Source organism: Erigeron canadensis, chromosome 6 (genome assembly GCF_010389155.1).
Source record: "Erigeron canadensis isolate Cc75 chromosome 6, C_canadensis_v1, whole genome shotgun sequence".
Taxonomy (NCBI): domain Eukaryota; kingdom Viridiplantae; phylum Streptophyta; class Magnoliopsida; order Asterales; family Asteraceae; genus Erigeron; species Erigeron canadensis.
This window is the reverse complement of record NC_057766.1, coordinates 35416677-35488765: the sequence shown is the minus strand read 5'-3', so window position 1 is coordinate 35488765 and position 72089 is coordinate 35416677. Positions and strand designations below refer to the sequence as shown.

The following is a 72089-nucleotide window of genomic DNA, read 5'->3' as shown; positions in this document are numbered from 1 at the left end:
AAGTTAGTTATTAGTTTACAAAAACTTTGAAACCTAGACGTAGGGAAATAACCCGAAAAAAAAAAGAATGCTAAAGTATAGAGTGTCGAAAAGAACTCATAACGCTACGGTATAATGTCTGTTGGAATATGATCACGTAAAAGAACGTATGTCCGAAAAGTATTTAAGCCTACAGGGTCACACCTCAACGTGAATGTAACTATAATTAATTAATATATTAAATGTAATTTATTAATTAATTTGATCACGAAAAACTAACGGTTGCCTGTTAAATGTTAATAGTTAACAGTACTTAACTGACGGACTTAACGGAGGAGACAATTGTAATTAAATGAAAAATTAAGAAATCCTTTAGAATGTTCCTAGAGGGGGGCGGCTACATCTAAGGGTTTTTTAGAAAACCCTAAACTTGTTTTTCAAGTTAATGTGTGGCTATAAATACAAACCAATTCTTAAGGTTTTTCACACACAATTATTAAGGTTTTCTAAAACCCTAAAATTCTCTCCTCCTCCCTCTCTCTTGGCTTCGGCCGTTCCACACAAAAACAAAGGGTTTCGGGTTTTGTTTGGTTCGTGTGAAAGGGTATTAACAAAGGGTTGTTTGTTCGTGATCAAGTACTAGCATACGTACGTTCCAACGTTGTGTGTGCAATCGTAGAGAGGTTAATTTAAACCTTGTTCTTGTTTTAATCTCTCCAATATAAGGTACATATTCTATACTTTGGTTAATTAATTAAACTGCATAGATCTTGTCTTCCGCTGCGCGCTTTGTGATTTGATTTGATAAATAGTTATATAACCCAACAGTGGTATCACGAGCCTACTATGTATGTTTTTTGATTACCAATAAATCAAAACTTGAAGGGGGGTTAGGGTTCTTGATTTAAAAAATTTCGATTATATATATATATATTGTTAAATTGATTTTGTAATTTAATTACATTATTTAAATATGAAAAAAGTTTTAATATATATATATATATATATATGGATCGAAATTCCAGAAAATAAAAAAAAAAGTTTTTTTAGGGTTCCTAATCCAAGTTTTGATTAATTACATGTTTATGTGATTAATTGTATGTAATTATATGTGTACTTTTAATTTTTAATGGTTAAAAAGAAGTAAAAATCATGAATTTTTCATGCAAATCATTCATGATTCTTACTTAGATATATTGATATGAAATCTTGATCATTAGGGTTAATTATGCTAGATAATTGTATAATTAATTGTGTGACAATGTGAATTTTTCGTGTAAATTTTCTGTTTCGCAACAGTTTACTAAAAAATTCATATCTTTTAATCCGTAATGAGTTAGAGGTCGTGCTTTGAACTGTAGATGCTCAACACATAGGGCTAAAACTTTGTAGTTCTGGTCGAAATCTGAATCGGACCAGAAAAAGGTCTAAACAGGTCGTGAAGCTACTGGAATTTCCAGTGAGCAAACTATGTGATTATGTGATAATTGTTTGTTTTGTATATGTTTAAGGCTTACGCAATCAAGGCGACTTGATGTATGTGATCCTCTTCTTTGAAGGGGGAGCCGATTTAGACATGAATAAACCATAGTGACATGTTTAGGTAGCCTACCATAACTCGTTGCATGCTTAAAAGTTATAGTTTATGATTTTACATATTTATTGTGATATAAATTGTAATGTAAAATTGTTTTGAGAAAATATAAACTTGACTAAGCAATATCAAAATAGAGATTTTTTAATAAAATTGGAGTCTTACAACCTTGAGATACACCGGCTCACCCATTTGAACAAACTCTAAGAGAGGTATAAGTCGGAGTACGCTAGCCTTCTAAAACGGCGGGTTTTTAATTGCGTTCATCGCAAACCTTTGCACTTGCGCTTCTTTGTGCGTTCAAATGGAGCTACCGAGCTCTCTTGTGTTGTTAAGACTATACAAATGATTTTATTAAATATTATGTTTAAAAGATATGCATGAATCTTCGAAACATAACTTTTTGATCACATATCAAATTGAATGACCCAATAAACTTAAGTCATTTGCCATCCAATTTGTCAAGGACACATGGGGTCGTTGTTTTACTCACTAGTACACAGTGGTGAAATGGCGATTGCATGGCGAAACCCATTCACTGGTACACAGTGGTGGTCAATTTTGCACGTTCTTAGTTGGACGACTTAAAGCGAGTTAAGCAGTGAGACCTTGACCCGTGGCAAAAGATGGGACAAAACATGACTGAAAAAGATCACTTGATGAATCGAGCGTCTTACGTAGGTCCCATACTTTCTAGGAATTGCATTTGTAATGCAATTATTGCTCGTCACTTACCTTTTGAGTGCAATCATTTTTAGCAGATCAACTGATGAAATGGTTGTATATCAATTGGATCCTAGCCTTAATGAAATTAATTGTTTATTCTATAAACATTGGGTAATTAATTTCTTAAGGATTTATTATCGAAAATACCGATAATTGAACTTGAATCTGTTTTGTAAATGGCAACAAATCCTTCACAAAACATACACCAATCGACTTTCAGGTCGATGCTAGAAAGAGAAAACTTTCTGAAACCAATTTCAATGACTGTTTTTGTCAATAGAGAATTGTTCTAAGAGTTGAAAAGAAAACCGATGTCATTGAAACTCAGATACCGCTATTCCTAATGCGAATACCACTGCTTTGCAGTTGGAAGCATAAAATACTCGGTACAATAGACATATTGAGGTTGCTTATTTGATGCTAGAAGCATGTCTCCTGAGCTTCAAAAAGCAATTCGGATTGCAAAATCCGTGTGATATGATCAAATAACTCAAGTCTATGTACGAAAAACAAGTTGGAGTTGAATTACTTTAGCTAATTGAGTCACTCCATAACTTGAACACGAGTATGGGAAACCGGTAAATGCTCATGTACTCAAGATGAAGAGTCACTTTGAGCAATTATGGAAAGTTTTAAACTATGCGTATCTTCTGCCGATTCTTATTGGCATAAGAGATAATTGCATTTTTGCATAGCATAGTTGGACTTCATATCAAGTTGATTGAGTATGAAGAAAACCATCCAAGAAATCTGAGATACCCAAGTTCTTATGATCAAGGGGGGAATGGTTTAGAAAGCAAAACAACCGTAAAGCTAAAGGCAAGAACTTAGGTAAGAGAAAACAAAGTGTTTAGTCTCAAAACCTTAAAAGACCCTTTAGAAAAAGGAGCATACGACTAAAGACCAGTCTTGTCATCACTATACTAAGGTGAGACACTGAAAGAGGAATTGTCCTAAGTATATAGCTGAGTTGAACAAGAAGAAGAAGCAAGTTGGTTTAACCAGTTCTTCAAGTATCTTCTTAACTGAATTATAAGTGTTGATGAGATTCAAATGATAATTCAATAGCAAAAGAGTCAAGTTAACTTGGACTCTATCTTTGACATGGTCATCTTGTTTAATTTTTGTCAAGAAACGCATTTAAAGACTTCAATGTGAAGATATTCAAATGATGAATCATTTGATAAATGCGTGTCTTTGGCATTATCATTAGCAAGAAACGCATTAAAAAGTCTTCAATGTGAAGAGATCTTACAAATCAAATGATGAATCGTTTGATAAATGTGTATCTTTCGAATTACCGTTAGCAAGAAAAGCATTGAAAAACTTCAACGTGAAGGGATCTTACAATCAGATGATTAATCATTTGACAAATGCATATCTTGTATTTTCGGAAAGATGACAAGTATATCTTTTCCGCATAAAACCGGAGAGGATTAAGGAACTACTTGGATTAATACATTCCGATGTATGTGGCCCATTTAGGCATGTGTCAAGGAAATATGCTAACTACTTCATTATTCTATGAAGGATTTCAGTCGTTATGGTTATGTTTACTTGCTTAAACATAAACATGAAGTCTTTGAAACATTCAAAGAGTTTAAAAATGAAGTAGAAATTCAACTCGGTAAAACCATCAAGATTCTTCGTTCGGATCGAGGTGGTGAATACTTAAACCAAGAGTTCAAGGATTATCTTAAAGCATGTGGAATTGCCCAACAGCTTACTCCTCCATATACTCCTCAGCATAATGGAGTATCTGAAAGGAGAAATCAAACCTTGTTAGACATGGTAAGATCAATGATGACCCGTACAACTCTCCCATTTTCGTTTTGGGATTATGCTCTAGAGACTACTGTACGCATTCTCAATATGGTTCCAACCAAGAAGGTTGACAAGACACCGTACGAATTATGGCATGGTGATGTCCCTAATTTGTCTTACTTAAGAGTCTGGGGATGTGAGGCACTTGTGAAGCGCGATACGCCGGACAAACTTGAACCCAGAACTACTAAGTGCATCTTTGTCGGATACCCTAAGGAAACGATGGGTTACGACTTCTATGATCCCGCCAAAAACATTGTTCGTGTTGCTCGATATGCTGAATTCTTTGAAAAGAAATTAGTTCAAGAGAACAGTGGGAGGGTTGTAGAACTTGATGAGACTCAAGAGGAAGATGTGTCACCTTCTGAAGATACTAGCAATCATCAACTTGGGGGGGGGGGAATGTTCAAAGTGATGAACCTCAAGTCGATGATAATGAAGCGATTCCACTTCGTAGGTCCGAAAGGACTAGACGTCCTACCGAAAGACTATGTCTGATGGTAGAAGAAGACGTTGTTGGAGATCTCGATGAGCCTCCGAATTTCAAAGCTGCATTATCAGATCCGGAATCTGACAAATGGCTTGAAGCTACGAAGGTGGAAATGAAATCCATGAAAGACAATCAAGTCTGGAGCTTGGTTGATCTTCCACAAAATGCTCAAACTGTTGGGTGTAAGTGGATCTTCAAGAAGAAGACTGACATGGATGGAAATGTACACACCTATAAATCTCGTCTCGTGGCGAAAGGTTATACTCAACGTTTCGGTGTTGATTATGATGAAACCTTTTCTCCAGTCGCAGACATTAGAGCTATTAGGATTCTCTTAGCCATAGCAGCGTACTATGACTTTGAGATATGGCAAATGGATGTTAAGACTGCCTTCTTAAATGGTTACTTGGATGAAGAAGTCTATATGGATCAACCGGAAGGTTTTGTTGATCCAAAACATCTCAACAAAGTATGCAAGCTTCAAAGGTCCATTTATGGACTAAAGCAAGCGTCAAGAAGTTAGAATAAACGGTTTGATGAAGAAATCAAAAAGTTTGGTTTTGTTCAAAATCCCGATGAGCCATGTGTATATCGCAAAGCTAGTGGGAGTAATGTTACTTTCCTTGTCTTATATGTCGATGACATATTAATCATAGGAAAACACATTCCAATGTTGCAAGATGTTAAATCCCATCTTGGAAAGTGTTTTGCCATGAAAGACTTAGGAGAAGCGGCATTTATTCTTGGAATCAAGATCTACCGAGATAGATCAAAGCGGTTGTTTAAACTAAGTCAAAGTGCTTATATTGATAAGATCTTGAAGCGTTTCAAGATAAAGAATTCTAAGTGTGGGTTTACACTCATGCAAGGACTTAACTTATCTAGCATGAACAGTGCTTCTACACCTAATGAGGTGGAGTGTATGCGAAAAATCCCTTATGCCTCGGCTGTGGGATCTGTTATGTATGCGGTAAGATGCACTAGACCTGATATTGCGTTCGCGCAAAATATAGTTAGCCACTATCAGCAAAATCCTGGATAGGATCATTGAATTGCTGTAAAGAATATTCTTAAGTACATGTGTGCTACTAAAGAGTTATTCTTGGTGTATGGAAGAAATCCTGATCCAGAATTCAAAGTGAATAGATACTGTGATGTTGGATTTTAGACTGATAAATGTGATTCAAAATATCAGTCGGGATACGTCTTCATTGTTTAAATGAAGGCACGGTGGAATGCTATGAGCTAAAAACCACAGTTGTCGTGTCTACAACAGAGTCTGAGTACATTGCCGCCTCAGAAGCCGCAATGGAAGCAGTCTGGATAAGAAAGTTCATTAGCGGTCTTGACGTGATCCCCTCAAATAAATTACCCACTGATTTGTACTGTGATAATACCGGTGCATTAATCATTGCCAACGAACCCGGAGTTCAGAAAGGTGCCAAACATTATGCTAGAAGATATCACTATGTCCGTGAGCAGATCAAACTAGGGGAGATCAATTTACTCAAAGTTCACACAGATTTTAACTTAGCTTATCCTTTCACAAAAGCTTTGTCTAGGCCCAAGCTTGAAAGGCATGCCGAGGGCATAGGACTTAAATTAGCTAGTTATTTCATGTAAATCTGTTGTTTCAGTATTTGGATAAGGAATGTTAAACAATTTATATTTTCTATAATGAAATAAAATACGTGATATGTTTGATTTCATTCAATATTAAATTGTGTCCTATATTTGCATGTTTAATCCTTGAATATTTTATTATTAAATATTCTAAATTGTCCATTGTCGATTAATTATATGGGAATATAATTAAACGAAGACAAATGTGAGTGATTGGTTATATTCTTGGAATATGTAATGGATGGTTTCCACCAAACTCACATGATATCCATAGCGGATGCATATCGGACTACCCCACTAACGAATTATCACTTTATGGATCATCGTCATTAAGTGAAATTCGTAAATGGTTACTTTTATTGATCCTTTGACTTGAGATACAAGTAGGTCAGCATGTATGAATCGCACTTACTAGATGTAGTTCTAACTCACCTGAATAAGGGGGTACATAAAGGGCTATATTCAGAAAGCGTCGTAAAGTATGATGACTGACACGTGTAGTCAATATAGGATTTGTTCCTTCAATTTAAAATTGAAGTATGATACCGTTTTGGCGCCCTCATTAGGACTAATTAAGATGTTTTGCATGGTCGTGCCCAAATAAATCCAGATTGTTCTCGATTATATTTGGTAATCTTTAATCAGTAATAAAATGAGAAACATAATCATTAAATTATGAAATGACTTCGATCCATATTCATATTTAACAAGGTATCTGAACAAAGGGATAATAAATGACTTAACCGTTTAAAACTATACTTAAATGTTTTCGGGAGCATTGGCGTGTTGCTAGACGCTAACCAATGTTATTACCTTCATTCATTAAGAGCTCAAGTGGGAGCTGTTGGAATATGATCACGTAAAATGAACGTATGTCCGAAAAGTATTTAAGCCTACGGGGTCACACCTCAACGTGAATGTAACTATAATTAATTAATATATTAAATATAATTTATTAATTAATTTGATCACGAAAAACTAACGGTCGCCTGTTAAATGTTAATAGTTAACGGTACTTAACTGACGAACTTAACGGAGGAGACAATTGTGATTAAATGAAAAATTAAGAAACCCTCTAGAATGTTCCTAGAGGGGGACAGCTACATCTAAGGGTTTTTTAGAAAACCCTAAACTTGTTTTTCAAGTTAATGTGTGGCTATAAATACAAACCAATTCTTAAGGTTTTTCACACACAATTATTAAGGTTTTCTAAAACCCTAAAATTCTCTCCTCCTCCCTCTCTCTTGGCTTCGGCCGTTCCACACAAAAACAAAGGGTTTCGGGTTTTGTTTGGTTCGTGTGAAAGGGTATTAACAAAGGGTTGTTTGTTCGTGATCAAGTACTAGCATACGTACGTTCCAACGTTGTGTGTGCAATCGTAGAGAGGTTAATTTAAACCTTGTTCTTGTTTTAATCTCTCCAATATAAGGTACATATTCTATACTTTGATTAATTAATTAAACTGCATAGATCTTGTCTTCCGCTGCGCGCTTTGTGATTTGATTTGATAAATAGTTATATAACCCAACAATGTCTTCGGATGTGAAGTTCATGTTACATATCACATCACATAGTGAAACTAAATGTTGGTTTATTTGAAGAAAAGGGTGTTTGGTTTGTAAAAAAATGAATCATTGTTTGGGAACTTGAATGGTTAAATATGAAATGTTTACTCCATACCAATGTATATATGTTGTGCTACAAAAGTTATACCAAAATTTGACCAAGCTGGTTTGAAAAAGAAGAGTATCCTTGTGACAAAAGATTCCACTAAAAGATCTAGCTTGCTTCAATAACACCTCCCCAACAACCAAAGAAAAACATGGTAGTGGCATCTTTTTAACTATTTGTGGGTAAAAGCTTTATGGTGTGAAAGAAGAGAACAAAGAGACAAAGGCATGCAAAAAAAATGGTGGAATGGCAAAACTTTGCCATCATGCCTAGAGGAACCAATGGTACTACAAAATTTCAAGTGTGATATGCAAGCAAAGGTAGAGTAAGAATTATAACACGTAGCTAGTGTCTTTATGCGTGATTGTGTGTGAGAGGAAAAAATAAACATAGTATGATAATTATGTTTTTTATACATTATATATACCAGATTTACTACAATTTTTATTAGTCCAGCATTTTAACCAACTAGTTAGCATAAGCAAATCAACTTCATGACTAATATACTCATTTAAGAATATATTTGGTTTGCAATCAAACATTTGAATTACATATAGGTCATATCTAATAAAAATAACTCACACTCTTTTATAGTTTACAATTAAGACTTAACTCTTGTAAAGAAAATTTATCATTTCAATAATTTCTAGTTTGAAAGCATTAATTAAAAACATATTATCATAACACCAACATATAATCATAGAATTAAACGTGCTATAAGTGATATAATGAATTAAAAAATGAGTAGTTGCATAGATTAATTAACAATTATTTGATCAAGGAGTTTGCGCGCATATAAAAAAGTTATAAAAAGAAAATTGATTTCTCAATTGAAAAGTATAATATCTTAATAAAAAAAATTTCACTTTAAGCTTCTTGACATATTGAGACAGTCATGTTAATCATTAAACGTTGTTAGCTATCAAAATTAGTATTCTAAATGTGAGATTTTATTTCTTTAACTAAAATTTCCATGGTGGGTCACAAGAAGTGGAAGGAAATTCATTAGATCGACTTTTTAAAACTAAAGTGTTTAGGCATATTCATTAACTAAAATATGTTTGGTTAATTTAAAGAACAAAATAATTCTTTTGACGTGTACAAGATACTCGATAATTCTTGTGATGACAATTGACAAGTGTAGAGGAGAGGTGGTGTCATGTGTGGGGACATGTCTCCACTCGAACTTGAACCATACCAACCCATCAAAACAAATTGCTAATGTCACCATTTGTTTTTCCTACACACATACGCAATAGGTGGGCCTAAATTGGCCCAGTTATCAGGGGCCCATGGGGACTACTTGGACCAAGATTGGGGTGGCTCCCACGTTCTGAAGAGAAGGGCAGTGCCCATTTATTCCCTTTACTATGACAGAAAAAGCAAGCCACTCATCATGGATGTGAGATAGTAGCGTTTAGTAACTACAAATACTAATATAATTCATAAATGAATTTGGTAAAGTTTGTAACAAGTTTGTAAGTAGAATTATTGAGTGATATACAGTACTTCTTTTAGAGAATCCATCATTTCTTTCTTTATTTATTTAAGTAAAAACAAAAAGATTTGGTTCATTTCCTTAAAATTTATATTTCTATTGAAAGTGATGTAACTTCATGTTTCATAATCATTAATTCATTATATATATATATAATGGGTTTTTTATTTTGTTTGTGTAAGCAATATATATTTATAATTTTTGTAAACAATATATCTCTGTTATATGTAGATAATACCAAACAAAAAGATGAAAAGGAAAAGGCCAAAATAAAAATAAAATGAGGTTGGAGACAAAGTGGAAGGATGTTGATTCATTCCCATCAACACTTTAAAGTTGAAAAGAGAATTAAATTTGATAAACAAATATGTAATCCATTTTGACTTTTTTATTCATCATCATGCCCCCATTGATTGCACTCCTTATGTCTCTTTATGCAAGATACAATTTAATTTTCATCCTCTTTTATCTATATATTTCACACATCTACTAAAATAGGCTTTAAGATAGTGTTGTATGCTGATTGTCGATTAGTGCGTAAAGAATAGGGTTCTTAACAACATCGTGATAGATTAACATACAGCGCCACACACAGAAAAAAAGAAAGAAAAAAACCGAAAGAAGATGAGGTTTAATTTTGATGAAGTGAACGACTGTGAATTTAATGCAATAAGTTACAAATTAAAATTTTTATTAGGTAGTTTATTACTGGTATTTCCTTTTTAATAAAAATTTTAATGCCGTTAAAAGAGAAAAAAAAATATGTAGATCACATTAAGGGTTTGTTTGTCTATTGAATGGATTAATAATGTTTATATGGATTAAGTCAATACAGTTTTTTTTTTTACTAATTCATATAAACAAACACTTTTGATGACTTAATAGATTAAGTATTTTTAATTTAGTCATGACTTTTTCAATTAAAATATTAACACAAACACTACCTAAGTTAGTTGCATATTAAGTTGTCAAGAAATAGGTAATGTTTTTGACCTTGTGGTGTTTCACCAATGTTCGAATTACTCTTGCAATGATGCTAAAATATCATCATAAATGGCAAAAGGAAAAGAACAATGGACAATTATAATTGAGGTTTTTTTCTTTTTCTTTTATAAGTAGTTTAAGAATGTATTTAGTAAAAACCTTATTATTACTGAAAAATCTTTGTAACACACTCTAAATTTATTTTACTAATATACATTTGTGTTAGAAGTTTCTTTTCTCAGTTTTGTACTCCGTAATTTTAAAAAATTTGAGTTAAATATATATGCTAATAAACATATACTCTAGAGACATAAATAAAATTGTAAAACCAACTAAAAATCAAAACATCATCATTAATGTTGAAATGTGGCATTTATTTCTATACTTATTTATTTTGAAAACAAGTCATGTCATGTCCGGTGAGCAATCCGTAACAAATTCAAGCCATGGACGCCGGTTCATTTGTCGATAAATGTTTTGTCGAGATGCAGATGCCTTTTTCAATTAGTTTGCCTCGTTTAAGTCAGAATGACAGGGTGTTCATTTCACTTCATGTTTAACTTGTGGGGGCTTATTATTAAGGGAAAAACCAATGTATTGCTAGAAGTATGGAACAAATATGTTTGTCCCTCACTTTTGAAAGGATTATAGAGAGAAGTTTAGTTGTTTTTTATTTCAGAAGTTTTTTCCTCATTTTTGAGGTGATTACGAAGAAAAACTTATTTTCCTTATCCTCTCTTTTCTTTTTTAAAGTTAACTAAACAATATAGTAGGGAATGTACAACAAGGTCTTCTCTTTTAAATGTTTTATCACGTGAAATCGGAAAAAGAATGGATTATTATTGTTATTATTATTTTATAGATGTGACATGATTTTAGTACGAAATTTGTGATCTTTATGTGTCGATCTTTTAAACCCGAGTTGCATAGATTTGAGATATTATTTAGTTTGAAATATAAAAAAAGCTTTGAGATTAAACTGTAATAAAAGCTTTTTTGATACAAATGACATGAAGATATATCCGACGATCTTGATTTAAAGCTATTTTACAATTGGACGAACTTTAAAACTATTATAAACGTATGTTAAACTAATTATGTATATCTCATCTCATCTCTTAATATAACAAGATCGTGATGATGTCATTTTATATTAAATAAGACTTTTTAATATATAATCTTGAATTTTTAATAACATCATCAAGTAATAATTAAAAGTAGGAAAATAAAAATAAAAATTTATTTTAAGACATTATGACTTTAAAATATTTTTAGTAGATAATCATAAAAAGTTTCTATTGAAATGAAAACAAATATGTAAATCAAAATTGATTATTATAATATCAACTTACTCAAATTATATAATATAACCAGTCCTAATACTCATACGATGTACGATAGTTATAAAGATTGTATCATAAAAAAATTCGAATATGCCTCACACATGATCCGTGATTATGAAATAAATCGTGGTTAAAGTAAATCGATGATCGAAATTAAGTTATAATAAGAATGTAATGATAAATATAATATATGTTTAGTTGAGATTTTGGATTTACTTTAAATTTTTTGAACTATATCAAAATTAGAACTAGTAATCATAGTGGATCGTGGATGATGACAATATTAAAGTTTATTAATGACAATAAGTTTGTTAAGCGAGAAATTAGAGTTTAATTTTAAGTCTAATAAAAAAATTGAATTTATATACAACTAAAAAAACTAACTTAACAAAATAAATAAATTAAAAGGACACGTGTCGATCAAGAAATACGCCATGTGTCATTTCAATAATATGTCAATCTTGTTTTAATTATTGGTAGATAGTGTTCAACGTAATAAAAAGTTAAACACGTTCATTGTGGTGTATCATTATAAACTCAAATTCGATTTAAATGCCCGCATAATATGCGGGTTTTTTTTTTTTGTAAAGTTAGTTTCGATTCAGACGTGCTTGAGACAATTTTAACTAACAAATCGCTGGACCTCCAGCCTCCTCCTCATGGAAAACACCTTGAGATGAGAAATCAAAGACTCGAACCTGAGACATTGGAAAAAACTCACCTCTGAGACCTACATAGTGGATTTAGAAGATACTCCTGGTCAACCTATCTAAGTGGAGTTGGTTAATATGTGGATTGATTAGCTAGTAAAGTAAATAATTTAGCTTGTATACTCTTAAAGGAATTCATTTTAAATTCTAAATTATATAGAAGAAGCCCATAAACTTTAATCATAATTTTAATGACTATATTTAGTAAACTCTAAAGTGTGTAGTCTTATGTAGCATAATGCGTAGTAATAAATTTTTACTCTTTTGCGTATAAATTTTATAATAAGATAAACGTATCATTTCTTATCCTATCATTTGATAATATACGTGAAAGTAGGAGCAAAATAAGAAGGTGGAAGGGAACATTTCATGCTCGCATTTCACTTTACATGGTGTTAGGCCCGAAATTAACAAATCATACTTTTATCTTATGTTAGCTGTTAGGGCTGTAAACAGTTCAGTTCGGTTAGCTAGAAATTTCAAACCGTTTTTCGGGTTTCGGTTTGGTTCGGTTAGTTATAAATTTTGAACCGTTAAGTTCGGTTACCCGAAAAAGTCGGTTAATTTCGGTTTTATTTTCGGTTAACCATTTATTAAAGTTATGCTAATATAAAGTTTAAGTTTTAATTACAATAGTCAATTTATATTGCATTAATTAATTTTTTTATATATATATAATAGTTATTTAACTACATTAATATTTTGTTTTATAAATAAATATACATTTTATCTAATTGTAAATTACTTTTTTCTAACGTTTTATTTATACAATGCAAGTTTCCATCTAAGAGTATCATGATTTACAACTTAAAATGTCTTTTATATGATATTACTAATGTTTTTGATAAATATCTATAATACCTTATAAAGCAAACTGGATTTCTCCCTTAACTTAATTAAGAACCTGATAAGACAAAAATGCCCTTAAATAATATTCCTTGCTAAGCACCCTCTCACGTGATATACCAACTATGCCCTTCAACCATTTTCGTCTCTAGCAAAGTAAAACCCTATCAACGCCACCACCAGATTGTCTTCCCCACCACCGCCGCATTGCGCGGGTACCATGCTCGTTTTAAACAAAGTTAACAACTTTTCTTAAAAAGAGTATATATATAAGAAAATTACTTATAATATTCAAAATTAATTATAGATTGTGAAAGAAAGTTAGTAAAATTGTTAATATTTTAGACAACAAATACAAAAATTTAGCTAAAAAGATATGTAAATGATGTATTTATGGAATACATATATGTGTAAATATACATATATATGATTATATGTAGGTATATATCAAAATTCGGTTCGGTTCGGTTAACCGCGGGTAATGAATATTGAAAACCGTAACCGAACCGTTACACTTCGGTTTTTATGTTTTCGGTTTTTTCAGGTTTCGGTTTTTTCGGTTTCGAATCACGCGGTTCAGACCGTTTTTTCGGTTCATTTCTTACCCCCTAGTTGTTGTACATCTCCGTATGGAAATAGTAACGTTTGAACCATCCTTAACCTTTTCTTATTTTTAACATCATTTTCTCATCTCATTAGTTTTTCTTTTTATTTTTCTTATTCATTATTTACTTTCAAATTTAATATCCAAGTATTTACCCAATCAAATTAAATGACAAACATTACAGATAATATAAACAAATAAAATCAACCCACTGTCCCACTTTCACCTTCAAACAACCGAGTAATCCTTTATCTAGACTATATTTATAAACAAATTATCTTCCCTCTTTTCAATTCTTTACCTTTAAAATACTTAAAATATTTTTAATTTTCAACACTTTCCTAACTCACACACTAAATTTACATAATAATATCCCTAAAACATTTTACACTTATATTTATCCAAACTATCTATCTACTTTATTAATTAATTTAAATATTTTCACCTAATATCTTTATAATATTCTTAATAAAATTATTTACAAAAGATAAATCTCTTAACCATAAAATAATTGCATTACCATTTACGTCAATTAATTTTAGATCAATAACCACATCATTACCACCACCGCCACTAGCACCACCCATTACCGCTACCCCCGTCAAATTGCGCGGGTAGCCATCTCGTACTTTATAACATGAAAACAACGCACTTGACCCATTTTGATTAAGTTGGCGTATTGGGTTTGTATCGACAAATTTCAGATTAGATTATACTTGTTAAACAGATTTTAATACAAGATTTGATTCAAACTAAACATTCTTTTTAAGCCAATATTAGTTCAAATTTATAATTCGGAAGGATAAATATATTTTCAAGTCTAAGTTTAGATATACTAAAAATAAAAATCAAAATTTATACTTAATCTTTGAGTTTTAATTATTAATTTAAAATTTTTTTTCATATAATGTTAACATTATAGTATTGGACTCGCATCAATTTTCACATATGTTAAACAGTTTTCCGTGAATTTAAAGTTTACGTGGAAAACATCTAACAATTTAACATCATATATATAAGTTATCCCATTGATCTGAATCCAATAATATTAGCTTGACTAAACAAATCCTAATCCAATTTGTAATTTGTAAAAGACAAACATAAAACAGAGAAAGGCTGGGTCGAGACTGCACGCACAGCACAGCAGCAGGCAGCAGAAGCATAAAACTCTGTCATTTTCGATTTCCGAGCAAACCAAAACACAACCCCATCTCTCTCCCTCCTTTCCCTTTTTTCCCTCCCTCTCATTTCATTTTTTTTCCCCTCACTCTGTCACTTCTTTCTTCACCCACCCACCCACCCACCTGCAAAAATTAATAGAAAATATGACTAGGGTTTCACTCTCACTCCCACCTTTCTAATGCTGCTTTTTTTTGGCTCTCTTCTTCTCATCAATATACCAAAGAAATAGAGAGCCTTAAAACCCCACCTTAATTGTTCTCCTTCAGTTTTTCAAGATTTTTCTCTCATTTTTTTCTTTTTACTTTTTGGGTTTTCTTTATTTATGGAAAAGATTGAAGCTTGCACAACTTGTTTACAGATTCAGTGAGGTAAGCAACATTTTTAATTTTTTTTTCTTTTTCCTTTTTTTTCAAGACTTTGAAGTGAAAAGCGTAGTGAAACCACTTAAATTTTGGAACTTTTTTGGTAAATTAAATGTGGACTTATATCTAGTTACCCACAGCTTCACAATAAGCAAAATAATAAGATTAATAATAAATTTTTTATAAATTAGAAAAAAAAAACAGATTATTTTGTCTGTGTATTTGTCATATGTACAACTTTTCTTTCTTTATGAGCTGAAAACCCTCAAAAAAGCAAAGGGTTTTCTTCCTTTCCTTCTTTTTGTGCTATTATCTATATATCTATATCTATATATGTATGTATATGTATTATCTCACATCTCAAGAATTTGAGCTTTTTCTGCAGCCGGGTTTGTTGGAATTTGGTTAAAATATGGCTATGGTTGCTCAAAATCAACAGTATATGGAGGCAAACAGTAGCAGTAACAGCATGAATCATCAGTTGGAAAATGGGAAATATGTGAGATACACTACCGAACAAGTTGAAGCCCTTGAGAGAGTGTATGCAGAGTGCCCAAAACCAAGTTCTTTAAGAAGGCAACAGTTGATTAGAGAATGCCCTATTTTGTCCAACATAGAACCCAAACAAATCAAAGTTTGGTTTCAGAATCGCAGGTGAAATAAAGTTTTTGTTTTTTAACTCTTATTATAATGCAATTGTGTGTTTTTGTGTGTGCTAAAATTTGGTGGTTGTTAGGATATAATCTTGATTTGATATGTTGTTAATCTTGCATTAAATGCATATAGATCTTTTATCTACTTTAATATAGTATACTAAGTAGGCTAATGTTACATCTGAGTCAAAAGACTCACCTTCCCCGGTTAAATGTATAGAACAGACCTCATCTGTGTGTCGTTTTATAGTACCATGCACTTGATTCTAGTTGATATTTAGGATAGGTAATTGAGGTTTTTTTTAGTTATTATCTTACTAAAATGGGCATGTTTAATAATTGAATGTGTGCGTCTGCTATATAAGAATATATGTAACTTATGATTTTGATCTTAACCATGTTTTTTGAAGGGAAAAGTTTTATTTGGTGCTGTTACACACCCAACTTGGGTGAAATCCCCTCACATCCTAACGTTTTAATATTTTGAATAAATGATTGGACCCCACTTTTTTTATATGTATTAAAAAAAGGATGCGAGGGGTGCTTTTCAGCCAAGTTGGGTGTGTAACAACCTCATATTCCCTTCCCCCCTTTTTGAAATAACTTTGGGATATTATTTGTAGTTCAGTACTTTATTGTGTGAAGCAACGAATGTTTGAAAGGAAAAAATGTATGTGCTTTTAATTTTTCTGAAATAGCATTAAGATATCACGATTTTATCATGTTCAGAGTAAATTAGGATGGGAAAATGGGTGATTTGATATTTTAGGCGTAAACAAGTTTAACTTAGGAAGACTTGAAAAGGGAAATTTGAATATGGAATTAAGCTAGACGAGTATGCTGTAAGGTCCTTAAATGAGACGGTCTTAATTTCTCATGCAGATGTCGAGAAAAGCAGCGTAAAGAAGCTTCTCGGCTCCAAACCGTGAATCGAAAATTGTCTGCCATGAACAAGTTGTTGATGGAGGAGAATGATCGTCTTCAAAAACAGGTGTCTCAGCTTGTATATGAAAACGGTTATATGCGCCAACAGTTGCACACTGTAAGCTACTACAAATTCTTTAACACTCTGATTTTGATCATTTTTTATCTTCTTTTTTTACAACTTTTTACCATAGATTCATTTGATTTCTGCAGCCTTCAGCAGTTACAGATGCGAGTTGTGAATCTGTTGTTACAACCCCCCAGCATTCTCTTGGAGATGCTAATAACCCAGCTGGGTAATTACAATCAAGTGATTCAATAACGATCCTTACAAATTATTTTGTCTGAATCTAATATGCTGACTATTGTTTGAACATCTCCCAGACTCCTCTCAATTGCAGAGGAAACTTTGGCAGAGTTCCTTTCAAAGGCTACAGGAACTGCTGTTGATTGGGTCCAGATGCCTGGGATGAAGGTTTGTGTCATTTTGTCTCCACTAAAATTATAATATCTTGATTAATAATGTGCCGGTTTTTAAAGTATGTTAATTATGTTCCAGCCTGGTCCGGATTCAGTTGGGATCTTTGCCATTTCACAGAGTTGTAGTGGAGTGGCAGCTAGAGCCTGCGGTCTTGTAAGTTTAGAGCCCACAAAGGTAAAGTCATTGTACGATTTATACTTATTAGAAGCTAAATTGAAGTTTGGTTATGCTGTGTTTACTAAGTTATCTTTTCCAGATTGTGGAGATCCTTAAAGATCGTACATCTTGGTTTAGAGATTGTCGGAATCTTGAAGTTTTCACAATGTTACCTGCTGGAAACGGTGGAACTATTGAACTTGTTTACACGCAGGTGATTTTGAACAGTATTAACTTGTACGATATAAAGGGGCAAGCTGTGGTGGGTCAAATTGGGGTGAAATCAAATTAGTGAGGCCGGATTTACCCGAAACGTTTTTATTTGTCCATTTTAGGAGGTATACTTTGAAAATGGATTTTGGATGACTTTTTAACCTGTTTGTCCCAATGAACCTTTCTCTGTTACCTTATTTTGTTATTTAACTGGTTTTTGATAAAAAATAATGCTGCCTCTAACATTTTGTGGTTCTTTCTATCTGGTTTAACATATGAATTGATCTTTAAATTTTGCATTTAGGTCTATGCTCCAACCACACTGGCCCCTGCACGGGATTTCTGGACTCTTAGATATACTACAACTTTGGACAATGGTAGTGTTGTGGTAAGTTTAATTTAGATTTCATGGTTCAATCTAGTATCCTGCCAGAACTTGATTTTAATGCATATGTGCTCTCAAAGGTGTGTGAGAGATCCCTTTCTGGATCTGGTGGTGGCCCAAGTGCTGCTGCTGCTGCCCAATTTGTAAGAGGAGAAATGCTTCCTAGTGGCTACCTGATCCGGCCGTGTGATGGTGGAGGCTCAATAATTCACATAGTTGACCACCTTAATCTTGAGGTAAACAGAGTCCCTTTCGTGCCTGAGTGGTTCTGTTTTCAGGTTAATTATTTTGGGCAAAAAATGAATTTTGTTGCAGGCATGGAGCGTGCCCGAGGTTCTACGCCCCCTTTATCAATCTTCTAAAGTTGTTGCGCAGAAGATGACCATTGCAGTGAGTAGAACTTCTATCATTAATTAATTAATTTGGTTCTCATGGATGACATGATAGGCTTAGTTAATTATTTTTGCCTCTTAATGTAGGCCTTGCGTTATATCAGGCAGATAGCCCAAGAGTCGAGTGGGGAAGTTGTTTATGGACTTGGAAGGCAACCAGCCGTCTTGCGCACGTTAAGTCAAAGATTAAGCAGGTAAATCTCTGTGTATATGATCGTTTTTTTGAACTACTTATGTATAATAATCAGTGATTTATTATAATGGTATTCAGAGGTTTCAATGATGCTATCAATGGATTTAATGATGATGGGTGGTCATTGATGAACTGTGATGGTGCTGAAGACGTGATAGTAGCAATTAATTCAACCAAGAATGTTAGCACCTCGACTAGTTCTTCCAACCCCCTCTCGTTTCTTGGAGGAGTTCTATGTGCGAAGGCCTCAATGCTATTTCAAGTGAGTATAGAATGTTCTTATTGTGAAAAAGACTCTTGTTGAATACTGTATTGAATTTTTTGTTGTTGCAGAATGTACCTCCAGCAGTGTTGGTACGGTTCCTACGGGAGCATCGTTCAGAGTGGGCTGATTTCAATGTTGATGCTTACTCTGCTGCTTCAGTAAAAGCAAGCCCATATGGGTATCCAGGGATGCGACCCACAAGGTTTACGGGTAGCCAGATTATCATGCCACTTGGACAGACAATCGAACATGAAGAGGTAACTTAATATGTTTAACATATAATTTCTTTTGAAGAAAATTAAACCCTACTAATGGTCTCTGATATTTCTAGCTTTTTTCCATGTTATATTTTTTAGTTTGAGATACCAGGTCAATATTTTTAACCTAATATGTGCAGATGCTCGAAGTTATTAGAATCGAAGGTCATGCACTTGGTCAAGAAGATCCATTTGTATCGAGAGACATTCATCTCTTACAGGTGTTTGTTTAGCTTCACTGCACTCACCAAAAGAGTCTTTATTTTTCACACTAAAGTTTTTTCCACCATTTTTTGGGTAGTTTCTTTTTTTGAATGGCCATTTTTTGGGTAGTTATGCAGCGGAATTGATGAGAATGCCGTGGGAGCTTGTTCTGAACTCATCTTTGCTCCAATTGATGAAATGTTTCCTGACGATGCACCCCTTATACCATCTGGTTTCCGTATTATTCCTTTGGATCCTAAATCAGTTCAGTTCACGTTCTTGCTCTTGCTCCTTTCTTTTGTTTTCTTAACTTGTATGCTGAAGCAATCTCTATCGACCAGGGTGATCCTAAGGATGCATTAGGAACATCACATCGGACCCTTGACTTGACTGCAAGTCTAGAGGTGGGCCAGTCAAATAGCCATGGACCATCAGATGCATCGAGTTGCCAAAACACAAGATCAGTCTTGACCATTGCATTCCAGTTCCCGTTTGAGAATAATCTAGCTGACAGTGTGGCAACTATGGCCCGCCAATACGTTCGTAGTGTTATCAACTCAGTTCAGAGGGTTGCCATGGCTATATCTCCTTCGGGGTTGACCCCATCAGTGTCTCCTAAGCTCTCGCCTGGCTCTCCTGAAGCTCTTACTTTGGCTCAATGGATCTGCAATAGCTACACGTAAATTCATCTTTTATTTTCATTTTCATAAACAACCTTAACACAGGCAAAAATGTTAGTACATGTTTTTGTCTTTTTGATGGTCTTTTTTTTTTCAGTTACCATCTAGGAACAGAGTTGTTAACTTCTGGTTCAGTTGTTGGTGACTCACTATTGAAAGATCTTTGGCATCATCAAGATGCCATTTTGTGCTGTTCTTTGAAGGTACAATAGTTGACTAGGATTGTCATAGCCTTTCAAATTGGGATTTTGATCACCAAGTTTGACTTGTGGTTTGTAGTCGCTTCCGGTATTTATTTTCGCCAACCAGGCAGGGCTTGACATGCTGGAAACTACCCTTGTGGCGCTGCAAGACATCACGTTAGACAAAATGTTTGATGATGCCGGTCGGAAGGCACTATTTCCAGAATTTGCAAAGATAATGCAACAGGTATACTTTTGTGCCATATTTTAAGCGTTGACAAAAAGAGTCTCTGGTTTCCCCAACCTGCTAGCAGGTTTACCCCGTATTAGAGAATCTGAAAATGTGGTTATCTTTCAGGGTTTTGCGTATTTGCCAGGTGGAATTTGTATGTCAACAATGGGACGTCACATTTCATATGAACAAGCCATAGCTTGGAAGGTTCTAGCAGCTGATGAAACAACGGTCCATTGCCTGGCTTTCTCTTTTGTCAACTGGTCGTTTGTGTGAGCCATCATTTACTTAATGTTATAAGTCACTTGCGGCTAGGGTCTCAAGCTCCCGATTTTGGTTGTAAAAATAGGTTAATCAGTGGAGCGAACTCCGAGCGTTGTGATGGTGTTAATCTTTGTGTTGAACCAAGGGATTTGTTTAATTTAATGCCATTTCACTAGGCTTTAGATGTTTAAATTATGATTGTCTTCAATTATTTTTCCAGGCAAATCGATTGCTCTTAATTTACCATTAATCTATGCTAACTTTTCATTTTGTCAAAAGGATTTTGCTGTTAGTGTCCCAAGAACTGTGCATTAAAATTTAAATTTAAATACAGTGCTCCAAAGATGTTGCTTAATAATAATTTTCATTCGTTGTGTACAGTAATTTATTTTTGTTAGAGCTCTAAAAAAGACTATGAATATCAATGTCTTTAAAGTTTATATTAAATTTGTTTTTAATTTTTATTTTAAAGCATGAGTTAATAGTCAATAAAGTAGATAATTAAAAATAATCTTGTTAACATGACATGTAATAAAAGATTGTATATAATTTCTTTTTAACAACAAAAGGTTTTATATAAAGTGTTCTTTAAAAATATTAATTTTATTATCATAAAATTAATTGTTATTTCAAAAAAATAATTATTGTACAATACTTGAATTTAATGTGTGTGCGCGTGTCTGATCATTAATCTGAATATCGTTAGCATGTGTCATATCAAATTATTCAAAGCCTGTATTTTGTCATGTCACCTCAGATTTGAGTTTACAGTCCGATTTATTATATGACATGTGATATATTTTCTGGTACATCGATTTTGAGAATCTTAACTTTTTTTGCTTGTGTAGTTTTAACTTTGATTTGACTGACTGTGTTCCCAAGTTCAAAAAAAGACTAGGAAAAAAAATAAATGAAAGTAAAAGATAAAAATTGACTTCTTTTATACAAAAGAAGAAAAGAACAAATGATGACCTAATTTACAATTTACTCGTAACAAGTATTCCTACCTTGGAAAAAAAAATAAAACTCTCGTGACAAAAGTTAAAAAATATTAAACCGAAAAATAAAATTTTCGTGACAAAAGTTAAGAAAATAAATGAAACTTTGGTATCAAAATTTAAAAACCAAAAGTTATGTGGTAAAAAACAAATAAAAAATAACTTTTGGAGTGAGACTGAAAAATAACAAAGTTATGTGTAAAAAAAAATACAAAAGTTAAGAAACGACAATAGTTTGTGATTTTAAATCACCAAATCATAATAGGTTGTGATTCTACGACACTAAATGCAGAATAAGTATAAAACAAATCATAAAAGTAGACTAATATACTTGAACTTGAAAGTTGAAATCAAAACATAAAAAAAATAAGTGACGCAAAAGGCTAAACTAGAAGGTTTTTAAGAAATATTAGGTTATTTATTTTGTTTTGAACCCCGTAAAAAGAAAATGGGCTTCCAAAATAACAACGAAATATTGGGCCTAAAAAAAAGTAAAATCATAACTTTGTACATGTATCGACACTACGGACGCAACACGCAACGCTCGCCACGGTCCGGTACGGGCATGTAGCGCCCGCAACATGGAACTTGGTCGCCACACCCTTAGCGTTGCGCCCTAGGGTCGCAACACGCAACGCAACGCCTGTTGCACGCTATTTCAAACCTAGTACATGAGTTGCGAGTATCTCCACCGTCACACCTGTATCTCTGAGCTAAGTCAGGGTTACCAGCAATCTGTTGGTAGAAATTAAACATCAGCCTCAATCGACATAACTCAAGCCTGGGCAAGATAAGACATGTGCTTGTCTCGTACGGAACACTCGCCAAGATGACTCAGAAGAGACCACGCTTGGCGAGTTTTCCGTACGAGATAAGCACGTCTCATTTTGCCAAGAATGAACTTGAGTTATGCAGATTGAGGCTGAAATGATGTCTCATTTCTACCGATAGATTGCTAGTAACTAAGGCTGGCATAACAGGTCACACGAAACCTGTTAAGACACGAACCTGTTAAGGTCAAACACGAACACGACTTGTTAACTAATCGTGTCATTTCTTTCAAACACGAACACGACACGAAAATTAACATGTGCACCTGTTAAGAAACCTGTTAACATATATATTATATAATTCTTTATAAATATTAAAAAAAGACCCTTAACGATACCAAACATCTTACAAATCTCAACTATTATATAGCGATAATAATCCTTACATTACAAAAGTTCATAGACATTTTACCTTATAAAAATCATATATCAAATCATAATATCAATTGTTAGTATTTTATATATATGTGTAATCTTAACAGGTCTTAACAGGTCCGGATCTGTTAAGACACGAATCTTAACAGGTCCGGACCTGTTAAAACACAAAACCTGTTAACGTCAAACACGAAAGCTGTTAAGAACAGGTCGTGTCGTGTCGTGTTAACAGATTTCGTGTCAAAATTGTCAGCCTTACTAGTAACCTTAAGTTAGCACAGAGTTTCAACAGGCGTGACGGTGAAAAGACTCGCAGCTCATGGACCTTTCACCTTTGTGTCGTCCAGGCTTAGAGCTGACGACAACTTGGGAGTTGTATATGATTTATAAGAAGTCGACGGAGCTTGGACCCACATAGATCTTAATGATAATAGATACCTGGACATGTTCTTAATACTTGGAATTTTGGGGGGTTTTTAGTGTCCTATGTTTAATATATTCTTTAATTTTGGATTACTCTAATTTAAAACTATTATGTTTGGCAACAACTCCACAAAACTTACCAAGTACTTTTGTAAACTTTATATAATTAGGGTTGGGTATGATGATCTCGGATCTTAATTAGCAAAATTTGTTTATTTTATATACCTCCCTTCCTTATTTATGAGTGATAGTTAGGTTTGTATTATACGGGAAAAAGTTTTTATCTGTTAGCAAAAAGTTTTTATGATGATATCGGATCTTAATTAGCAAAAAGTTTGAAAACCAGTTACGCAAAAATTATTACGAACAGCTATAGCAAAACTTAAGTGTTGATTTTTCCAGATAATTAACCTCAATAGAAATTCTCTTGTGTATCTGTTAACCCATTATAGGTCTCAAATAACCTTTTGTTTTTGAACTAAACATAAAAGTAAATATGATGCAACTTTCTTTTATAAAAAAATAAATTAAATACGTCCTTTATTTATTACGACCAATGCATGCTTTTTTGTAATAAAAAATATCTTACTTTTAGTTCGATACTGAATTGTTTATGAAGTCTGAACTGATGTCATAGCGGGAAAGTTAATTTCTTTGCATGACTATTTTCATTTTAATTCATAATAATTACATGAGTACTGTAGTTTTATAAAAGAAACTTACAAAGTTACAATATAGTACTTCTTCATTAATGTTTAGCCCTCAATCACATTTGTTACTTAATTGAACTTTTCAAAATAAGGAATGAAGAGACAGTACATAATATCATAAAGGAGTTAAGAGTGTAAGGAATAAACTGTTATCCTTGAGTTAGAAACACTAAGAATGTTCTTAGTATTGCTGGCAAATGGGACCTAATATGGATGAAGAATTCTCTTGTGGTTGTCGGGAAACAATTCGATCCTTAGGTCTTTGCTGTTTTGAGTTTTGATATATGAGAATATACAAGAGATAGTGCCCGCGCGTTGCGGTGGTGAGAATGTGAGATGGTGGGGGTGATAGGTCAAGTCATAAAGTATGATGGCCAAATGCCTTAGCCATACGGGTTCCGCCCTTGGATTTAAAAATTCGTCGAAAGTATATCAAATGACATCTCTAATGAAAGAACATGGAATTTTAAGAACACCCATACAATTTTTATAATTTATCGATATACGGTTTTTGAGATAAAAGATTTTGAATGAATTAGAGGAATTAAATGATTTATAAATGAAAGAGAAAAAAATGAGTGGTTGAGATTTGAGGAAAGAGAGAAAAAAAATGAGTGATTTAGATTTAAGGTTATTATAGGTATATTAGGTAGAGATGTTTAAATTAGTGAATAAAGAATAGAGGTATTTTGGATAGTTTAAATCATCTTTTCTTAAATAAAAATGCTTTATAAGATAATAATATTAAATAGAGTATCCATCTATAAACCTTTATAAAGGTATTGGAATTAAGATTTCAGCACTTTTTTCATATTCCCATACTACACCCACGTGCCAAACAAAAACAACACACGATCCTTTCTTTGTATCTTTGTGTTTCTTTCACTCTCTCTCTCTCTCTCTCTCACACACACACACAGCCTCTCAATTCAAAACCTTCGCTCTCTTTCCATATCCGATAAAAGCACCATCGCCGCTTCCTTCTCTGGCCACCATCATCATCGGCGCCACCAGTAATTATTCCCTACTATCTTTATATTTCCTGATTTTTTTTCCTTCTATATTTATTTTTAATTTTTTGTTTTTCAGATTTAAGGTTTTCATCACCGGCCACCAACACCATCAGCGCCACCATCTTGGGGGAAAAAACCGATAATACTCAATTTTGATTTAATAGGTATTTATAAGTAATTATAATGATTTATTAAACAATTATATTAATTTAATTTTTTTGGGTATTTATTTTTGTTAATATGCTACTTTTCGCTTTACATTTAAATTGTAAAGAAATACCAGTTTTTGTGTTTGTTGATAAAATCATTGCAATACACCACCCCATCCAATAATAGCGTGTGATCTTTATGATCTTTTCTTACCAGGTTTAATTTTTTTTCTTTTTTGATCGAATAAATATGATCTTTCAGTTTTTGCTTTTGTTGATTTTGTCATTGTGGACAGTTGTTTATATCCCTACTCAATTTATAAAGGTATTATTCGTATTCAAAAATTTCCTCTTCTATTCCTTTTAAAGTTTTTTTTTTCTTTAATAGGATGATTAAAGGTGAGATTGTATGTCAGATGTGTTAGCAACAATAAAAATCATAACTTTATTAACAATCTTTAAATGGAGTAACGAGTGTTTGTCTTAAAATATTATAACATTTCATAGTTACATATGCATAATGTTAATAATGAATGGCCCCTCATACATTAATAATGATGGGCGCTCATACTTTAAAGCATGACCACCGAACTTAGAAGTTGGATCAAGATATGTAACATGAGTACACATTTGAATTTTGAAGTAGGAGGAGCAGGGTTATAGAAACAATGGCAATGAAAGGTTTGAAAACCAAATGGGTACCCATTCACAGTTGTAAGGGCATATTATGGTAAGGATTTTTTTTGACCAACTATTTTCCATTTCATTATTTTCGGTAAATCTTTTTGTAACATCTCTAACAATACAGGGAATGGTTTGTGATTGAAATTTTGGCTATTTAAGTATGCTAATCTGGTAATTTAAGGTTTCCTTATAATTTAATGTACATAATAATTGCAACAATATCTTTGTATTTTCAGAAACTTGGCATTAAATTTTTTTTTTTTTTATGTTTTATAATAGTGAAATGCAGTTATTTATCATTCGTTGTTTTTGTTTCCATTTTGTTCAGGTTGCTTTTTGTACCAGGTCCATCTAAACGCGACATGCTCATCCCGTTCAGGTTATACCTTATTTTGCAAGAGCTTAGTCTTTAGTATTGATAACAGCTTATACCTTAAAGTTTGCATATGAAAGCCACTGTTAGTTTGAAATATATCAAAATGGATGGGTCGGCTTTGTTGGGTAATGCACTAAGGTTGTAACAGCTTATAGTTTATTTTCATCTTTGTGTCTCTTTAACGCACTAAGACAGGTCATTTAATTACAATGCTTTCCAAAAGTAATTGTAGTATTAATTTTTCATGCAACAAAACAAAAGATAGTTACAGTTACATAAGTAGAATATAGTTTTAGTTGTTTTGTTCACTTTAAGCACGGGATGCAACAAAATATTTGTTAAACCCCAAGTGGTATTTATTTGATCATTTGACCCGTTAGGGAAAAAGAGAGCCCAAATCAATGGGTTAGTTAAGTAGGGCAAAGCTCAAATGTAATGACTGGTATTATGGGTCAACATCCAGTCGTTGACCGAGAAGCTTCGTCTTAGCTTTTCAAATTTAGCAAAAACCGGCCATTCCAAAATAAACAGGTCTCTGTAAACTACACACTTTGTGAAGAAATGCAGCTTGCGGTCGAGAATGCTCCTGACAAAGTTCCTTCAGCGTGCATCAAAGCCCTTTTAACAAAGTAGCGAGCAAAAACAAAAAAGTTAGTCTGCCTCGCAAGCTATAGTGGTCCAAGTGTCCAACAAACTGACTAGGAACAACAAAAAATAAGTAAGTGATACTCATATATACGTTTTAACAAGGGTCTAGAAAGCAAATATGGACCAGGTGGGTATTAAGGGTGGTGAACGCAGAGGAGAAAGCCAAATATGATAAGTAGTCTACATTCATATACTTACGTTTTAATAAGGGTCTCTGTTCATGTTGTTATATTATTTGTTGTGTTCACTTGTGCAAGTATAGCAATGAAATACTTAGGGCATGCTTGGTTGGATGTATTTAAGGGTGGGTAATGACTATGATAATAAAAAACATGGTTGGTTAAAAAAAATAGCAGCTAATCAATACCAAAAGTGGGTAATGGGTCATTATACACCAATTTGGGGGGAATGGTTATTAATACCGCGCGCTCTTTTTTCCACGTTCCCCTCTTCTATCATTTTTCTCTTCTCATCCATCTACTTTTCTTCATTAAAGAAATATCATCATATTCCTACGATGATATATCACAAACCCATTATAGCAAATTAATAAATATCACTCAAATTACAAGGTATGTCTTTTAATTTATAAATTATGTCTGTTACATATTTTTCTTTATTATTTATGAGTTTTATCATAATTATTACCTCTGGCAATTAGCTTGTTGAAGCTATGAATTTCCTAATGTTCTCCAACTGTTTTGATGAATTAATTCAATGTAGTAGTATTATAAAGTTGTTGTCTTTTAGAGATTATTTTTTTTATGTGTGATGGGTTGCCAGATTGTAGTTTTTATTTCACTATTACATGTTGTTTGATTAGTAGATTTATATATTCAAGAAAGCTTACCAGGTTCTGATGTTTGAAATTTAAAAAATACATATGATTCGCTTTTTGCATCTTGTTAAATGTTTAAATTTATTTAAGAGATGTTGATGGTAGTATCACTATACTTTTGTAGATCAAAATGCCGCGTCTTAGAAGTAACTACATGGTTAAAGTACGCAAAAGGATGGTCAAAAGAATTCCAAATTTTGATAAAGACGTTAATCCTCATATCGACTCTAAGATCAAATATCTTAGAAACAAGTATAATCCTATTTCCGAGATGTTGATGCAAAGTGGGTGTCAATGGGATACTGTTGAGAACAAAATTGCTTGTGAGAGGCAATGGTACGATGACTGGTGTAAGGTACGCACATTTTTTTTTACTATAACGTATGCACATATTTGTTACTTGTCATTAGAAGCTTACTTTTGATGTTGAATAATCTGTTTTTATTTGACTTCTATATATATATCGATATTCAATTTATTTGGAATAAAGACTACTGAACAAAGTCATAATAAAGCTCACACTTCTTATCATAGGCGACTGATATGGAAATGTTGATGCATATTTAGATACAGGGGATGATTAAACTAATAACATCAATATCAATGGCACTATGTTATTATTCTGTTATATGGGTACAATTTAAACTTGGTATGCTCTTTACATCAAGTTTGGTTTTGGGCCACTAGATTAACATGTTTTTTGATTGCTAAAATGAGAAAGTGTTTTTAAAAGTTGCATTATTCTATAGGGTAAGTATATGGTATTTAAAAACAGCTAGTGCTAATGGTCCCTTTTAGAGGTATCACATGTAGTGTTACATGCCATTCTCTTTGTCACATAGCACTCAATTCCTAATTAATAGTTAATCAATGTTACATTTCCTTAGTTGTCAAAAGTTGGTTAATTTGTTTAGATGCAAAAAGCTATTAGGAGACCATAAATTTGAATCCTCTGAATCATATCACAATGCCTTGATCATGGTATATATTAGGACCCTCACACGTAATTTTAATTGATGATTGATGTAAGCTATAAGCGTTTATTACTAGTATCATTTTTAAACACAATTCCTTATATATCTCAAGGTTGGTATTCTTTTCACAGAATCATAAAAATGCATCTGGTTTATGGAACTTCAAATTCCTTTATCTACAAAAATTGGACAATGTGTGGGGTAGAGATAGGGCAACAGGGCTACAAGCCGAAGATATATCACAAGCATGCGAAGATACCAATAACAACACAGATGTAGTGTTATCGTCTTCCTCTGATAGTGAAGATGAAGTTGTTAAAGTCACAAAAACACAAAGCATTCCAAGCCTAAAGAGACAAAAGAAAGTATCGCCTCCAACAGAAAGTTCTCACAAGAAAAAGAAACCAATGACACTTCAAGAAACCATGGATACAAAGTTAAACTCCTTTGCTTCTGATTTTAAGTCTATTTGTGGTGAAATGGTAGAAAAGATTGGTGTTGCTGTTAATGCTTTGATCGTGGATAGTAATAAATCTGAAACCGTGAGCGAAGAGAAGATGCAGGAGGTAATGACTGAACTTGTCAACATCGGGATTTCCCACTTGGATATTGGCAAGGTTGTCGAGGCTTGCTACAATGATCCAACCAAAGTGAAGACGTTGTTTACCTTGCCATCGTATATGAGGAAAGGTTATGTTATGGGTTTCTTACATCCACAAATTTAGTTCATGAATCGTATCTTATTATATGTTGTTTTGGTATAAAAGACTACGAATGATGTTTAATAACTGGATTTTTCGAATCTATAATTTGGTTTTCTACCTTTATGTGTTATGTCGTTGAAATCACAAGAAAGTAGTTAAAAATGATTATATTTTTGTTTTGCTAATGAATGAATTTATTGTTTTTATCATTGCCGTATAAATATAAATTAGGATTATGTAATGAATATATGTAGATAATAATTTTTGTTTATCAACATAAAGGATTTCAGAATAGTTATAAAAGAAATAGATAGATTAACGTGGGAATTATCAAGCACCTCTTAAGATAATGGTATTGATTATATAGTAACTGCCAAGCAATGGAAATGTCCATTGCTTTTCCCTTTGCATTCCTGGCTATTTTCATTGCCTTTGCCTTTCCCTTTCCTTTGTTTGAACCAAACATGCCCTTAGTTCTTTTTGTTTGACAAATATAAATCTGCTAAAATGAAACGTATGCAGCATCTTCGTTCTTACATTCACAATTTTGTGGATGAATTTCCAATGGCTCTAACAAGTTTTTAGTTGTAACGTAGCATTTTCAACTAATAATTTTTTAGAACAGATTGAACAAATTAAGTTACAGAGTGATTTTATATACATCATTATGAAATGAGTTTCCATACAGGATTTACTCTTTAGTCTTCACCACTCCTTATATACAGCATTATAAATTTAGAGATTATCTTCATTTAATATGCCATCTTTAATACCTACATCAAGTTTCGTTGCTGTCATCTCTTCTTCTTATGTCAACTATTCTCCAGCATCGATAGTGACCGGTCCAATGGTTCCGGCCCCAACATCAACCGTGACTCCATCTGTGGCCGACCCGATCAATTCAACTATCGTTCCTCTTGAGGTAAACCCTCCAACTTAATTCATTACCCAATATCTATCTCAATATACATGACCACATGACATGGATAATATTATTGCAAAAACAAGATACACATGTATTTATCTTAATGATAATGTCATATATTAATATTATACACATAGAACAATAACTAACACAACCTCATCTATTACATCATATTTACTGAGTATTATTCTTTTGGCAATCTCAATGTTACTATATTTTAGTTGTACCTCATAATTTTTTTTGGCAATCTCATATTTTTCTATTCGCATTTCTTATTATAAGAGTACGATCGGCGGGGCTAACAGAGTGTTCGATGATCTTTATTTTGAGATAAATGATGATATTGTCTAAATGAACTCTACTTGATTTTTTGACGGATTCGTCAATAAAAAAAAATACATTGATCATCTTTTCCTAAATATGTCGTATATTGGGATATTTATTTTTAGTATTAATGTTTGGTGATCCAAACAGATGCCTCCTAGGCGGAGAGGAGGGCTTAGGATCGCCAGGGGGATGAGGTGTATTATATCCTATTGGGCTTTAAATAAACTTTGTTTTTTACGGATTATTCCAAGTAATATACTTTCATGTTTTTTTTTTGTTCGATGTCGATATATCATGATATTTTTTATGGATTAACGCAAGTGTTTGGTTTGCAATTATCATTGTCGCTTCATCTCGCATGTTTTATATTGTCATCATCGTTTAGCCGCCGCAACGCGCGGGCACCAGGCTAGTTAGATATAAATTGATCTTGTTGTGCGAAAGTTAAGACTAAAAAGGAAATTGGTTGCATTCATTCATAGATAATGGCTTTGAATATATAACCTACAAGTGAGATAAAGAGTTCCCACGTCTCAACTCCTAAACCAACTGCCCCATCATGCTCCGCTCCTCTATTTTACTCGGTCAACACACTACTACATGTCTACATGGCTTTTATTTATCTCATGACTTAAAGACACGTACTCTTCTACTAATAACACTAATTAACATGCTAATAAACTAACAGCAAGCTTAATTAAAATCCTAGACATGACTTGTAACACGACTTACCAGACACTTACTAAAGATACTAATTGAAAAACAAACTCTGACTTGTTGACCCGATCCAACCCGAAATCAAGATTAACCCAACAGTGGCTACTTAAGTTGGAATAGTGAGAATGTGAGATGTGAAAGATGAAGGTACTTGGTCCTCTATTTGCACTACTTGAAGGTTGCTAGTGAGTGAGATTCTTACTGCTTGAATGAAATTTTGTCATGCTGAATGTTCTACTGTGCTAGCTGATAGTGTTATATTGTATTGTTGGTAGATATAGGATGTCAATTGTTTGGATAGGTATAGTTGCTTAAGCTTGGTTTATAAAACATCAATAAAATTTTGAAATCGAACACTTCATAATGAAAATAAGAAAAGATAACTCTTAAGACCCCAGCATGTGAAATCAAAATCATGTTACACGTTAAGATGTCAAATTACATTATATAATGAACCAACGAATTGAAGGGGGAAAAAAGACAAGACACCACCATGTGAAAACGAAATCATGTTACCTTCAGAAAGCTATATTTATTTTTATACCTTTAACTATATCTGAATTTGTATGTAAATCGACTAAGATAACTCAAGTCATATGTTCATGTAATATAATACATGTTTCTTTTCTTGAAAAATACATTTGGAGAGTGCAGAAGTTGCACAAGCAAAATTATGTCTTTAAGACTACCATATCCCTACAAATCATAAAACCAAACATTTTATAAGAAAAAAAGCCAATGTATGTGACAATGAAATCAGATTCTATAGGCGACATGGTTAGCAAAGTTCAAACACCATTTTTATCAAAACGCAAAACCAAAGCAACATAATCATGGGTTTAGAATCAATAAATACTTTCGTGTTCACAATCTGCTATGTCAAAAGAATTGCAACATCATATACAGCACGAAATCAAATATTCAAACAGCTTCAGATATTGTGATCTTTAAAAAAGGGTCTACCAATACAAAGATAACACAAAAGTAAATATTCAACAGAGTTAAGCAAGATATTTTACATCTCACATTCACTAATCCTAACTCAAATTTGTAACCTATTTTACGTCCAAACATATGCTAAATTTAAATCCTAGGTACCTAATTACCCCCAATTGGGTCGTTATCTCCTTTCATCTTTGTACAGAAACATTATAAGATACCATCATCTTTATGAATCAAAATTTTCAAATAAATGGAACAAACAAGAAAACCGTCATACCTGCTAACCTCTGGATACTTAATTGACAGCCTTCTGCCTCATCTCTATCACCTTCCTGTGAGAGTTTGAATGCAGAGCTGGAACAAATGTTGGACTTGCAGCTGGACGATACTCGGGGTAGAGCCGGCCTGATCTGTATCGAACCCCACAAGCATTGCAAAGTGTTTTTGGACCCATTGGGCCCTCCCTCCACTGTGGAGTTTTCGTTATCTCACAGTGGGCACATTTCTTAATCCCCACAACGTTCGACCTATATATGTTAGAATCCAGGTTGATTGGAACCTGAGATGGCTTCCTTCTTTTCTTATCTTTGTTAGGAAGTACTATGGGTGGTGATAACAACCAAGGGCTGGTGATCGGTCTCAAACGCTTGCTTCGAGTTCTAACTGGAACTGAAGTTTCCATTCCAAACGAAAAGCCTTTGTTATTTGAGTTGGTGCTGCGACTTTCGAGGACCGAATTTGGGCTTGCATGCGACTGATAGAGTCTTTTGTCTTCAACAAAAAGTGGTTCTTGTTTTGGTTGAGAAATTCTGCCATTATGATAGGCTTTAAAGGGTTCTTCAACATGATTTTGTTGATAATTTAGTTGAGGGGTTCTCATATTCTGCAAAGAAAAAGAACCATCAAATCTCAGTCATTAGAAGCAAATCATCTTCTCATTAGCTAAAGATAGAATAAATTGTTTTCTTTTCCTTCCAAACAGCAATAGGCTTTATATTCTGAGATCATAAACATGAGTATCTTAAATTTGTTCATTGTGCAGAATCATAACAGTTATTAGGGGTGTTAATGGGTCGTGTTATTTGGTTCGAGTTATGCTGGTCGGGTCATCCGGGTTTTTCAAAATCATAAACTAACAAGAAACCCAAACCAAATAAAGATTAGATTTTTTAGGTTCGGGTTGTGTGGGTCGGGCCAGGTTTCGGGTTATAAATACGGATAAGATGAGATGTTGGGTTTAAACACCTAAACCTGTTAATATCTATTTTTTTAAATACAATACCTAGATAAATATCCATATATTATAAAAGCCTTAAATATAAGTCAAGAATCATTTAAGAAGGTAAACTTAGATAGTTAAACAACAGTAAGTTCTAACAGCAGTAACAAAAGCAGAAAAAAGCCAATGTAAACCTGCCCACCCCCAACTGTTGGAAGAGAGCACTTAAACTTAAGTAACTGGTTGTCATACGGCCTTGAGAAACAGACAAGAACTCTATAGATATAGTAACACTCTGACTCGTATGACTCTTTCAAGAAAAAGCTGTCGTAGACCCGTAGTTACCTACTTATTGTGTATCAGTTGACAAATGAGAACTTTCCACTAATTGTGTTTATAACACAGAAAAAGTTGGGTAAAAACCCTTTATTAAGACTACCTAGGCATCTACAGAATGCCAATGTTACCTACTTCCCTTACCCTTTTTCACTTTCGTTTAACAGAATTATCTTAATTCTTCAGGGAAGTGGGCTTGTCTTTTAAACATACGGCTTCTTTTACTTTCTTTTAGACTTTCCACCAACAAAGAAAATCATGGTTACAATAATTGTACCATGTCATCTTGCTGATGATAACTCAACATAATACTGCAAAAAAATCCAATAACTTGAAAACCGTCGAAGGGCCTTCCCCCACTCAGACTGACACACAAAAGCAAGACCCTTCATAGACTGACACAAAAGCAAGACAGCAACACGAACCAATTAGATTGGTAACTTTATCCATAGTTAGTAAAGTGTAACATGGAGTAAGAACAAAGTGAAGTGTTTGCCCGGATAAATGAAGTATCTGACATCTCTAAAGTAAGACCTTGCGTGATACTTACAGATACAGGGTACTCCAATGGCAAATCGGAGGATCCGCCAAAACTGTTGCCAACGCCAATATGAGAACCTGGTGTTACAAGCTCCTTAAAGAGCTCAGAAGGAATGGGACCAAGTTTAGAGGCCCAATCTTCAGCCAATCCATCCCCTTCCAAACTCTCCATTGGAAAATCAAACAGATTGAGCATGTCACCAAAACAATCATCTTCATACGTTCGATGATTATAATCAACGGCCACGCCAGAAAAAGTAGATTCAGTTTTGCACATTCTCTTATCCTGGGAAGAAAATTAATAACTAATAAATATTAATACAAATACAATCAGAATATGAAAGTTATATATTGATCTATAATATGCTGCAATTGATATTTGTTGTTCAAAAAATCAAAAAAAACTTTTTGCTGCAATTGACAAGACATAAATTGTAATTGATATGTATACATGGAACCGATTTTAATAGGCCATTAATTAGATTAAATGCATAACTAGCAATTAGCGACATATGTGCAGTCGATTCCCACGTTAGGCAATTAACTTTTCTTTCCTCAGCATAACTTACTTACTTTCGTCTGGTTAATTTCCAGTGACCCTCTGAATAATTGTTGCATCATATAACAATTTCACAGATTAACAAAAAGTAATTGCTACTTTGCATAACAAAAAGTAAAATTGACTAAAAATGAGAATTGGGGTAAAGTATCTTCTAATAGACTGCATTTAACTCCTATCAATAAAACCTGCTTAACGTCAAAAGAAAGTCGAAAATCAAATATACCCAATTGAAATAACATCACTTCCTATACATAAAGATCAGGACTTTGATAAAGCTTCCACCATTTTCTATCCTGACATGTTAAAATTGGTATAAATGCACAAAATAGCAAACACATTTTAAACAAGGTACTTTCTTTACCAAAAATAACAACATGCATTAAATTCATTATAGTGCTGCATCAAAAGTTCAAAACTTGACAAGTAGTTGTATTTGGCATCTTCAAAAAGTACATTGCCTAAAACAGGAAGTAACAAGTTGTTGTGGGCATTTCAACCTTTTTAGTAAAACCAATGTAACTTCAATAGAATGTCAAAAAAATCAGAAGACCAAAATGAAATATATTACTAAATACATGTAAACAACTAATTACTGAATAAAGCTTGGACCTTTTTTATAAAATCGTGCAATGTGTCATGCCACAAATTGAAGTCCATGATCTCCATATATTTTTTATATTTAAACTAGTCAACTTTTAGTGATTTGCAAATTTAAATATATTATGAACACTTTGAAATATTCATTGTACAAATCCAAATATTTATTATTTAATTTAATGCCATTTAATATTTGATTGTTGTTATGATAATTCTGAGCATGGTGCAGGATATTTGTTTTATAATAATTACAGTTTTAGGAATCTAATTAAATAGTAATTTAAATGTAGGTATTTATTAATAATTTTTATAATAGTTAAATTAAATAAAATTCTATTAAAAAAAAGAAACAAATTACTACATAATATAAATTGACAGTAAAATGAAACAAGGTTGATTAAAAAATATATATATATATTTTTTATATAAATCTAAGAAAAATAATTACAGTGGAAATGTAATCACAAAATACACATGAAAAAAGAAGAGAAGAAAATAGTAAAAAAGTAAACAAAAGAAATGACTATTATATAATGTAACAGAGTATATTTCCGACTATTTCATTAAAAAGGCAAAAAAAAAAAAAAATGACGTCGTAACAGCAAATATACCGCTCATCAAACTTACCATAAAAATAAATAAAACAAAACAATAAATTCGGTAATTCCAAGAATGAAACAGAAAGCATTTTAGTAATTTTCTGACCGACATTATTATTAATTAAAGATATCGAAAACAAATAGAACGGACCTGTGATTCCATAGCGAGTCCCCTTACCATTACAATTCCTTTCAAATACTCTTTTTTATTATTGTTATTATATAAAAATGAAATTAGGTGTGTGTATGTATAGATATATATATGTTTGTATAGATTGATTTGTGTCTGTTTGTTTGAGAAAGAGAGAGATAGGGTGTGTGTGTGTGTGTGTTTGTGTGTGAAGTTTTGGGGGAAAATGTGAGAGGTAACAAATACTCTATTTTAGGGTGAACATGATATGAGAAAATAAAAATAAAAATATATATGGAGGTTAATTTAATTCAATATAATATACTAGTAATAATGCTTGTAATAATAATTAAAAATAAAAATAAAAAATAAAGAGGGTGATGCTGCATGGGACCATGTAGTGGGGAGCGTCATTGGTGATAAATAAAGAGTCTTTAACCCGTGTATAAGGCAGAGAGATGGTGATAATCGTGTCATGATAAAAATTCGTGTCTTAACCAATTTAATTGTTTTAAACATTTAATACGTTAATGTTAGCACATACATTGACCCGTTAATATTTGTTAAGAATGATTGACATGCAAATTAATTTAAATCATTAAAAAAAGTGTCGTGTAATGTTTGTGTTTAGTAAAATATTGAGAAATTGTCACAAATCGTTCTTGTGGTCTGCTCGATTAACATTTTGATCTATGTGCTTTTTTTATTATTAGGTGTCCCGGTGTTTTTCATTTTCATTGTTAGTTGTCCTTGCCAATAACGACCGTTAGTTTTCATCCGTTAAACCCCTCATGTGCAATGCACATGAGGGCATTTCGTCCAGGTTGTAAACATAGGGACATTTGTGATAAAACATCTTTGAGGGACTGTTTGTAATAAAAGACAAAAACTCATCATCTTTCTCCATCTCTCACTCCCACCACCAGCCAAACCTCCGGTCACCCTCACAGCCTCCTGCCGCCGGTCACACTCAGCCTCCTACCGCCGCTCTTTTTCGCCATTTTAAAACTTCGGCCATCATCCCTAACAACAATTAGGGTTTCATCTTTAAGCCTAAGCCTTAATTATTAAATCACAACCACAGAACCGTCGTCCCTGCTGCTGCTCCACCACTCTACCGTCACTGTTGTTGTTGTTGTTTCGTTTTCCAGCCACCACTACACAACTCCATAACATCCCAATAAAGTATGAAACGTAAGTAACAATCTTTTAAACAAACCCATTTCACCCATCTCTCTAAAAAACCCTAATCTTTTTTTTTTCTTTTATTTCTCTCTCACACAACCACGCACCACCGAACTACCACCACCTAACGACGGTCTAGAAAGAAGAAGAAATGTTCAAGCTTCAATACAGGTTGTTATAGGTCTGAGCATGCTCGATTATTATGTTTTTCTATTCGGTTTTGGTTCGAACCGCCATAAACACCACTTTTCACCCCCTTTTATCACCACCGTGAACCATTGTTGTTTTGTCATTGTTTTCAGGACTGAAATGGTCGGCTTTTGTTAGTGTTTTGGTAACCATAGTAGGATGGTGGTTCTCGATTTTCAACGAACTTTTCCGGTGGTGGCAGGTGGTGCCCGGCTGGTCAGGAATGGTGGTTGGAGTTGTATGGGAGAAGGAATACAAATAGTTTTTTTAATCCAATTAATGTTTTTATTACAAATAGTCCATGTGGTTATGAACTTGATGATTATACCCTCATGTGCATGAGGGGTTTAACTGGGTAAAACTAACGGCTGTTAGTGTTAGGGACAGTTGGCAATGAAATAAAAAGTACATGGATACATAAGGATAAAAAAAATAGAGGGATGAAAATATGAATCGAGCAAACCATAGGGACAATTTGTGATAATTTCTCAAAAATATCACAATTAGTTATGATGTCATGTTCATGTTTAGTTTTAACAACTTTCATGTCTTAACAAGTTCGTATAATCCTTGAGCTTTAGCTTAATGGTTGAAAGACCATCCCCTTGCATAAGGTCTTGTGTTCAAGCCTTGGAAGGACATAGGTATTAAGTCCCTTTATGAGAACTTGGCTTGGGTATACCCAGGTTCAAGTCTGAGGGGACAAGGTTTACCCTTATTAATCGTCGTGTCTTCAAGCGGATTAGTATGGGGTTTTCCCACATCGGGTATTTGAAATAGACATTTCTACTTCTAGGGAGATCTATAGCGCGAACCCAGTTTATATAACGTATGCTAGCCCTTCCCTTGTCGAATCACGACACGAAATTTTCAGCGAAATTCACATTTCAAGAAAAAAGAAAAAAACAAGTTCGTATAATTTGTTAAGCCAACTTTATATATAATAAATGTTAATTATGGTACCAAAGTTTTCTAGAAAATAAAGAAAATACCAAAATTTGTCTTGAAAAATAAATTAAGTCATAACTTAATAAAAAATACTTAATTTATTAAGTCATCAAACATGTTTGTTTTTTTGACTTAATAAACAAAAAACAACTGTATTGACTTAATTATTTATTCATTCAGTTACTTAATCAATTAAGTCACTTAATGGTTAAAAAAATAAATAGACCTTATTAAAAAAAATATATATATATTTTTATAGTAAAATAAAGAGTAAATGTGAAGGAATTAAATAGATTTAGATATTTATATGTAGAAAAAAGAAGGGGGTGGGGGTCCATAAATCACATGCTAACGCCCCTTGCTTGATGGATCTGGGTCCCGCATTGTTTTAGCATTCGCCGACACCCCACATTTCCCCCCACAATCAATGCCACCTTCTCCAAAATATATTTTACTATTCCTTTTTATTTTTATGATGAAACCGAAGTTTTATACTTGTAGTAATATTATTATGGGAAAAGGAATATAACGTTATTTGATATTTAAGTTTAAATGTGGAACCTTACATATAATTTTTTTAATATTTCTCCATTAATGAATAAATACTTGAACTCTATGAATTTTATGGATTAAAAAAATAATATATGAATGTTCTACATCTAATTTTAGGTACCTAACAGCCTTATATTTCCATGCCCTATTTTTATACTCTAATAATATTGTGACTTGCGTTATAACTATTTAGTTTAACGTTCACGTTGGAGGTTCACTGAAAATCAAATACATGGATTTATTTTATTTATTTATGTGCTAATTATGACTGCAATTATGTGTTTTTTAACATGCTTGATGTGTCGGTCTAACTAACAATTGACTGGTTTGAATAGTCTATACCTATGGATGCCCATGTTTTGCTTAAACCAGCAGAAATGGGCTATGGGCCAAGCCCATTTTATAGTAGAAAACAAAATTAAATAATTGTCACGATTTTATACAACAAAAATCTTGAAATGAAAATGATAAATCTTCCTAACTAAATAGTCTAAGAATTCTCCTAACACTTTAAGAAGGTGACATGTAGTATCCACTAATTTTTTTTTCTAATCTTTCCCCCTAATTTTTCCACATGTCATCATTCAATAGTTAGGAGGATTTTTAATCTATTTAGTTAGGAAAATTAATCACTTCCCATCTTTAAATGCTACATCGATTAAACAAAAGTCCTAATTTGGATGTAATAACATTGTATGAAAATCAAATACAAAAATTAAAGTTACGTATAACATCTAGAATCTACAGTAGTTAAACGTATTAAAAAATGACAATATCATTAGAAGTCGTACTATCTATTCAAATGTACAAAGCTACAAATATATATGTACAAATATCTTCCATATCACTTAATTCAAAAAAATATCTATACTACTATATAAAAGTTATGCCCCCATGTCGAAAAGTTAACATTTTTGGAACATGCAAAATTACTATTTTACCCTTAATGAATTAACTTACACAATCATTCCATTATCTTCTAAAACATATCCACTTCTCTTTAAAATCAAATAATTTTAATCAAATACGTACACCACTTGACGCATCTGTTGCCGTCACCACCATCGATGTCACCACATCACTTTCATTGTTATTACCGCCGCATTACGCGGGTACCATGCTCGTATATTATTGTATATAACTATTTCAACACATATTTTTTGTAATTATGTAAAATTATGTACAAACTTTATCTTTACTAGTACAGTAACCATGCAATGTCACAGTAGTCGTCACCACAACAATGTGATGGTGGGGCGATTGTTAGTGCCGGATGCGGTATCGAGTGGTATAAGTTATTGATGTAAAAGTCATTGATCTAAGGGTTAATAGAGAAATTTTAAAAAAATACTCGTAAATGATTGATAGTGTAATTTAATTATTAACGTTAAGTGGGTAGTGTAGATAAAGACACTTTAAGGGGTGCTATGTGTATAAATTACATAAGTTTCAACATTTTCATAAACAAAGAGTTATTCTTTTTGTAACACGAGCATAGTACCCGCGCGTTGCGACGGAATTTCATAACTACTTTTGCGGATAAACACATTATATTGGTTACATAATGTGTCAAAAATGTATTATGAGATTCCTGTCGATTGTTTTAAAACCATATAGAAAGATCAATATTAATTAAATTAGAATAAAAAATCGGTTTATTTTTATGGGTTTAATTTTTTTTTTAAGAGTAATTTCGGTTGTTAGGAATAAGATGTGTAAAATATAAAGTAAATGTAAAAGGTATTATGGGAATGAAAAATATGCTTAAACTTAATTTCAATACTCTTATAAGGGTTTATAATAAAGATTCATAATGTTAATACTTTGAACACATATGGATAGTGAAAAAAAACTGATTGTCTTATAAACATGGAATGGTGTTGGTAGTATGTTCGCCTAACAACTAGTCTTCACGAGTGAAATTAGACTAAAAAGTGTCACTACTTATGTTAGCCCCTAAAAGCTCGATATCAGTCCTTGGGAATTAACCCAACTGGATATTTAATGCCCCTTATGTCTTTCAGCCAAATGTTAGTCACGGGTCAAAACCTTTGAAAGACATATTGGGAAGTCTTTGCCAATGAGGTGGAACATAAGGGTTTTCTCTAGCATTAGCTAGTTTTCTCCAGAACGGTAGTGGGACTTCCACCGCCTGTCATGCCCTCGGATTGACTGTGCTGGTAACGTTGTCGATCTCTAACGGACGATGAAGAGACATGCCGCTGAGTCCAATCACCATTGCCGTTTAAAAAAAAGCTCGATATCAACCCTATTTACAGTTGTCTACTTTTATTAATTATAATCAGAATCATATTAGATACTTTTTTTTTTTGAAATTTTCATACGCCGTATTAGATACTTAACTTGCACTATATGCCTAGTCCTTACTACTAATATATCATCATCATTATAGTTGTACAAACCACCACTTGATGGCTTACGAAAACGTGTGTTAGGAAACTGTTAACATCTTTTGATAAATGAATTCAAACATCATAAGCTCTTGTCCCAACTTCTAATCTATCTTGGGATCCGTACATAATAAGTAAAAGTCATGATACCAATATTTCTGGACCCATAAACAGTTCCTTGGTATGTACTTCCATATCGATCATTATAGTTACGTTTCATGATGCTATATCTGTCATAATATGCGTATAATTAAGTACTCTAATAGATGTTTGTTCTATATCGTAGGATGGTTGTAGATTTGCAGTCAGTTCAGTATTTTGGATTATTGTACTTTAAAACATATATTCACTTAATAAAATCTTTGACCATCAAACAAAGAGCACCACGGTCAATGGACCAATGAGCTCATGGTCTAGTAGTACAAGGGGGAGGTGATATTTTACGTCTATGGAGATTCAGGTTCAAATCCAGGCAAAACAGCCATCATAGATTTAGTTATATATTGTATATGATATGATGAATAAAAGAGTTCAGATAAATAATTTATAAAAGACGACACTTTAATCGAACATTCTGTGACAAATTAGTACAGGTGTTAGCGTCAAACGTGTAGCATCTATACTTTGAAAAACAGCCATAATTTTAAGTTATTGCCAAGTAAAGTTATATCTTTACTTTTGACTTTCTTCTTTTTGCATTTACATAAAGGCAAATGAAGAGGAGTAATAATATGAACAAAAACAAGTAAAGAATTTCCCAAGCAGAGCCGATGTAGTTTCTGCTATGCATCAAATGCCAACTCTCCTGCTGCACATAATGCATTTGACTTGTCAACATAATTTTCAAATGCAATGCAGGGATGATTTTGACTGCACATAGACATAGTACGAGTGATGGAAAAGACAAAAACTTACCTCTGTGGCAGAATCAACCTGTTTATGTTCCATAACTTGATGTTGTTTAATAAAAAATTTCTGAGCATGTTTGTAGAGTTCAATGTCTAGACCATTCAACAAACTTATGTGCTTGAGAACAGCTTCAGAAACATGACGCCGTGCCTGCATTATACAAGATATTAACTTAAGAAAATGATAACTCCTCCTAACCAATCCTCCCAAAAAGTAAACTGCACATCATATCCAGCATTTCCATAAATGGAAACTAATATGAGTAGAAGATATGATATATGTTGTAAGTAAATTGCAAAGGATATAGCAGTAATTACATCTAATAGAAAACTGGAGATAATGCAGATACAAGTAATACAACTATAACTATTATAGAACAATACCTCTTTTGTAAAGTTTACCGGCGAGATTCTTCTGAAAGAATTAATGCGCCGCTTTGACTGAGACGACCTTAACTTAGAAACACAAGTTCCATAAGTTTCCATCAGATTTTCCACAGTCATCTAACATAGAGATAAAGTTTTCTTAGTCAACATATCACATTTTAGAGTGTGTATAAAAATGTGAAAAGAATAATGGGTATACATTTTTGTTTTGTGCTTCAACAGCTGATGTGTCGTTACCCTATTAAGCATGCAAATTAAGGCATCTTCATCACAAATTTTATAAGGAGATACATATGGGTGTTGCGGTTCATTGAAGTTTACCCGCTATTACTTACAGCTTCAGTTACTGGATTGGATGCAGCTAACTGTGAAATGACTTGTTGACCAACTAAGTTTGCAAACATGGTGGCAGATTCTCTATGGTCTTCAGTAAGTCCAACATATAGCATATCATCCAACCTTTTCTGTAAAATAAACAATCATCATTAGGTAAAACCAAATAGTCAAAGATTCATTAAAGCCGAGGGTGTAGATAAGACGAGTTGGCTTGCCAAAAAGCTTGGGAATTCCAAGCTGCTTCAGAGAGCCAGCTCGACCTAGCATGTCTCAGGCTTGGGCAACTTGGTGAGCCTGTATGAGTAGACCCTATAAATGCCAAATGTAATGTATGCTTTTACTCAACTACTGTCTACTAATGGTTGTCAATCGCAAACTTGTTGTCATTGTCTACAACTGGTTCACTTGTGATGAATTGGAAGAAAATTCTAACTTTATTTGAATCTACATGAGCTAAACCATACTTGAGTTAATGTAAAATGATGTATGTTTTTAGTCCACCACTAGTGGTTGTCACACAAACCTGTAGTTGTAATTTTCTACAATTAGTTCACTTTGTGACACATTTGCAAGGTTTGTATGGACTAATACTTCGATAACAAAAAAACTAAGTCATACTCAAACTTACTAGCCTAGATGTAGCCATACAAACTGATCCTATACGAGTCTGACCTTGTAATTACCTTTGCAACTTCAAGCACATGTTTTCCAAGTGTTTGATGGGTCATTACGCAGTGGCGCACATCATGAGCATCCCATATGTTAGAATTGTTTGTCAAACCTGCTATCTATCAGAAACAACACTTAGCTATAACAGATGCTTAAGGATTAGCCAAATGTAAGAAAAGTCACATCTTTATGTTGAAACGTAACAAAAGCTACTCATTTGATTGGTCCCAAAAACTTTGTATCCATCTAAGAAAGAGTCAGTTTGTACACAAGACTCATACCTGGAAAGTGGCACCATTGTGAACAATGTCCATAGCTACAGGGTGATTGATGAATTCGTGTAATGGCAGAACAACTTCTTCCACATTATACGGGTCATTCCCGTAAGCAAAAGGTTGACCCATTTTTTTTCTAGCATCTCTCTGTTCATTGTCATAACTTAGATAGATGCATCAAGTAATCATTATACATCACTTAAAGTTCAATCTCATTGTAGGTGTTTGACTTGGAAAACAAAATCATACCCGTTTAAAGAGTTCCTCCATCATCCAAGGAACTAAATACTTCCATGGCCAAATGTCGAGCGTGCTTACAACACCCTTCTTTAAACGCAATTTTTCAGATGTTTTCGCGGCTGAAGTCAAGTTAGTATGCACCAAAAATCTAGCTGCTACCTCTATTGAAAACTCGTAAGCACTAAAAACACGTTCAACGGGATTCCTAAGTATCGTTACCACAGAAGTTTTTTCTCTAGACAGTTTAGACATTATGCTATAGTCATCATGAGTTGCCAGTAACCGACAATTCTGTTTACTGCACAAGAACACATAACTATAAACCTTCCAGAACAAGCACAAAATTCCAAATAAACTTTAAACAAAGAAACACGAAACAAGTAACAATAACTTCAAACAAAAATAATCAAAAAAAAGAAGAAGTTAAACATACCGTGGATTGAACCGCAGTTTATCATAAGAACGTGGGCATTCTAAAGAGCTAGAGTACAATTTCTTCAAAAAGCTATAAAGTCGAGTAAAAACCAATAAAAATTATATGGGTGATGATTCTACTTCAACAAAAAGGAACATATAAGCCTCAACTGCAAGAAAGGCGGAAACTTTACCAATAGAAATAACTTCGGCCACCAGTTCTTGGCACATGAAGAAAGAATAGTAAATCCTTTAAAATGTGCCCATCATCATTGTTATTATCGGTTTGACGAGACGAAGATGCCCATTTCTCGACAATAGTCTCACAATGCTCATAATCATATGCATTACTAGAATTCGGATAAACTAAAAACCGATTGAACAGTAAGAATTAGCACTATCATTAACTAAAAATTGCGACTACTACATATATATATATATATATATATACCTTGAATAGGAAGAAGCAGCAGCAGCAGGGCTAATCTTAGAGCATCATGACCCATTCACTGAAGTTCACACTAACCAACTTGAATCAGGTCAAAAACTGCAGCAATTTTTATGAGAAAAATATACTCTTTCAGTAAGAAAACAAAAATAGCTTCAGCATTTCATATAACTGTTTTTAGTCTCAAAAACTGTAAAAAACTAAATAAGTCTAACCATATACGAGTAATACAGTTTTTGTTTGAAAAAAAAGATAGATATATACAAACACAGAGAACTCAGGGTTTATGTGACTGTACGGGGTTTGGAGTTTAATTATAGATGATTTATATATATATATATATATTACCGATGTATGAATGTATGATATTTAAATGAAGATCCGTCGATAGTCGTGGCTAATAAGGAGTAGCAGCAAAGACGGCTCAAAATCAGGTAATCAACCAAGCCCCTAACTAACCAATTAGATATCGATTACGGCCTTACGGAGCTGGAGCCTGGAGAGGTATATGCATTATTTTTTTTTTCTTTTTACGATTTCAACGATCTCTATGACTATGTTTTCTTTTTTAGTTTCGGCCTTTCGGGTTAACTTATGTAACCGACCCGCTTTACTGGATTAATGTCAAGGTCACAACCCATTTTACGGGCAGCCCAAATCCTACGGCTCTACATAGTTTGGTTCGTTTAGCTAAAAATTTTGAATCGTTTTTCGGGTTTCAGTTCAGTTCGGTTAGTTAAAAATTTTGAACCGTTAATTTCGGTTATCCGAAAAAATCAGTTAATGTCGATTTTATTTCCGGTTAACAATTTATTAAAGTCATGCTAATATAAAGTTTAAGTTCTCAATTATAATAGTCAATTTATATATTATTAATTAATTTTTCTATGTAAAATAGTTATTTAACTACATTAATATTTTGTTTTATAAAAAAATATACATTACATCTAATTTTTAATTACTTTTTTTTAACGTTATATTTATACAACGCAAGTTTCTGTTTAAGAGTATCATGATTTACTACTTAAAATGTCTTCTATGTAATACTACTAATATTTTTCATAAATATTTAAACAAAATTAACAACTTTTTTTAAAAAGAGTATATATATATAAAAGAAAATTACTTAAAATATCCAAAACTAATCATAGATTATGAAATAAAGTTAATAAAATTGTTAATATTTTAGGCAATAAATACAAAAACTTAGCAAAATAGATATGTAAATAATGTATTCATATAATATATATGTGTAAATATAAATATATATGATTATATGTAGGTATATATCAAAATTCGGTTCGGTTATCCGCGGGTAATGAATATTGAGAACCGTCACACATCAGTTTTTTTGTTTTCGGTTTTTTCGGGTTTCGAATCACGCGGTTCGGACCAGTTTTTGGGTTTTCCGGTTCATTTCTTGCACCCCTACCAAATCCCCTACCCACCCGCCACACCGGGTATATTTTCTTTTCTCAAAGAATTCAAACATATAAAGACCAATCTTATATCTTTAAATCATCACTGTGGTTATTATATATTATTATTACTCATATATATATAGATTACTCGTGTATGTTTTGAGCTTAGCTCGTTGAAACTTTTTAAAGCAAACTTCTTGACTTTTGAAAAGGCTATAGGTTCGAGTGAGTGAGTACCTTGAATTTGTTTTTTTTCTATTGTTTGCTCAATGCTCAGATATTTGTTGAACTTCTTTTTATTTTAATTTTTCTAATAATAAATGAAAGGAAATTTGTTACTTTTTGACGTGGTAATGCTTTTTAGCTTTTACCCACAAAACAAATTGAAACTTTCAAAAGCTAAACACTTTGAATATTAAATTGATTTTCAAAATCCCTATGATGTATCAAGATTTTTATTTTTTCTTGTCTTTCTGGCACACACAACACGTTCTACTCATGAATGAATGTATGTTTGTGTGAATGATTTACCAACCAACCAAGTGAAGTGACCAACCTTCATTCTACTCTTGTATGTATGTATGTATGCGTGTAGTGTATGAATGATTTACCCACCCAACTTGATGTAGACATGAATATATGCAAAGTAAAGTGGTAATTGTTAAATGATTAAAAGAAAGGGAAAGATTAATAAATTATACCCCAAATGGAGTTCCTTCAGTTAAATCACTTGGGATGTTAACTTTGAACTATCAATGGAATGGAATCTGGATGTTTTTAGGAAACATAGGACGCAAAGTCATATAAATGCAAAAGAAATACACCCTCACAAGTCACAAACATATATTGTCTTCTTCAGCTAAAATCGTCGGAACAATTGTGTCCGAGAAGCTGTGTACACATACTTTCTACAAGCAACCCACTGTTACATAAACATCAATATTAAGTTCATTATGGAAAAAGGTTAATTATAGCTTCTTGTGATCAGTTTTCTATTTTGAAACTTGATCCAACGAAATTGTACATGATGTTACAATATTGTCAACACACCATATGGGTTCCGGACTAATGAACTTGTATGTTTTTTGATCATGGATTTGCCCAAACAGCTTTAGAGACATCTAGATAGCTCATACGACATGCTCCAAGTAGATGCTCTGGAAGCTCATCACGTGTGTTTGCCTACACAAGTTGCATAAATAATTACTACCTTAGAGACTGACCAGCATAAACCTTTACTAAAACTTTATATCATTCTATATATAGGAAACACAAGCGAGTGATGCATATATTAGTGGCGATTTTCATAGATTTACTTAGAAGTTTATGTACCTGTATTACAAATGCTACTTCGATTATCAAACTAGTAAAGCAACTGAAAGTCTTGCCAGCTATCAACCTTGCAGCTGCTGATGAACCAACATCAATGTCCATCTATAACAACGGTCAGATTCAATTCCGTAAAAACATAACTCAAGGTGATGCTTTAATATTACCAAAACATTATGTTGCTGATTTTTTGTGTGATATATATACAGGAAAAATAATGTTATACCAATAAAATATACAAGTACCAATATTTCGGACCACATAGAAGCCAAAGTTAAGTTGTTTAGCTATTTACCTCCAAATAGTTTGCCCCACGAATGTAGTTGATTGTAAGCATATTACCAATCAAAGTGGGTATGCGAATAGTTTGCTTAAGAACCCATGGACCCTGTAAAAGGAATTTGCACATGAAACACATCACAAAGTTGATTGTTTCATCATACAGTACTAATTAAGAAACTTGATATTTTAAGCATAAATTTAGACTCAAACTTAAAACTACATCTAAGAAAGATATTTACAAATGAAGTCTACTCACCTCAGCTACATTAGGGATGATCTTTAATCTTGAATTTCTAAATGCATCGTCTCCTTCTATAAATCTCTCTAACAAAGGTACATCTTTGATTGGGGTACATGTCGTATAGTAGAAAGCAAGATTATAAGTTGTCGAACCTGGGACCTGATATATCATAAGAATTATTGTACTCGTAAATAACTTCAGTATGGACTGCTACAACCTTTTTGACTCTTCTTGTATATGCTTATTAAAACAAACATTGTTACCTGAAAGTTAGCAATAATGAAGAATTCTGGGCGACCATCAGCTGCATATTTCTGCAGAATGAATGTTTTAAATGTTATCGATTTGAAGTCATATGAGAACTTGTTGTGTAAAAACAAGAGAGACCAACTTGAACGATGTTCCCAGGTCGACTAGCAAGGTGATCTTCTCTCTTGTTGGATTTCAGCCAGTCAACTGCAACAGTTTGCAACAACGTACTCTCTGCAGGAATCTGAAAGTTCCAATATAAAGAAAATGAATAACTATACACACCTCATGAAAATAACAACATTCAACACACACTACATAGTTAAAAAAAATATGAATAATTTTCTTTAGTGTTAATTACCTTTTAATAATGACAATGTGTATATTTGAGTAAATATTAGTCTGAATAATGTCTGAAAAACATAATAATGAAAGTTCACCTTCTTACGGTCCTCCAAAAAGGTTTCTCCCCGAATTTGAAAAACAGACGGTTTGGGTGCTGACCAACTATTAGGGAGAATACCAGCTGCTTCATCTTTTGGAAGAGTGATCATGTAGTTATATGAGAGACATTCGTCCCGCACAATTTTCTCCATGTCTGTACAACCTTTTCTCTGCACTGCAGCAGTTACTGATCTAGTATCTAGGCTCAATTCACATACAAAATCATTCTTGTTTTTTGATATAGTATTAACATCACATAAATCCTGTGAAAAAAATGGGAATAAGGAATTGGTAAACTCATATGGTAAAGCTCAAAGTGATAAGAACAAAAACTGCATTAAACAAACATCAATTACCCAACCTGAGAAAGGATTTCATAACCATTTTTAGCAGCCCAATCATCTTCTGATCCATCAGCAAACAAAGGTTCTGAGAAATCAAAAAATTCATCCGACTGATCATCAATTTCCATGAGGTCTATGTGATCTGAAGGATCTTGAGCCAATCCACTCACTAACTGCTCTGTATTTTCATTTAGCTTGCTTAAGGAACTAACTTTCTCCAGCTTCCGTGAAGAGAATTCAGGCAATAAGTAATCGGCCAAGTTTGTTTTGAAAAGTTCTCTCAAAGCTACAAAAACATACAATGATTCAGTATATAGAAATGGAAGTGAAACCAAAACAAAAATGTAAATATGGTTCTTGGGTAAAAATGGCAACCTGACAGTCTCTCAAGCATGCGAATTGTGAGACATTGAGAAGAAGATTTTTGTAGATAAGGTCTCCAAGATTTCCAATCGATTGCAAGCACGTGTCTTACAACTGATTGTTTATACTGATTCCCAGGAGATATCACATAGCCTCCACCTGTAAAAGTACCAGGTCATACCATAACTTCATCTTTGATAATGGAACATGTAATTGGAAATTCCCATCATAACTTACATTTAACCCGAGCACGAACAAAGCCCTTCTTTGGTGGGCATTTGTTGTGAGGTACAGAATGATAGAATATAACTGCAAATAAACATATAAGATGATTTTCATTTCTAAGTTTATAGAACTTGAACATGAATTATCTAAAAATCGAGATGTTGAAACAAAGATTTTCCTACTATATGTTCCATTCTCTTCCCTCCTCCAATAGCGATGCAATAGTAAGTCCCTTCGTTTCATACACCTGCAAAAATAATAAGATTGATGTAACAATAACATTCGTGAGGTCTATGGACTCATATTGAGGAAGCATATATAATATAATGAGTGATTCGTACCAAGGCAACCAATCACGATTTAATTGCTTGTGAATAATATCGGTGTGGATATCTATGGTTTCAATCACGCTACCCTTCTGAAAACAAAAGTCCCATCTACAATAAATTAAGCATGGTGATAAATCATTATATCTATAAGAATCTAACTTTTCTTCACATATTGGTTTAGATCACCAAAAAATCGGATGAGTCATATTTAGGAGCAATGGTTTATCCTTACTGTGATCTTGAAGCACCAAGAGACATAAGCGTCTGGAAAACAACATCTGGACTTTCTTCTATCACGCTAACAGCTGCTAATGCATGATGGTTTATCTACAACACAAAAGATGCACGTATAACCTTGAAGGCAACCTAATTTTTGGTTTCAATTAAGCATGATACCAACCTTATTGTGACTTTCTTGATCGTTTGCTTGCTTAAATAGTCTGAGACCTGAAACAAGGAACAAAATTTTAAGTATGGAACTCTGACTTTAAAAAAGGAAACAATATCGTGAGCTTGATGATTACCGTTGTGACAATCAAAGATTGTCCAGTATGATGGCTCATTAATTTCACTAGTTTTGGGATCCATGATCGAGGCTAAAGAGAGAATTCCATCGACATCTTTTTTATCACACACTCTGCTAGAAAACTTAGAACTGCACATCACAATAAACTACTTAATACGTATCGTCAATCATATTATCATTAGTACAAATTTATTATCAAGTAAAAACATAAAAGATATTATGGATCAGAAATAAGGCAGCTACAGTTTTTCATACCTAAACAAATCTGTAATATTTCCTGGTTTTTCATATACCTGCATTTTATTAAAACACGTACGTTAGCCATCAGTCATAGAAATTGATAGCAGTTTTCGTGTTAAGAAGAATGCACCTTTTGAGATAATTCTTGGAACGATTTGATCCACTTTGCAGCTTCTTCTGGATTTCTTGCCCCTAACTACAGAATAAATGATGTAATTATTAATTTAACATATTGTATGCAATTTGGTAGTTAATATTGCTTTAATTGGTGTACGTAAAAGGATTATGTAGTACCTTCACATGAACATCATAGTTTGAGGTGTCACAGAGGGTGAAAACAAAGAAGACCTGATCGAATAAGAAGTTGTAAAACAAATCATCGATCTTTAGCAAAATATATAAACATGATAATGATTCCTCATGAAGTACGTATTCTATACCTTTCCTCGAATACATTTCCTCCCATTATCGATTACATGAATGCTAGAGTCCACAACTGCACTTCTAACTGGATCCTGATATATATATATATATATGAGTAACCAAATGCTTATTGTTTTTGTTTTTATTTTTTATGTATGTATAATATAATGTAGCATGGAATCATAGCAGTAAACATGAGCTCCTTAATTATTTAGTGTTTATAAACATATCTAAAGCATCAATCTAAATCTGTTTTGAAGAAATGGACCATTCATATATAAACTTCTTGAATCTGTTAAATCAAAAAATATATATTGTATGTTATGTAAGTGTAAACAACATTGTTACTGAGAAAAACCGCTATATGTTTAAAGATCGTTTTTATTTTTGAAAGGTAGTAAAGCATAAATGGCTAAAACCCTCCACGCAGATATGATGCGTCCACGCCAATTTGACTCCTGGCCCTAAAGGGTTTGCTCCCAAGTGTTAGATGAGGATAACATTGTTAAGGCGCCTCACCACATTTACATGTGGCAGGATTCGAACCTGAGACCCCCTAGGAGGAAAACACATTGTGGAAAACCCCTGACCACTGGCCTAACACCCCAATACCAAACCTAAAGACAAAATGACATATCTCCGTATTTGAACTGGTGATTTTTAATCAAATTGGTCCGCACACAATGAATTTTTGCAAGATATATTATATATAGTATTATAGTATAATATTTCATCTTAATTGAGATGTTAGCCTAGTGGTCAGAGGGTTTTGCACAATAAGGTTTCTTTCTGATCTCAGGTTCGGATCTCGCGACATGCAAATGTAGTGAAGGGGCCTTCGTAATATTATATTCATCTAACACATGTGGAGCAAACCTTTTCTGACATTGTCAGAAGTCAAACAGCGTAAGCACATCCGCGTGAAGATGTTAACCATTTATCTATTGCTGGCTTTTAAAAAAAAAGAATGGACTTGTTTACTTACTACTTTAAATTCAACCGGAGTTTTCCATCTTAATTAATTGCGTATATAATGTTGTAGGTATAAAGTAATATATTTAATTACTTTGGTAAAACTTCTATTATTTAGAGATAGACATACCAACATATTAAAAGTCACATTACGAAAATTTTCACACGTAACACCTACAAAGCCAAGACGTGTTAGTTTCATAGTTTGGGTTTGGGTTTCCAAATAAATATAATATTCAAAGGAAATTACGACCCGATGTCCCTATAGCATGTGCACTACGGACAACTTTCATTTTCGTGGTCCCAAAGACTACTTTTATGGGTTTAAGGTATTAAAGTTAAAGTAGAAGTTGTAAAGGTATGATTAATTTGGATTTTATAAAAGGCCAGTCATACAATATACCAAACATGTATAAGTTACATATATCTATATCTATATCTATATACGTAATAAAACAATAGTTATCTTGACTTTTTAAAGTCATCCACCTCAAATTAAAATTATCTCTAAACATGTCACATAGGATTTATCCTACTTGGCACCTCCATATTTTTTTCACACTAATAGATTTTCATTAAATAATATAATATAATTATACACATATTTTAAATATGGCATATAGAAAAAGCATATATATATATATATATAAAATTTATATTTATATAAATCAAACATATATAAAAAATCACGACTAACCTTGCATGACATTTTTTAACTTTTTTATTTTAATTATAAACACTTCATAATTCATGACTCATAATCCATGATATTTTGTTACCTTTTCTTTCTTTTTCTTTTTCTTTTTCATTTTCTATTTACTATATACACTTCATAATCGAACTATATATATTACGTTCAACACGTACACCTCAAATTACATAGCCCTTTATAATAATCTATCTATACATAATGTATATTATGTTTCACAGTTTTCTTCGTTGTTAATTTATCATAATCATGAAGTATTTTTCAATTGGTTTTTAATTTATAAAGTTATTCTTAATAATCTATTTATACATATATTATGTTTCACAATTTTCTTCGTTGTTAAGTTATCATAATCATGAAGTATTTTTTAATTGGTTTTTAATTTATAAAGTTATTCTTCTGCCGTATACCAATCTATATATATATATTAAAACAGCAAAAATTCTAGCCTTTTAAACCCTTCTTTCAACCTAAAGCTAGCTTTAAACATTGCCACATATGATTGTATCCTACGTGGCATCTACATACTTTTTTTATAATATTTATCTTATAACCTCTATTTATTCTCAAACCAATGTAATTTATTTTATTAAATATAATATAAAATATTAAATCAAAACTATATACACAAAATTATAAAAAAAACTCAAAACCCATATCAAGATATACGAAGACGTCAAATACATCTATTAATTTGGCAATGATATTTGACATAAATAATATTATTTATTAAAATATATACAACTTTGAAGACTATATCAAATTTTAAAATTTATTTAAAAATATTATTAGGTTATACAAGACCAAATAATTTTGTTATTTCTTCTTCGTTCTCTTGGCGGAAACCTTAACCAAAATTGGTTATTCTAGCCACAAAAAATGTCTATTTTATAATGATAATAGTAGTTATTTTGAGTTTTACGAATGAATTTCTTGATTGTTGGAGATAAAATACTTTATTTCCTAATTGTGTTTAGGTTTATTTTTTCCCATCACTACATAAGGCTTTTTCTCCATCTTTTCAGCATAACTGAAAACAAAAACTATAATGATTTTCTCTTATTTATCTTATTAGTTTTTTACTTATTCGTATTGTATTTATGTGTATTTTATATGACTAAATTTTTGTCATGTTTAGTTTTTTTACTTTGTATATATTATTTCGTTTGATGAATATATAGATATCATGCTACATTATCGATTTACATTTGATTTGTTGATGATATCAAAATATATTAAGTTAAATGTTGGTGTGTAATCACTATAGTAGGTTTAGTGACTGTGATATCGACATGTCAGAAAAGACAATAGATGACCAGAGTAATAAAGGAATTAACCATTAACTATAACATAATCAATTTCAACATAATAAGCCTATAGAATAGCTATTTATTAATACATAAAATAACCTTTTTAACTAGTCGCGCATCGCGCGGGGTAAAATATCTAGTATATATATATAACTATAACTATATATAAGACTATATTTGGCCTACAATGTTTAGGCGAACGTCAAATATATGTCTACGTGGCGTATAGGATGTGGTTAGGGACTTAGAGGCAAGAGTGTAGAGATGATGCTTGACTCTTTGGTTGGTTTTTTGTTTTTTTTAGCCAATAAGAAATTGTCATGTGTTTTCAAAAAAAGCTAGCCAGATTTTGCCAAAACCGACCCAGAAGTGGTGGTGTAGTGCAGTGCAACAAAACTAATCAAAACTTACCAAAGTGCCAATATTGAAAAATATATAAAAGTGACCGGAAAATATATAAAAGTGACAAGGTTGTCGGAAAATATATAAAAGTCGCCATTTTTTAATATAAAATATATATATATATATATACTTGGGCTCAGAATTTGGGAGTAGGGAATCCAAAAATCGAAGACGCCATGTCTGCCAACCAGAATATTTACCCCGTCATTTTACCCCTGGATCATCTGAGTCCCATTTTTACAAACATTTTGTATCATCATCGCCCATCTAACGTAACACCGACAACCTAATTGTTCAACGATATCATCATCGACACAATACTACTTTTCCGGCTACCTATTGTTTTAATGGAACAAAAGACGACAACACTATCAGGGAAAAATTCGGCAACGCTACCGCTAAGTTAACACTACCAAGCTAATCACAAACATGTAATTAACGGCAATGTAAATAAGATAAATATACATATAATCAAGCATAAGCAGCAACAGTTAACCGGAAAACACACAAAAAAAACTCGCTGGAAAACCGTATAAACAGGAAACCCCAAAAGGAGTCACCGGAAAACCGAAGCACCACCACCAGAAACCCCAAAAGGAGCCACTTGATCACATGTACCAACCCATTAAACTAGAAACCCCAAAAATGAGTCACCGGAAAACCGATTAAGCCAGAAACTCCAAAAAAAGGGTCACCGGAAAAGTAGCCAAAGAGTCAATGAAATGTGTCAATTGCACCCTTGCCAAAGCCAAACAACTATTTGGCCGTAAAAAGTGAACATTTCTGGCCGACGGCCACCGGAAACCCCAAAAAAGGGTTTCAGATCTCATCGGAATAAGGGTATTGCACGTTAGGAGCATCGACAAGTTTTTCCGGCATGGATTCCGGCAATAGAAGCCAAGAAAACCAAAGTATTAGCCTCAAAATCAAAAACCCCCAAATGATAATATTAGGTTTCCGGTGAAAGGGTTTTTGGCACAAGAACAAAAAAAAAACGGTCACATAGCACGTTCCCAACGTTTACAAGGATCGGCTAAATGTGGCCGATATATATAGCCGATCAAACTTGTCAATGCTTGTCGATACATATTTTATTAAAAAGCCAAAGAACCGATGCTTGCCCAAAAAAAAAACCGAACAAACTGGCCAACTACACCATTGCCCCTTAGGTGACCACTTATACACCAATTATGGTGTACATGGAGTATGAAATATGGAACTCCTTCAAACTGTTTCTAGTTTAACTCACTACAAACAATATTGCATTTGTTTACACTTTTAGGTGAGTGTGAACAAATTAAAAATTTTGTCACGCTTTTTAGTGTGTAGAAATATATTGAATTAAAAGTGTATGGAAATTTCTCTACACTAAAAAGTGTGTATAAATAAAAGTTCACACTTTTTAGTGTGAACTTTCATAGTTATTTTGTCACACCTCATAGTTACCGTGGACAAATGGAGTGTGACAAAATAATTATGAAAGTTTACACTAAAAAGTGTTTACTTTTATTTCTACACACTTTTTAGTGTGGAGAAATTTCCACACACTTTTAATTCAATATATTTCTACACACTAAAAAGCGTGACAAAATTTTTAATTTGTTCACACTCACCTAAAAATGTGAACAAATGCAATATGATTTGTAGTGATTGGGATCTTATAAAAATCATAAGCTTTAAAAAATTTATTTAGCCAAACAAACATAATAAGTTTGAGTTTATAAACTAGTTTTCAAACACACACGTAGTGTTGTACTAATATAACTAACACGCAACACTACCTATAACATTATCAGAGACTCGGAGTTAAAATAATAATAATAATAATAACATTATCCATAATGTTATTGAATTGAAATTAATTTATATATATACCCTTTAATTTTAAAAGTAGCTACATTACTCATTTTATAATAAATAACCTACACTACTAGTTGCGTCAATCAGTCGCCACCACCTCTACCTTCACCGTTATCATCTCGTCACCGCTACCACTAGATGGTACGGGTATTCCTCTGTTAAAAAAAATGAGAACAGGAATAGGTGTAATGAAAACTTATGTACGATAGTTTATCGAATGAAACACCAATCATTTGGGGTTTTATATAGCTGTTAGAGTTTTTCTTTTTAACACTTCGTTTTATTGCTTTTTTTCTAATTTTATTGATGACTTGTGTTTTCCATATTTGTTAAAAAAATTTTGACGTAAACGCCTATCTTTTAATTAATACTCCATCTTTATAACCAAACCGAAATCCATAGGATATGATGTAGATGATCATGGATATGCAATATAGTTAAGGATAAAGTTTGCACTTTGCAGCTCAAGTTAGTTGATATAGTGGCGAAATCAGAGGCAGTACCAAGAACATTTCGTGAGAAGAAAAAAATCAAAACTAGCTACTTATACGGTAAGTTGGTAAAAGAAACAAATCTTTTTTTTTTGAACGGCACAAATCATATTAAGTGTCTTTGATACCATACTATCCTTGTGTGTGTGTCGGGTATAAAAAGTTTAGGGTGGGCATTATCCCCTAAATTTGAGATAACAAACAAAATAACTGGATATAATCCATTTTTGAAGGCACGTAATCGCTTTCAGATTGAATCAATTTGACGGTTCACCCAAACTGTTCAAGCGGATACAATCAAAGATTAAAAACGTTTTGTGTGTATGAGTTTGAGAGAAGAACCAGAAAGAAAAACGAAAAATAATCAAAATGTGTTACGGGATTTCTTTTTATCAACAAGAAACTGCCTTGGCAGTTATTGCTAGGAATTTCGAATTCCCATATCTGGTCCCTCAAGCTCAACCCCAGCCAGGGGCTCTGCCCCTTGGACCCCGCTCCCAGGGGCGCTGCCCCCGGACCCCCGTACCTTAGGGGTAAGGTCATAATTATTTCAAATAGGCATGCACTCCGTACCTCCAATCCTAAATGATGTATTATTATGACGTTACTGATCAAACAAGTTAAACTCAATTACACTAAAATATCCAACACTCCCCGTTCGTACCGCCTCCGGGAGAAATTAGGGTCGTGCGGGAATATGCATGAATCACATGATTTTTTTTATTTTTTTTTAATATACATTTTGTGATTTTTTTTGTTTGTTTTTCTTATAAAATGTATTGACTTTAAGAAAAATCAAAAATGCACCTGGCCTATATCGACCCATAAACATGGACCATTGAGTGGCTTGGCCTGGTTTTCGGCATGCTTCTTCAAAGTGGTTTAATATGGCAGGGAAGGGAAGGTGAAGTCGGATTTTGCTTTTATTTTTTGAATAATCTATCATGTCACGGAATCTAATTTTTGTTATGGTTATTAAAGTAAAAGAACGAATTTAGTGTGTGATGCAGATATAACATATTTTTTCATAGTGTAGTTTTACGTACCAAGTTGTTTAGGATGCTCTAATTAAATGGTTTTTAAAACTAATTAATCTAGAAAGTAAATATGATTAGCATAACCTTAAATTTCCGTCTTTAATTTTAACTTAGCAACAGTTAAGATCATTATTGTAGTACGTGTTTCTCCATAGGGGGAAGAAGAGAATGATTATATATAGGACATAATTATTATAAAAAAGAAGCTAGAGTTTATTAATTACCTTGTTGTTGTAGGAAAGGGAGATGGATGATGATTTGAAACTCATAAAACGATGTTGTTGATCAAGAACGTAATAAAGCTTTCTTGAATAACATTTGAAACCGGCGATACTATTTGTATTAGACCGAATGGTATACAACCAACCTTCCATCGTAATACTTGCTTCATCATTATCACCCATTTTCATCAATCAGTTAGTTGCACCTACTCCTTAATTTTTATCTATATATCTCAATATCTCATACAAATTAAGATATAGATAGATAGATAGAAAATGAAAAGACATATAGGAGTAGTACAATAAGAAGAAATGAAATGAAATAAATATATATATGGGGTGGTTAAGTTGCATGATCGATCGAGTGAACCCCCGCGGGGTCCAAGATAGGGGTGATATAACTTGTGAGCGGGAAGCAATTAGTGACTGGATCATGGGCCCATTCTCCATGGACATGAATGAAAAGGTTGTTTGGATTTGTATATAGACTGCAGTCGGTTTTTCCTATCTATCTATATAGCCTAGCTAGCTTTCTAATGTTTTTCAATAATGCATGGTAATAGTAATATTTTTGAAAATATCCTGCCCCATATATATATATATATATATATACCTCTATATCTAACCCAATGTGTAATTTCTCTTGACGAGAGAAATACATACACATAGCTTTGGTAGTTAGAGGGCACAAGACGTACATTTTAAGTTTAGACTTTCATATTTAAAAAGTTTCTTAAATAAAGTGGTCAGGAAAGCAATTCGAGAAAGTCAGTCAACGGATATCCTGTTTATATCGCATACATCTTAGTAAAAAATTTATATTTAATTTTTTGAATAACCTCATCAAGAAAAAATAATTATTGTCATCTTTAATTACCAAATAACTTCAACCGAATAATCTATTATGTTGGCTGTTTATACGAAGTTCTATACATGTGGCTTGTTACAACTTGATGTCTAATTGCAATTTGAATTAAAATGAGCAGCAAAGTTCATGTGATTTCTATAATGATCACAACAAGATCCTAAAAGCTGTTGTATACTTTTTCTTTGCAAAGGTGAACAAATTAATTGTATGGAATTGAAATGACCTTTACAACTCTATATCAAAAGAAATCACTTTAACTTTTTAAATTTGTATGACCACATGAATATTCATATGATCTCAAGCCATTCAAGCTTTTCTAACAACTAAAATCTCCTACACTACATCATTATAAAAAATTTGTTTCATGTGACATGAATATATATAGTGAAAGTTCTGTAATAACAACTTTAATTTCTTCAACCACCTTCAAATTGATTTAGTGGTTAACGTCTTGAGTTTGTTTACAAGAGATTTCAAGCCATTTCTTATACTACCTTGGGTTGTCAAAGAAGGATTCGGCAATAGATACATTATAGTCTACTTAAAATGCATACATTTAAATCAAAAGACTCTGAAAATTGGTGAACATGACCTCATCCGTCTATAAGTAATAAACATAATACGAGTATATTATCGGCTATTAATTTCGAGCATGAATGCATGATATGCTTGAAACTAGTTAGTTTGGACCCGTATAGCCGATCGGTGGACCGCTTGAATCAAATAATCGTGATTTATCAAAACATTTAATAAGAGTTGAGTTATGACAAATTGATAAGGATAAAAAGCCCCATAACATGTTCTTGGATATTCACCATATATAAATGGCTAAGAAGTTGCAATCACTTCGAACACTATCTATTGTCTCATTATTATTTTAATCATATTATTTTAATTATTTATTTACTTTTATTTTTATTTAATTTTTTTTTTTTTTTAAAAAAAGAAAAGTTAAAGTTATGGCCACTAAAATTTAACTTTTGTGAAAATTATTCTAGTAGAGTATCTTTGATACCTATATATACATAGTGATTAAAGTTATTGGTCTATAAAATGTTGGTACATGCAGTTTTAAATCCACCCTTCCATATATTGGAGTGAATTTAGGAATTTACATATAACATACGATTTCTATATGAATCAGGGAAATGTTGAGACCAGATACAATTTTAACAAACCCAATCCCAATTACAATTGGTCAGTTGGGATCAATTGTTATGGTGATGAATGAAGAGAAATGTTGAATGAAGAACTCGAATTCTTACTTTTAGGAATTCAAATGTAAGAAAATTGAAAATTAAAGAGATGTTTTTGATACATATGGCCATATGGGTATCACCATTTCTTTTATGATGTCCGTTTTATAATTTTAAAAATTTCACTACTCAAGAGCCCTACGTTACATTTTCGAGTCTTAAAAACGAAGAAAGATAATAATAATTATAATTCAGTTAAAAAAAACTGGTCAAGAAAAAAAAAGTAATAAAATGAAATAAAATTAAAAATATTCTATTTTTTTTCTTTCTAACAAATTGTTTTTACATTTATTTGAGTACTCCCAACTCTTCAGTTGATGACTAACCTAAAAACGTCTAGCGACTTCTGCAGCCTTGCATTTGACACTAAAGAATAACAAATTAACAATGTTTTGTGGTAATTATATTATTTTTAATGTGATGAATAAGTCAGTTTAAATTGTTACAATTAACTAATTTCAGAGGTTTGACCATATAGTCATAAACTTTTAGTTTCGAATTTCGCTATTAGTCTTTGCCTTAAATATTTTTGTTCTCCTAAAATGTTGTTCCTTGGTTTTATTACTTTTTCGATGGTTAATTTTGATGTTGATGCTTCATTTCAATAATTGTACTGGTGTCCTTTTTTTTTTCTGATTTCCCCCCTAATTCTGTTTTTTTAATGGGCTTTGATTTTAACAATTTGTGTTTGTATTGTATTGCCATTGTTTCAAATAATAAAACGTTTGACCCTAACTCACTTAACAAGATATTGCGCCATATAATACCCTAAGAAATATCAACTACTGTATAAAACTACATACATTAAAGATTTAAGTAGTGTGCATTCACTAATCTTTTAAAGATCAATTGATAGATCCTATTGCTCTAAAATGTTTTTGCATTTAAAGAAATAAAAGAATAAAATAAAAACAAATGTTTACCTTTCAACAATATAGTACGAGCAATCTCTTTTTATATACATGAATGATTCAATCAGCCAATCAGGTATACTCGGTGTTTTAATATGCCGCATGCTTATTTATACTACTTGAAAAAAAATTATGGTGGTAAAAATCACATATTTTTAAAGTCGGAAATATTCATACTACATTTACTACCCTTGTTCCCTTTTGGCCTTTTGTCGGTATTCCTTAAAGTTCCCCGACTATCTTTGCAGTATCCACTTAACATTAATATTGAATATTTCTCATACTTTTGGAAAGGAGATAGGAAGTCTCTTTATAGGGGTTCGATTTAAGTATACCCAAGTTTAAGTTTTGGGGACAAAGTTTACCCCTATATTTTTTGTTAAATTAGTTTAGCATTTAATTATTTGAAAAATTATGAATTTAAACTTGAAAATATAATTTTTAAAATATCAATGTATATTTTAACACCATAACTTAAATTAGTAATTATTGATATTATATCTTTAAAAAATTAATTAGGGAATCAGGGTACTAAAAGACCTTGTTAATCAAGTCTAGGATATTATATGTCTATATTACACCTTTAATAATTTAGGAAAATAGACCACCTAGTCAACCAAGTTGAAAGTACTAAAATGCATTTAAGCATTTTTGGAATGGTCTGTTGAGTAACGATATCAGGGAACACCTCAGCATACAAGAAATCAAGGATGAAGGGTGAGACCTTGCCAAATTCTGCTCTTCCCATATGGTTCGAGAAATGTGCAAACATTTTAGAGGAAAAACCGTACAAATTGTCATTCTACGGAATCAAACTCAATAAATGTGAATAAAACGAGGGATTTATCGACAAGTTACACTAACATCATTTTGTAAGAAAGTGTTAGGATTCATGCATATAAACCATATAACAAATACGAGTACGCAGCAGAAAAAAACGTATATGCAATAATATTAATTAACAAAGTAAGAATCGGATATGTACCTTTTAGCGTAAGCTTCTAATAATACTATGATTATTATTATTTAGGGTTTAAAATAAAACCCTTATACGATCGCACACTTAACACCCCTACGATGTATGTTAGTTTCAGATCACGAACTCACAAACCCGTTGTGCAATACCCTTAATGTCGAAATAAGCAAGTTTCAGATCACGAACTCACAAACCCGTTGTGCAATACCCTTAATGTCGAAATAAGCAAAACCCAAAACCCTTTTTGTTTGTTGATGTCGACTGAAAAGAGAGAAAGAGAGGAGACTTAGGGTTTTCAAATCAATGACTTGAATGAATAAATAAACCCTTTAAATTTAACCTCTATTTATAGGGATTAATTAGAAAGGTTTCTAACTTAGTGACCAAATTAGATGAGGATTAGGAAACCCTCTAAGAATTTCGCCCCCCCGCCCCCCTCTCTTTTAGTGTAATTAGGAAACTTCTTATTTTCTAAATTATACTTTAATCCTCTTTATTAATTAATAAACATATATTTAATTTTTTAATTTTTGTTTATTAATTATTTCGTGATCATAATCAATATATTACAATTAATATATTAATTATTTATATAGAGTTTACGTGTCATTTTAAGTGACCCTGTAAGCATAAATAATTTCCAAAAATGCATTTATTTAACATGATTATATTTCAACATAAAGTTATGTGTGGAACAACATTAATTAATTCGTAACTAAGATGCTTCCGTATCGTATTCAATGTTTATTGCGGAAAAGAGGAAACAAGATGCAACAATCAACGACCAACTTCCTGTCTAACCCATAAATTTCTTTCATTTATTGTCCACACCAAATTAAATTACACAATTTGGCTTTCATTTTTTGATATTTTTTTTTTTTCAAATAACTCGATTGAAAAATGCATCTATAGGTTTTGGGTTAGATATTTTAGAAAGACAAATCAGTGAGTCTTGGGCTGGTCCATTTTATGGTCTGGTGTTCCTTAAAATCGATTCTAACTGTTACAAAATATAATTCTTCATATCCTTTTTGCTAATCGCAAAAATGACACATGTCATTACATGTATATTTTGCTTATTTGTTTTTCTTTAATTTTATTTTTATTTTAATCAAGTGTCATCAATCAACAATGATGATATTTTAATCTGTTTCTTTAGGACAAATATAATTTTTTACAGACAATAATAATTTTTTATGTTGGTGTGACACTCTGACGGAAGACAAACAAAGTCATACTCGTATTTTTTTAACCCTCGGTCAGTTTTAGACATCTGGGGGACACCTTATCATACAATGGTGAAACTCTGTATATACTTTAGACTTTTCTATTACTCGATAAACAGAAATATGCCCAAGAGGGGTTCGAGATGAATCGCACTAGTATTATTTAAGGGTAAAAGACAAATGAAATAAATTTGAAAATGCTCGGGTCTATATTCAGTTTTTCTTTTATTGAAAACTCATGCGTGCACAAAGTTGGTAATTATTAAGGTGACCAAGTAATTAACTAATTATACGTCCTGAAATCCTAATAAGAGGTTGTTTATGTTTTATTTTCTTCATCCAATAGTTTGTTTGATGTCATTAGGTGATTTTTTTTTTTGATAAGTACGGATCTGATATCACAACGGGGAATTATAATGTTTTAACCGGATACATGTTAGAGAGTCCACTCATGACAATTAATAGGCTAACCTTACCACCTGGAGACTCAAACTCAGGTCACTTTGAATCCAAGCTTTCATTAAAAAGATTACCAATGATGTACCTAATTTGGAGTTGAAAGAATTAAGCTTGCTTGTTTGTTAAAAACAAAAAGTTTTATAAAAAAAAAAAATTTGTATCGTGAAAGATTATTTTAAAGAAAATCAAACTCACTATTCATGAAAAATTTGTACTTCACTCATCCTCTAATTTTTTATACATCCATATTCATATTCCATTCATTTGGTATAAAGGATATGTTAAGAAGACTAATTAATTTGTGGAAAATTTGCACGCAACGTTTTTGTTTGGATTAAAGAACTTGTCTTCATCGAAACGATATAATCCTGGTACATATGTGTCTACCATATTTTGGTTTTAGACATCACTACGTTCAGTTGACTTTTACTTTTTATTTATTTAATTAAATTTTAATTTTCTGTCTACAACAACAATACCTAATCATTACATAATCAAGGTATGGAAGAGGTGAAATGTAAACAATTTTGTCTCTACCAAAGGCTAAAAAGACTGCTTTTATATATATATATAAACCTCTAACCAAACAGGGAAAACACATGAGAGTATAAAAGATAAATAACCATACCTGACGGTCGAATATCACATCGATACATTAAGAAATAGATTAGAATAACTGAACATACAATCTAGCACCCCGTTGGTGAAAATCCAACCAAACATCTCTATACTAAATAAAAGATAATTGTCTTTCAAAAGTATTTTTAAAAAAATTATGATGTGGCAAGTCTACATTTTTTTTAAAGGGTCTTTATTTTAATTATGATGTCATAAATAATTTATTATATTTTTAATTAAAAATAGCTCAATAAATACTTATTTAAAGTTTCTAATCTTTTATTACAAACAAAGAAATTTTTTTTATAATTATTATGTTATTCAATTCATCATCTTCATATAGATTTATAATATATTAATAATTACATGCATATTTTATATTTTTATAATTTTGATTAAAATACCCGGGTTGAACCCGGGTAAATTCGCTAGTAACATATAAGAACTCATTTGAACATATTAATAATAATAATAATAATAATAAAATAATAAACAGCTTTGTGTATACAAATACTAGATTATTTTCCAGCATAATACGCAGGATAAAAATATTAAATTTTTTATAATACATAGTTAGTAATTTTTGGTGTGTAAACATAACAATTTAATATAATAATTAATAAAACTTTCAAATAATATATTATCTTCGTAATTATAATCCACACTATATTATTAAAGTATATTTGAAGTATGTCTTTAAATGTTTTTAAATACTCTATTTAATACTCTCCCAGACACATTCGAGCATTACATGGACTCACAAAAAAAAGTTATATTTACTTTAATTTTTGATTAAAAAAATTTATCAATTATAGAAAGATACGTAGTAAGACTTATGTATGTTAATATTCCATAAATTAATAAAATTTATAATTTATTGAGTCATAATTTGATGGACAAAATTAAACCCTAATAAATAAAATAATAAGATAATAACATTTTTTAAATTCCGATATATACATATTGGTTGCAACGAAACTACAAGTTAATAACTATTAAAAGATTGCAACTTTTAAGATTGTATGGGAATTTTTTTTATGATCGCTTGTTTTTTTTTTTTTTTGTTGAACTTCAATCTATATTGATTTCATATTGAAATATTTTTACTAAACTTAAAGGTTGGGGCATTATCTTCTCGTATTTTTGACCATGTTTAATCTAAATGGAAAAAAAATGTCTCTTAAAACTTGTTTTTGTAATTTGTTTTTCAAAAAAATAAAGGTCCTACGTACATACTTTTTAAATTAATAAATTAATTATTAACTTATCGTTATAAACAATATTTAGATGTTTTATATGTATCCATATGTTTTTATAAAAACGAATCGATTTCAGATATACCACCTCTTAATATTTAGAAGTGGTATTCATATTCGCACACAAAATTCTAAAAATAAACATGCCTTACAATTATGATTTTATTTTCTCACTAAAATTAGACTATAGATATCTAAGATCTTACATACGCAAAAAAAAATATAACAGACCAAAAACATATTATATTATATTAAATAAAAGTAAAATATAAATTTTAAAAACTAAGACTTTCTAAATTATATCAAAATCTGATTACACACAGTATTTTACACATAAATCTTTGGTTAGTAATTTATTATATTTAGTAATCTAACCATAGAAATAAAAAGAATCAACACTTACTATTTAGTATTACGGAATGATTAGTAGATATTAGTTTAAATATATTTAACATTATTAGTATTTTAATTAGTAATCTAAAAAAGGATAGTGATGTTAGCAAAGGAATCCAAAAGTTAGAATTTAAAGTTCTTTTTCATCCAAGGGTTGTCACTTTTTCAAAAAAGATTTTGAGGGGTTGTTTAATTATTGATAGATTGGTAGATATATAAATTAAATAAATACAATATATTTTAGAAATGATTTTATGTATGATGATATAGATCAATAAAAATGAAAACTAAGACTGAAGTAGAAAAGAAAAAGCTTTTATGCCCGTTCAAAAAAAAGAAAAGAAAACGCTTAGATTAAGCAAAATAAAAAGTCATAGTCAATCAAAAGAAAAGTTGGCACAATGCAAAGCTTGAGAACGGAAACTATAAAAATCGATATATTTTTTTTTAAAGACAGTGAAGTATGCACATTATTGGGAAGACAGTGAAGTATGCATATTGGGAAGAGTACATGAAACTCTTGGGCATATAAATTGAATGAAAAATCTCTTACATGTCATTTTTTAAACCATAAAAAACATGGAGCTCTAACATTTATTAAAAATATTAAAAAATTAATATGTGAATGGTTTTTTCACCTAAGTTGAGTGTATAATAGTCTCATACTCATTTTTTTTTCTTATTATATAGTGTATTACACTATATAACATCATTTTATGTATTCAAGTTTGTAATTTTGGAACAAGTCTAATATAGGAAGCCATTTACGAAAGAACAGGCCCTAAATCAAGTCAAATGAGTATCTTTCAAGATATTAAAAAAAAAAAAGAATCAAAATTTCATTATACTCAATTGAATTGCATACATGATGAAAGGAAAGGAAATAAACACATTTAAAAAACCTACAAGTCACTTTAGCTTAAACAAGGGAGTCTTTGGTTGCTTTCTTCACCTCAAAATGATTTTCTTTATCTTGATGTCCCAAAAGGGGTGTGTTACTATCTTTATCTTTAATCTGCATAAGAAAAAAACATATATCAACCAAATATGTTATGGAACATTACATTTGTTCGCGTAATCGTTCAATAATTTTTACCAGAGAGAAAGAGAGATATAAGGGTACCTGAGAATTTGGAGAGAGGTCAACCATTTGTTTCTTTTTGTTTTCATATGTACAAAAGTAAGAATACAAGCCCATTCCGACAATGGCAACAAGTATTCCAATGATGTTCCTCTGTGTGAACGGATCATGTAGCAAAGTATACCCAAATGCAAGAACAAGACATGTCTTTAGATGTCCTAGGACTTGGTATGTAACTGGTGATGTTTTCCCAATCACTAAAAATGTACTAAAGTTCACAGAAACCGCAATTACACACGATAGTATTATGAATCCCTGCCACATTGTCAATATATCTCAAGTTAAGTATGCATACACGATCATCTGAATAGAGATAAATATAGGGAAACCACTCATCTTACCGCCAAACTTATCCTAATTTCTTCCATGGTTTGAAAGAGCAAGTATGGTGCTATAAGTTTACTAGAGGTGGCTAAATGGATGGGTTGGGTAACATGCCAAAATAAGTAATCTTTGGTATTGGTTGGGTTAAGTTGCCCCGTAACACTTTTTGTCCAACAATGCATGTAGTTCTTATTACAAGTAGTTAGTAACTTAGTAAGTTTTCAATGACAATATAAATTCTCTGGTAATGGGTTTAGCATGTTCTATGCATTAAAAAGTAAAATTTGACTGACTTTCAACCTAGTTCACCTGTTTGACCCTTATGACCCATTTCCTTTTAACCTATTTTTCAATCTTCCCCCTTGACCCTTTTTTTGGGAAAATATAACCCAAATCCATTCCCTCATTTGTGAATGATTGAAAAGGCCACCTCTACAAAATTTGAGAACAAAGCAAAATGGGTAATGGAGAAATACCAAAACAAGAGGCGAATATTTGAAAGCAAAAACATTTTGCTTGGTGAGGTACTGATCTACCAAAGGGCCTGTGACGAACAGAATGGCTGCTTGATACGGGGCTGATTGGTACAGCAGTTGAGTTGATGATACATTTAGTCTCTTTTGAATTGTGTTTGTAAGCTGAAGTTCAATACTTCGTTAAGAAATGTTCCGAGATTATAACAAATTACTTCAATATCTAGCAATTGACTCAAATGAAGTAGAAACAACTAAGCGGGAGGATACAATTTGACCAACACAGGTGGTGGCGATAGCTAAAAGTGAGAGAACTGTTCCAAGAAAATTGAGCTGCAGATCTGTCACTGATGCAATGCCAACTCCAACAAGTAGGAGGAAAAGAGATAACTTTATTTTCTGGCTGCAATTGGTTAAGGATCAGAAATAAAGATTTTAATTTGTTTGCCGAGAAATACCAAAGTCAATAAAGGTACTAACGTCTAATAATACTGGAAAATGTCCATTTACCTGAACTGTTTTTTCAAGAAAAGAGTTTCTAAGAGAACGGTGAAAGGGATGATTGCTAGTTTGGTCATCTGTAAAACAATCATCCAAGATAACAGGTTAAATTTAAGTTTTCTTTAAGCGTAAACATGCAACTCCAAAAGAAACTCTAATGTGTGTACAGGCACGGGTCAACCAGACTATAACTGTAATTACCTGATAAAAGCCAATGGAGTTAAAGCCAAGGCTCAAGTTAAGAAAACCGATAGAAACACCATTTAGAATACCAAATAGGATCACGGTCTTCATATCAATGCTTTTGTTCTCAAAGAAATTAAAACGGTGCGCCACATGAAGTGTAGCATATGTTACCAACAGGTGCCAACTTGTCAATGTTGTAGCTTCATAAGAAAAAAGAAAACAAAAACATACTTTAGCATGAACACTCATAAACCATTATTTGCATAACTACTTTTCGTTATTAATTGAGTTTTGTGTGTATCATCTTCTCACGTCATAAAAATGAGGCATAATTACATTTTCATTCATCCTTACATCATATATGATAAGAAAAATGGTAAATATTAAGCATGACTAACTTATGCTTAGCGATTAACCAAGAGCCTGTTTATCGATTGAAATGGTATCCATACAATATACAAACAAAAGTTGTGCAAATTTATTACTAAGTTAAATGGAAATCTTGTATCAAACAAAGAATTAAACATTAACAAAAGTAAGATGAAAGAAAGGATATGATTAAGTTGTTCTCAATGACAATGATGGCCTAACCATCAAGTATTGATTAAGAGGAATAATAATTTTATGGATCCATTTTAACCAAATAAGATGACAATAATAGAAAATTGAAACTTGGCTTACAAGTAAACAGATAAAAAGAGATATTAAAATGTTTACCAAAAGGAAAACCAAGATTGCTCATCAAGGCTTTGTTGCAGATAACAATTGAGACTGATGATGCAACAGATAGAAACAATGCACCAAGAACCCCCAACTGGTACCCTGTCAATTCTCCCATCTTCTTTTACCTTCCATTACCAAAAAATAGCAAGATTTAGAAACATGTTAACAAAAGGGTAGATTAAACATTTTGAAGTCGTAAATTAATTTTTAATAACTGGCTGCGCTAGAGCTTAAGCCTTAAACGAATCTTAACAATAGACTTATTTCAAAAACGGGCAATCTACATATACATATGCAAACGGGCCATAAAAAATTGGGAACCTATAAGTTCTAGCTTTCGGATAGTCAATTAGATACTCATTTGTTGAAAGCATAAAATTTTTTTAAACATCCAACAACCAAGTAACCAATGTTCAACATGATTTATTACACAACAAACTTTCATGACATTATAAGAAGTGGCACTGGCACCATTCCTTTTTAGCATGCACTTAAAACAGTTCTTGCAATTTCCATGAGAATTTGACACTATCTAATTTTTTTTGTGTGTAGGGGGGTACATTAATTAAAATCATGACACAAAATCCACACGTACACGTCTGAATATGAGAAACAAGCTTAACTATAAAGGAAATGTACATTACTACTTGAACCCAAACTTTCTCAACTTAAAACGTACGTACCTTAACCAGCTTCGCAGTTCGTCTGCAGTTGGAGATATATAGTCGAGATCACCTACAAAAAATGTTTGAAAACGCAACGCTATGTAAAAAAGAAAAGAGAAAAGATTTAGACCGTTAAAGCAGGCAAACATGTGATGGGGGTTACCTTATGGCAGTTGAATGTCACGGGCTGGGCTGCGGTTGATGGTTACTTAGAAGAAAGATATGAACCAGAACTTGAGGGATGTTAAATGTATATGGAATGGAAGGGAATGGAGTTTATATTTTGTTGTCTGCCATCTGCATCATCGACGGTTGGTACCTAAAACTCCCCCTCTATTATTTTTTTTGTATATATTGTTTTGCTTCCATTTGAAGGCAAAACTTCTACTACTATTCTACACGACTACATATACGCAAACAACAAACATACATACTATTTCATAAATAAAATATTAAAAAAAACACTTTGTTGTATAAACTTTTGTTAAATTAATCTGATATATTCACCAACTTGTTATTTACATTTTGTTATGATATATGTTCAAAGAAAATGGGGTTATTGATCATATCATTTGTTAAAGATTTTAAGTTAAATGGTGAAGATTTTTTATAGTCTAGTCAAATTCTCTAGTTGATGGATAGAAGTTATTATTATTATTATTATTATTATTATTTTTAAGAAAGGATATCAAGATTCCTGCACACTTATCATTATATATTAGATTTTAGACCCGCGTCACAAGTTTTATAACATTATCAATATATAAGAATTAGTATATGGAATAGAAAATAATACTTGTATGTTAAAATGTAAAAATATACTCAATTTTTTAAAATTTTTTTTTGAGATATTCAAATGTAAATACTGAATGCTAAATCATATGATAGTGTAGCAGGGTTTCTTTTATACAAACTCTTCTAGAGAAGCAATATCTTACCTTTAATTACACAACTGACCGAGTTCTCATTGATGTCTTGTAAAAAAGTATTTTTATTTTTGTTAGTCATGGTTCTTAAGAACAATAAAAGTAACAGTTGGTTCATGGGTTTTCAATGATTCCGTGTGTTGTGCTTTTATTTGTAGGGTTCAGTTTATCTATGAAGAATTTGTATCCTAAATATAGTTTGATTTCAATTTCTAATAATAACAATGATTATCTTAATTATAGCCTGATTACAGTTACTAATAACAAAAATATT

The 72089-nt window shown here is 32.2% G+C and overlaps 6 protein-coding genes across 10 annotated transcripts; 2 read left to right on the top strand and 4 right to left on the bottom strand.

Annotated features, from left to right (window-relative positions):
• Positions 1-15214: 15214 nt before the first annotated feature.
• On the top strand, positions 15215-21109 carry LOC122603633 (homeobox-leucine zipper protein REVOLUTA). 2 transcript variants are annotated; one of them, XM_043776395.1, is made up of 19 exons: positions 15215-15442; positions 15822-16090; positions 16972-17131; positions 17227-17309; positions 17398-17488; positions 17573-17668; positions 17751-17864; positions 18168-18251; positions 18329-18484; positions 18564-18638; positions 18728-18834; positions 18912-19095; positions 19167-19355; positions 19496-19576; positions 19689-19823; positions 19901-20238; positions 20337-20442; positions 20519-20668; positions 20780-21109. In XM_043776395.1, the coding sequence occupies exons 2-19, from the start codon at positions 15849-15851 to the stop codon at positions 20927-20929; spliced, it is 2541 nt and encodes an 846-aa protein (XP_043632330.1). In that variant the 5' UTR covers positions 15215-15442; positions 15822-15848; the 3' UTR covers positions 20930-21109. The 2 variants fall into 2 exon arrangements, with proteins under 2 accessions (XP_043632330.1, XP_043632329.1); XM_043776394.1 differs by having other exon boundaries at positions 15819-16090.
• A 5141-nt stretch (positions 21110-26250) lies between these two features.
• Positions 26251-29756, top strand: LOC122606175. The gene is made up of 4 exons (XM_043779137.1): positions 26251-26270; positions 26428-26478; positions 28086-28316; positions 29067-29756. Exons 3-4 carry the CDS (start codon positions 28092-28094, stop codon positions 29658-29660), a joined length of 819 nt encoding a protein of 272 aa, XP_043635072.1. The 5' UTR covers positions 26251-26270; positions 26428-26478; positions 28086-28091; the 3' UTR covers positions 29661-29756.
• A 2770-nt stretch (positions 29757-32526) lies between these two features.
• On the bottom strand, positions 32527-36795 carry LOC122605533 (GATA transcription factor 11-like). Its single transcript, XM_043778491.1, has 3 exons — positions 36555-36795; positions 34656-34931; positions 32527-33433 (listed from the first exon to the last, which is right to left on the bottom strand). The coding sequence occupies exons 1-3, from the start codon at positions 36582-36584 to the stop codon at positions 32846-32848; spliced, it is 894 nt and encodes a 297-aa protein (XP_043634426.1). The 5' UTR covers positions 36585-36795; the 3' UTR covers positions 32527-32845.
• A 5538-nt stretch (positions 36796-42333) lies between these two features.
• On the bottom strand, positions 42334-46059 carry LOC122604013 (protein-tyrosine sulfotransferase). Of its 3 annotated transcripts, none has more exons than XM_043776897.1 (12): positions 45844-46059; positions 45499-45594; positions 45242-45413; positions 45067-45138; positions 44643-44931; positions 44400-44540; positions 44133-44237; positions 43449-43577; positions 43313-43351; positions 43111-43230; positions 42734-42877; positions 42334-42623 (listed from the first exon to the last, which is right to left on the bottom strand). In XM_043776897.1, the coding sequence occupies exons 2-12, from the start codon at positions 45551-45553 to the stop codon at positions 42483-42485; spliced, it is 1407 nt and encodes a 468-aa protein (XP_043632832.1). In that variant the 5' UTR covers positions 45554-45594; positions 45844-46059; the 3' UTR covers positions 42334-42482. The 3 variants fall into 3 exon arrangements, with proteins under 3 accessions (XP_043632832.1, XP_043632831.1, XP_043632833.1); XM_043776896.1 differs by having other exon boundaries at positions 42334-42626; positions 45844-46058; XM_043776898.1 differs by lacking the exon at positions 43313-43351 and having other exon boundaries at positions 42334-42626; positions 45844-46058.
• Positions 46060-47720: 1661 nt separating this feature from the next.
• Positions 47721-59193, bottom strand: LOC122605519 (protein ENHANCED DISEASE RESISTANCE 2-like). 2 transcript variants are annotated; one of them, XM_043778474.1, is made up of 20 exons: positions 58917-59193; positions 51929-52003; positions 51783-51836; positions 51619-51684; positions 51504-51541; positions 51247-51377; positions 51123-51169; positions 50955-51049; positions 50735-50830; positions 50576-50640; positions 50406-50477; positions 50181-50327; positions 49823-50091; positions 49458-49724; positions 49160-49261; positions 49032-49082; positions 48784-48927; positions 48541-48633; positions 48249-48350; positions 47721-48098 (listed from the first exon to the last, which is right to left on the bottom strand). In XM_043778474.1, exons 1-20 carry the CDS (start codon positions 59100-59102, stop codon positions 48006-48008), a joined length of 2193 nt encoding a protein of 730 aa, XP_043634409.1. In that variant the 5' UTR covers positions 59103-59193; the 3' UTR covers positions 47721-48005. The 2 variants fall into 2 exon arrangements, with proteins under 2 accessions (XP_043634409.1, XP_043634410.1); XM_043778475.1 differs by lacking the exon at positions 58917-59193 and adding an exon at positions 52458-52501.
• Positions 59194-67690: 8497 nt separating this feature from the next.
• On the bottom strand, positions 67691-71126 carry LOC122605674 (UDP-xylose transporter 1). The gene is made up of 9 exons (XM_043778626.1): positions 71053-71126; positions 70908-70959; positions 70219-70349; positions 69517-69701; positions 69325-69392; positions 69085-69217; positions 68818-68979; positions 68000-68272; positions 67691-67891 (listed from the first exon to the last, which is right to left on the bottom strand). Exons 3-9 carry the CDS (start codon positions 70337-70339, stop codon positions 67796-67798), a joined length of 1038 nt encoding a protein of 345 aa, XP_043634561.1. The 5' UTR covers positions 70340-70349; positions 70908-70959; positions 71053-71126; the 3' UTR covers positions 67691-67795.
• Positions 71127-72089: the final 963 nt, after the last annotated feature.

Coding starts and splice junctions, on each gene's coding strand:
- LOC122603633 (XM_043776395.1), top strand. CDS start 15,849: ATGGCTATGGTTGCTCAAAATCAACAGTATATGGAGGCAAACAGTAGC. Junction 17,669..17,750: donor TAAGTTTAGAGCCCACAAAG/GTAAAGTCATTG, acceptor TATCTTTTCCAG/ATTGTGGAGATCCTTAAAGA. Junction 19,824..19,900: donor TTCCTTTGGATCCTAAATCA/GTTCAGTTCACG, acceptor TCTATCGACCAG/GGTGATCCTAAGGATGCATT.
- LOC122604013 (XM_043776896.1), bottom strand. CDS start 45,553: ATGGGTCATGATGCTCTAAGATTAGCCCTGCTGCTGCTGCTTCTTCCT. Junction 43,231..43,312: donor TTGAAGCACAAAACAAAAAT/GTATACCCATTA, acceptor TCTCTATGTTAG/ATGACTGTGGAAAATCTGAT. Junction 42,878..43,110: donor CGGTAAACTTTACAAAAGAG/GTATTGTTCTAT, acceptor TGTATAATGCAG/GCACGGCGTCATGTTTCTGA.
- LOC122605674 (XM_043778626.1), bottom strand. CDS start 70,339: ATGGGAGAATTGACAGGGTACCAGTTGGGGGTTCTTGGTGCATTGTTT. Junction 69,702..70,218: donor CAATCTTGGTTTTCCTTTTG/GTAAACATTTTA, acceptor TTTCTTATGAAG/CTACAACATTGACAAGTTGG. Junction 69,393..69,516: donor ACTCCATTGGCTTTTATCAG/GTAATTACAGTT, acceptor ATTGTTTTACAG/ATGACCAAACTAGCAATCAT.
- LOC122606175 (XM_043779137.1), top strand. CDS start 28,092: ATGCCGCGTCTTAGAAGTAACTACATGGTTAAAGTACGCAAAAGGATG. Junction 28,317..29,066: donor GGTACGATGACTGGTGTAAG/GTACGCACATTT, acceptor TTCTTTTCACAG/AATCATAAAAATGCATCTGG.
- LOC122605533 (XM_043778491.1), bottom strand. CDS start 36,584: ATGGTAAGGGGACTCGCTATGGAATCACAG. Junction 34,932..36,554: donor GACTCGCTATGGAATCACAG/GTCCGTTCTATT, acceptor TTTTCTTCCCAG/GATAAGAGAATGTGCAAAAC. Junction 33,434..34,655: donor CATTGGAGTACCCTGTATCT/GTAAGTATCACG, acceptor TTTTCTTTGCAG/AATATGAGAACCCCTCAACT.
- LOC122605519 (XM_043778474.1), bottom strand. CDS start 59,102: ATGAAAATGGGTGATAATGATGAAGCAAGTATTACGATGGAAGGTTGG. Junction 51,685..51,782: donor ACTATGATGTTCATGTGAAG/GTACTACATAAT, acceptor TTTATTCTGTAG/TTAGGGGCAAGAAATCCAGA. Junction 48,351..48,540: donor GTGGGGCAAACTATTTGGAG/GTAAATAGCTAA, acceptor CCGTTGTTATAG/ATGGACATTGATGTTGGTTC.